The sequence below is a fragment of the Triticum dicoccoides genome, chromosome 1B, assembly GCF_002162155.2.
Source record: "Triticum dicoccoides isolate Atlit2015 ecotype Zavitan chromosome 1B, WEW_v2.0, whole genome shotgun sequence".
Lineage (NCBI taxonomy): Eukaryota > Viridiplantae > Streptophyta > Magnoliopsida > Poales > Poaceae > Triticum > Triticum dicoccoides.
This window is the reverse complement of record NC_041381.1, coordinates 240,108,195-240,180,283: the sequence shown is the minus strand read 5'-3', so window position 1 is coordinate 240,180,283 and position 72,089 is coordinate 240,108,195.

Sequence of the window (72,089 nt, the reverse complement as noted above, 5' to 3'; positions counted from 1 at the left end):
GTGATCCATGACCAGCTACTACCACACATTGGAATGCTTAAGTGCCCCTCTCGACTTATTAATCAACATGATCTCTGTCCAGGAGTTGCAACTAGTTTCTGGTGTTTGTAGGTAGTGTTAGTAGTCTACCAAGTGGCACCCGGTACAGGTGGGCTTGGGACAGACTAGGCACAGTGGCACGGTGTACCAAGTGGCACCCGGATGGTGGGCTTGGGAACCCTGCTCACATCGTTTGGGGCCGTGAGCGACACCCCAGCCGGATCTCCTTGCGGATGGAACCGAATAGGCGATAAACCTGGACTAGAGACTTGTTCGGTTAGTCAGGTCGTGGCCGACTCCCTCGCCCGGCTTCCGCTTGAAGGTTGCCGAGGTACATGACGTGTACAGGGCGATAAGTGGCGAGAGCGTGTGTGAAGAAGTACACCCCTGCAGGGTTAACATCATCTATTCGAATAGCCGGATTCCTCGGATATGGAAACTTGGACCCCATTGCATAGTTCATAGACAAGTGAAAGTGGATACTCTAAAATACGCAAGATAAGCGTGAGTGCTATGGATGGCGTTCTCGTAGGGAGACGGGAGCGGATCCATAGTGGTGTATTGATATGGTGAATATGTGGACTCGTGTGCGCCACCTCAAAAGAGTTACTGGCAGTCGTAGTTCAGGATAGCCACCAAGTCAAAGCTGGCTTGCTGCAGTTAAACTCCACCACCCCCCTTGTTGATAATGATGCATGTGTAGATAGATCTGATGTAAGTCTTGGTGGGTACATTTGTACTCACGTTTGCCTATTTTATGTTTTTGCAGAGAGACTTCGGTCTCACTAGTAGTTTCGCGTGGACTTCGACGTTTAGCTTGATACCTCAGCTACGATCTTGTGCCCTCGGCAGGATCTGATAGATAGTCAGGCTTCTCAGCTTTTTTCATTTATAGATGTCTGTACTCAGACATGATAGCTTCCGTTTGTGCTTTGACTTGTATGCTCTGATTGTTGGGTCATGAGACCCATGTTTGTAATGTCTCGCTCCTCGGAGCCTATTGAATAAACTACTTGAGTCGTAGAGTCATTTTGTGATGCCATGTTGTATTGCACATATCGAGCATATTGTGTGTATGTTATTGAAATGCTTGGTATGTGTGGGATCTGACTATCTAGTTGTTTATCTTTAGTAGCCTCTCTTACCGGGAAATGTCTCCTAGTGTTACCGCTGAGCCATGGTAGCTTGCTACTGCTCTAGAACACTTAGGCTGGCCGGCATGTGTCCTTCTTCGTTCCTGTGTCTGTCCCTTCGGGGAAATGTCACGCTTTGAGTACCGGAGTCCTGTTAGCCCGCTACAGCCCGGTTTACCGAAGTCCTGCTAGCCCAGTGCTACAGCCCGGACCCACTTGCTGATGACCGACACGTTCGATGCTGGGTCATGAATGCCTGTCCCTGTAAGTCTGTGCCACTTTGGGTTTACGACTAGTCATGTCAGCCCGGGCTCCTTATCATATGGATGCTAGCGACACTATCATATACGTGAGCCAAAAGGCGCAAACGGTCCCGGGCAAAGGTAAGGCGACACCCGTGGGGATACCGTGCGTGAGGCCGCAAAGTGATATGAGGTGTTACCGGCTAGATCGATGTGACATCGAGTCGGGGTCCTGACATTTCTTGCCTTTGAAACAAAATCTGGGGCGGCTTAAACATGAGTGCAATGATATGGGCACACTGATGGTAGCTCTGGTCAAGTACGCTGATTCTGATAGTACCAAGGATCCCGAGTCTGATGATGAAAAGGCAGGGAAGGGAAAGAGGAATGGCAACGGCAAGGGCACTCAGCACAACCCGACAAATCAAGGAGGTAATAAACGTAAGGCTGACGGTAGTTTGGATTTTGTGGCTAACACCAGTGCATAGGGTCATAACTAGCGGTGCAAGGGAAGGCCACCTCCTCGATACGGCGGGTCAGGACCCACACTTGAGCAGTTGTTGAATGAACCTTGTCCGAGACACGGTACTAAGGAGAAGCCGGCTACACATTTGTGGAAGGACTGCACGATTATGAAGGCTTTCAAAAATTCCAACATGTTTGACGGTAACAATGGCCCGGGCGGCTCAGGTGGCGCCGGTTTTCATGGCTCGGGCGGCGGGTCAAATCCCAATTTTCAAAATTCCCAGGGAAACCAGGGTGGATATAACCAATAGGCTGGCCAGGGCAATCAGCAGCAGCATCAAGGTGGATACCGGAGCAACCCAAAGCAGTTGAACAGTGGGCAATACCATGTGTTTACCACCAGTTTATGTAAACGGGACCAGAAGCTTCATAAGAGGGCCGTGAATGCGGTTGAGCCGGCAATTCCTCATTATTTGAGGTGGTCTGAGCAGCCTATCGTATGGAGTAGAGAGGATCACCCTCCCCGGGTTGACAATCCAGGTCATTTAGCCCTGGTCGTGGCCCCTCAAGTGGGTGGATATGAGTTCACCAAGGTGCTGATGGATGGAGGCAGCAGCATCAATATCCTTTATTATGAGACCTTTCGTCGCATGGGGCTAACTAATAAGAGCCTTAAGAAGTCCAACACTGTTTTCCATGGAGTTGTACCTGGTAAGTCGGCGTATCCGGTCGGCAAGATAGAGTTGGAGGTAGCATTTGGGGATGAATATGATTCCAGAGCCGAGAAATTGACATTTGAAGTAGTTCAGATCAAGAGCCTGTATCATGCTCTATTTGGGCGGCCGACTTACGCCAAGTTCATGGCACAACCGTGTTATGTGTACTTGCAGCTCAAGATGCCAGGTCATAAGGGAACCATTAGGGTGCACGGGAGCCGCAAGGTGGCTCTGGAATGTGAAGAGGGTGATGCGGCTTATGCTGAGTTGGTCTGCGCGACGGAAGAGTTAAAATTCTACAAGGACAATGTTGACCCGACGGATATGACATCCTTAAAGAAGTCAACTACAGAGCATGAGCCGGTCATGAAATTTAAGTCGACGGATGAGACTAAGCTTGTCGACTTTGTCCCCGGCGATTCATCCAAGCAGTTCAGTATTAGTGCTAATTTGGATCCCAAATAGGAAAGCGCGCTCATCGAGTTCATCCGTGAGAATTGGGACATTTTTGCATGGAAGCCATCTGACATGCCGGGTGTACCGAGAGAACTCACTGAGAACACTCTTAATATTGATCCAAAGTTTAAGCCGGTCAAGCAATTTCTTTGGCGGTTTAATGAGGAGAGAAGGAAAGCTATCGGTGAGGAAGTGGCCCAGCTCTTGGCAGCTGGGTTCATCATTGAGGTGTTTCATCCAGAGTGGCTGGCTAACCCGGTGCTTGTTCTTAAGAAAAATGGCACTTGGCGTATGTGTGTGGATTACACGGACTTAAACAAGCCTTGTCCCGCTGATCCTTTTGCTCTCCCTCGTATTGATCAGATCATCGATGCTATGGCGGGTTGTGAGTGTTTGAGCTTTCTGGTTGCTTACTCTGGTTATCATCAGATCAAGATGGCAGTTAAGGACCAGGAGAAGACGATGTTCATTACTCTATTTGGAGCCTTCTGCTATGTTTCAATGCCTTTTGGGCTCAAGAGTGCCCAGGCGACTTACCAGCGATGCATGCAGAATTGTCTTCATGATCAGATTGGACGCAATGTTCATGCTTATGTGGATGACATAGTGGTTAAATCCAGAGAGAAAGAGACCTTGATTGATGATCTCAAGGAAACCTTTGATAATCTCCGGGTTTACAAGATGATGCTTAACCTGGCCAAGTGTGTTTTTGGTGTGCCTGCTGGCAAGCTTTTGGGCTTTCTGGTCTCTAACAGAGGCATCGAAGCTAACCCGGAGAAGATCAAAGCCATCACCTCTCTGGCCAAACCGGCATGTATCAATGATGTTTAGCGTTTGGTGGGTCGTATCGCCGCTTTAAGCCGGTTTATAAGCCGGTTAGGGGAGAAGGCTATACCGCTGTATCAGATGATGAAGAAGACGGATAGCTTTACTTGGAGTGACACCGCCAATACTGCTTTTGAAGATCTAAAGAGACAGTTGGTTGAGCCGCCGGTTCTTGCTGCTCCCATTGACAAGGATCCCTTGTTACTGTAAGTGGCTGCTAACACGCATGCTGTCAGTGTGGTTATTGTGGTGGAACGCAAGGAGGCTGACAAGGAGCACCCGGTTCAGCGGCCGGTTTACTACATCAGTGAGGTACTAATTGAGTCCAAGCAGCGATATCCGCACTGGCAGAAGCTTGTCTATGGGGTGTTCATGGCCAGCCGGAAGCTTAAGCAGTATTTCTTGGGCCACCCCATCACTGTGGTTAGTTCTGCCCCCTTGGGGGATATTATTCAGAACAGAGAGGCCACAGGGCGAGTCGCCAAATGGGCCATTGAGCTTGGGCCTCATGGTTTAAAAAATGTGGCACGCACAGCTATTAAATCTCAAGCGCTGGTGGATTTCATCAATGATTGGACAGAACTGCAGATGCCTGAGGAAAAGCCGGACAATACCTATTGGATAATTCATTTTGACGGGTCTAGGCAATTGGAAGGCTCGGGGGCTGGAATTATTTTGGCTTCCCCTTGGGGTGATAAGCTTTGTTATGTACTCTCGTTGATGTTTCCTTGTACTAACAACGCAGCTGAGTATGAAGCCTTGCTCCATGGTCTCCGAATGGCTAAAGAGATGAATTTAAGCTGGGTAAGATGCTTCAGCGACTCAGATCTGGTGGCTCAGCAAGTATTAGGCAAGTGGCATTCAAAGGATCCTCCCATGGCGGCTTATCGCCGGGAGGTTGATGCAATTGTGGGGCACTTCAAGGGTTATCAGGTGGAGCACATTGACCGTAGAAAGAACGAGGCGGCTAATGGCTTAAGCCGGCTAGGATCTCAGCGTAAGCCGGTGCCGCCTAATACTTTCTTGGATATTTTGCATAACCCTTCTGTCAAGCACCTACGGAGGAAGATTTGGTTGTACCTGACCCTGAAGCACAGTTGGTGGTGGCTCTTCATATCATTCCAGATTGGACGGTGCCGTATCTGGCTTATATGACATGGGGCGAATTGCCTGAGGGTGAAACCTTGGCCAGGCAGATAACCCGGTAGTCCAAGTCCATGACGATTGTCAATGGCGAGTTGCATCATCGTAGTGTTACAGGGTTTTTTTAGTGTTGCATCTCTCCTGAAGAAGGCCAAGAAATTCTCCGTGAGATTCATGAAGGAGATTGCGGTCATTACGCCGGGTTAAAATCTCTTGTGGCTAAGGCTTTTCGTCATGGGTTTTATTGGCTGTCGGCTCATGCTGACGCAGAGGATCTGGTCAGTAAATGTGACGGTTGTTAGAAGTTCTCAAGATGGGCTCATGTGTCGGCTCAAGAGTTGAGGATGATTCCAATTACTTGGCCGTTCGCAGTCTGGGGTCTTGACATGGTTGGACCTTTCAAGAGATCCAAAGATAAAAAGACTCACCTCTTGGTGGCAGTTGATAAGTTCACAAAGTGGGTCGAGGCAGAGCCGGTCAGTAAGTGTGATGCAGCCACGGCGGTTCAATTCATGAAGAAGGTGATATTTCGTTTTGGTTTTCCACACAACATTATAACTGACAATGACACTAATCTGTCTAAAGGCGCCATGGAGGAATTCTGTCAACGTGAGCATATCCGGCTTGATGTTTCATCAGTGGCTCACCCTCAATCCAATGGTCAAGCCGAGAGGGCCCATCAAGAGATCCTGAAAGGCTTTAAGCCCCGGCTTTTTGTCCCCTTGCAACGGATGTCGGGTTGTTGGGTTGAGGAGCTACCTTCTATGTTATGGAGCATCAACACTACTCCTAACAGATCTATGGGTTATACGCCTTTCTTCATGGTCTATGGAGCTGAGGCGGTTCTCCCTAGTGACATCCGTCATGATTCACCTCGGGTGGCGGCTTATATCGAGGAAGACAATGAACAGGCGCACCAGGATGCTCTTGATCTGTTAGATGAACATCGGGACTTGGCAGCAGCTCGTTCGACGATTTATCAATAGGACTTGCGCCGTTATCACAGCCGCCGAGTTAAGTCTAGATCCTTTCAGGAAGGTGATTTAGTGCTCCGGCTCATCTAGGATCAAACTGATGCTCACAAGTTATCCCCACCTTGGGAAGGGCCATTTGTGGTCAGCAAGAACTTGAACAACGGGTCATATTACCTTATTGACGTTCGAGAGCACAAAGACTCACGTAAGTCGGAGGTAGAGATCCGGAGGCCGTGGAATATTGCTCATCTCCGGCCCTACTACAATTGAGCCATAGGCTCCACTAATGTATATATTTTGCCAATGTATATATTATGATAAATAATAAAGCAGGACCTCTATCCTTTTTTCCTCTTCACAAGGTAAATTTGTTATTATCATTGTCATCATTTTCTGGCATGATCGCTCGGGGGCGGGTCATATTTGATCCAGCTCAGCCCGTTCTGATCCGGCTTATGATCGTATTCGAATCTAGCTGTTAAAAATTATGATCACTAGGGGGCTTCCTGTTCAAACATAGGTCGTATTCGAACCAAAGAGAACATAGCTGTCGATACCCTTTTGATTGGCACACTGCCGAGCTCACCTGGGGGCTTCTTGATCGTATTCGAATCATAGCTTAACCCCATTTGGGAACCGACTTTGATCGTATTCGAATCAGAGTTGTTAAAAAACTCTCAAGGTCATTAGGGGGCATCCTGTTCAAACTTAGGTCATATTCGAACCAAAGAGAACACAACTTCGGTACCCTCTTGATCGGCGCAATGCCAAAGCCATTGGGGGCTACATGATCATATTCGAATCCTAGTTTAAACCCCTCTGGGACGGTTCACTGATCGTATTCGAATCAGTAGCCTTGCCATTTTTACTTCTCTCTTTGGTTTAAGTTCTCTTTGGAAGCCCCATTATTTGACTTAAGATTTTTCTTGAGGCTTACAACTATAAATATGATGTTTGCAGCCCGGTTCAATATCGACTGATGAGTCGCCGATCCATAAGCATCGTTGTACTTTTCGGGTATCCAAATATTGGACCTTCATCCTTACCGGCCGGGTCATATGAACCGGTGGTGCAAGTTGTGAAATTTTATCATAGTTGTGTTTTTATCAACCAGATAATCTATGATTATTTTGATAATCTTTTTTGACCTGCCTAGCAGTTTATTTGAAGGACAGTTTGTCAAAAATGATCAACTGTGTGCACGAATACAGCAAGGCGGCTTAAGAATGTTAAGCATCAAAACATGCACGATGGCATGGCCACAACAGAGTTATCTCTATCCTATTACAAGACTCATTAAGTCCAAATAGTTTGCATTGTTTTTTACACCAGGTAATGAGCCGCCATGATAGGTTCAACTTCAGGATTGGCCGGAAGCGTCCGGGTTAGCCCTCTCCGCGCTTGTGCTCTGCTTCTTTTCCTGGAAGGTTGATGATGACCAGTCAATGTTGTTTAAGGCTTCAAACTTTGCTTCATCATCAACAAGACCGGCTGGGTCAACTTCAGGAGCAAAGGTATGCGTACGAATTGGGGGAATCAGACTGGTCACATCATATTCGGGTGTCGGAATTCTTCGATTTTGTTCATCATAACCCGCCTGGTACTTGGTAAGATATACTTCAGTAGCTATCAGAGTCGCCACGGGGCGTATCTCTTTGACACAGGCAAGAAAATCTGCGTCCTCAAACGGCGTGTCGTCTTCCTTCAGACTTGGGTAACCAATGGTGATATGCTCCAGGTCTAGTTCAGGTAGCCAGGCCTTAGCCCGGCTTAGAGCAATTATTGATCTGGCTCTTGCAGCTGACCGTCTCAATTCATTGATCCGTTGCGGAAGGACGGAAAGCTTACTCAAGACCCGTGTTAGGAGGGTTGGCATCTCATTAGATAAGGCCACCGAAGCAAGTGTGCGTTGTGACCCGGTGTATAATTGTTCCACCAAGGTATACATAGCTTGCAGTTTCGTCAACATGTTGTGGTTTAAATTTGAGCTTCTGGGGCCTGTACAAAGCATAATCAGAAGAGTTAATTTCTGCCGTATATCCTATTTGCACGGCTTAAGATATGTACACAAAGGCAAGGCGACTTACCGAAGATGACTGCGACCATTTGTGAAATATGGCGCTTTAACCCGGATAATTCTCCAGTGACTTCTTCCAGAGCTGCTTCTGCTTTTTCAGCTCGGCTTATCAATGCAGTCCTCTCATCCGCCCAGGCTTTCTTTTCAGTCTCAAAGTCTTTCTTTAGTTTCTCCTATTCATAAACACTGAATTCGAACTTACTGTTGGCCTTCTCAAGTTCTGACTCTTGGAATTCAAGGCGGCTCTTCAGATTGGTCACCTCAGACTCGAGTTGACTCGTGGTAGCCTGTGCAAGTGTAAAATCAAGTAAGTTGTTTATGTAGTATTAAAGTCCCAAGCATTTTGCCAGCAATAATACTTGTCACTTGGGGGCTAATGTCTTACAGAGGTTTTTCTTTTCTATGACGGTTCATTATATGGTGATTCATATGAGTAAGTCCCAAGCATTTTGCAAGCAATAAAACTTGGCACTTGGGGGCTAATGCATATTGCTGTTCAAAGACCCATAAGAATTTCTTTATAAAGAGCCGGTTCAACCATTGGTTAAACCATTCAACCATATTGGTTAAACCGCCCCTTGGGGACTACATGGTAAGTCAGAAGTTTATTCTTTCTTTATGTTGTCAAATTTGTTTCTAAGTCTACAACATAAGCATCTTAAGCAGCAAACTTGGGGGCTAACATACTGAAGGATAATGAACCAGAGAAAATGGGTTATACCTCGAATTTATGGTGCATCTGCTTCACCATGTCAATCTCGAGGTTCCGGCTGCTGTGCACTTGGCTCATATAGCCAGAGAAGACATCTCTAATACTCATATGAGCATAATTGGTGACATCCATCTTGAATCGGTGCTGGTCCAGAAGTTCTTCCTTGGCAGGGCATTTGGCCAGCACGGTTGGCCTCCCCGGGTCAGCATGGCCGGTTCCGGTGATCTCGACATCAGCATTGGAAGGATCAGCTATCCGGGTTGGGCTTGGAGGTTTGGGATTTTCTGAATCGGTAGCACCTTGGTTAGTGGGCAGGTCGGTAGGAGGTGATACATCTTGTGCTGGTTTTGGTGGCGGTTCATGAGTGCTTAACTCCGGCACGATTGTTTCAAGAACCGGCTCATCAGCGGCGACTCTTTCTTCAGTCGGTTTATTCTTTCTAACCCTCTTGCTGGATTTAGCTTGACCACTGCATTCAAATAAAAAGATTAATACAGAAGTAAGAAGATTACAATAACTACAAAATTGAGTGGCTTATTGTACCCTGGTACTGTCTTAAAAGTTGGCAGATTGGACTGCAATGACTCGCCGGAGGAAGGGGAAGTATCCTGATAATCCGAGTCAGAGGGATTGAGTGGTTGACGAAAGAGACCCGCCAAGGGGTAAAACTTAGTTAAAATAGAGGTAACCTCATTTCGGCGTTTCCTTGGAGTATTTTGTAAGCCGGAGGAGAGCTCCGCGTCCTTGCTAGTCTGGGTCTGCCTTCGGCTCTCATGAATTTGCCGCTTCAAAAGAAATTGAGGATCGTGATGAGCTAGAGGATGAGAAAACCTTACTTTCCAGGTCACTCTGCGGATTTTCTGTCTTGGCAAAGGCTCAGAGTCGGAGGAAAGGATAGTTACCTGATCAGCCTTGCTACGGCTTGTCCCAGTGTCCTCCTACTAATGATCAATGTCAATAAGATGATTAAAAAATTAGCCAATGGAGTCAAGGGCTACCTCTGACTCAGAAGAGTCTGCCAGCCGAAGCAAGTCGGAAGCAGTAGCTCTCTTGCCCTTCCTTTTGGCAGCTTCTTTCCTGGCGTCTTTCTTTTCTTTCCTGGCTTTCTTGGCCACTTCATGATCATATTTAACTTTACAAAATTTATCACCCGCCTGCAAGGATTAAGTATAGTATGAGTATGGGTGAAGCATTAAGAGAATAAGATAAACATTTTATACGTGTGTTTTACCTTTGGAGCCAGGTTATCTTTGCAGAACGGGGCTAGACCCACTCTGCCACAATCCGCCAGACTCTCATTGAGAAGAGATTTGGTCATGTCATCAACAACATGAGCAGGTAAGTCGTCACAGCTATGGCGCAGGGGGTCATTCTTGGCGCCAGTATATTCGCACATTAAGACGGTACGATGGCTCAATGGGATAACTGGCCAGGCAAGCCAGACTCGAACCAGGTCAATGCCCGTCAACCCGTTCCTCAACAGAGCTTTGATCTTGGCCAGAGTAAGAGAGAGGGATCTGCATTCTGTGGCAGTAATCTTATCGGGCAGATGATGATTGGTGTCAAGACGAAGGGCAAGAAAGCCGGGCAGAGGATTCTCGTCAGCCGGGGAGGTATCCTTGCCGTAGAACCACGTCATGTTCCAATCTTTTGGATGGCTTGGCGGGTTGGCATAGGGGAAAATTGCATCCCTGCAGCGCTGAATTGAAACCCCACCAAGTTCCAAGCTCTGACCACTGGCACACTCTGTCTGGCGGTTCAAGTAGAACAGCTCTCTGAAAAGCAGTAAATTGGGTTCTTCACCAAGATAAACTTCACTAAACACTTGGAAATTGCAGATGTTAGACACGGAATTGGGTCCAATGTCTTGTGGGTGAAGGTCAAAAAACTTCAGCACATCTCTGAAAAATTTCGAACCAGGAGGAGTAAACCCCCGGTTCATATGATCTGTAAAGACAACCACCTCTCCGTCTTTGGGTTGAGGGATTTCTTCATCCGGGTTAGGAGCACGGTAAGGCATGACTTCTTTCTTTGGCAGATAGCCGGTTTTCACGAAGTCATCTAATGTGCTATCAGTGACAATGGATTTCACCCAGTTGCAAGAGGTAGGTGCCTTGGGCGCCATTATGTTTGAAAACCTAAATACAAAGTAACAGGGCCGGTTCAAATTTAAGCCGGACAGGATAAAAAATATTAGTGGAATGCAGTATGGCGACTTATGAAGGGGTCTAATGGTATAAGGATAGTGCATCCGGGTTACTTAAGCCGCCATAGGTTTTTTAAAAGCCGTCAGTGCTATTTAAACTAACATGGGAAGTTCAGATTATTAATTGAGTATTACTTCTTTAAGCCGGCAATCAGAGCTGCCGTGACTGGCAAGTCCACCAAGTTATGGATTTTTCCTAAGTGCAGGACAAACAAGTTTCACAGTTTGCAGTAATTATTTTGGATCAAACAAAGGTTCAGAAAAGAAAAATTACTAGACCTAAAAACAGGACATAGAGAAGTTCATATGCTACGGTGAGGTTTTCTTACAAGGAAAGGAGGTCCATTGCTAATCAAAATGAATGCGAAGCATGAACCGCATCAGATTCATGGGGTTCTTTGGATCAGGCGACGCCGTGGCAAGGAAAAAGGGCAAGAACTCGGATGAACTATGTCTGGGCAGAAGAACACGATAACTCTAATGCAGATCTACAGCGCGGAAAGGGAAACACTTACTGCGGGGGATCTGCGGAGGAGGAGCGTCGCCGTTCTCTGGTCAAGGTCAGGGTGATGTAGCGGCCAAAGCTCGACGAGAACGAAGGGCGCAGTGGCGACATCGGCGGAGCTCCAGTGGCAGATGGAGCGAGAAGAAGAAGATGCGAACGGAGAATGGAAAAGAGGCCTAGTCAGGGCTATTTATAAGGAAAACCTGTTAAGTGGGCATGGAAAACGAGGAGGCTGAAAAATAAATTTATCCAGCTACAAGGGCGCCTCGATTTTTGGATGGTCATTAAGATAGAGATCCGTTAGGATATGTTGGACAAAGCACGCATTTATGACAAGTGACATCATGGCGGGTTACCACAAATCTGAAGGGTGATGTCATGGCGGGTTACATGAATTTTCTTAAGTAAGGAGCAGAAGACTTTTTCTTAAATATTGAAGACTAACATGAACCAGTTCAAATCAGTCTGGGGCCTAATGTTGGGGATATAACTACTAGGTATGACCCACCAGAAGGAGCCGGGTTATACCTATAAGCATTCTTGAAGACCAAAGCTCAAGGTTGAAGACGGCGGTTTAGTAAAGGCCCAAAGGCCCAGAGGTGACGTAAGGCCCGTAGTGTTAAATCGCCTTATTCATGTAACTTGTACTGTAAGGCGGAAAATATTAAGAGACCGAGCCGGATACAGTTTATAAGCCGACCGGGACTCTGTAGAGCCGTTGGGCGTCAACCTCAGTATATAAAGGGACGACCCGGCGGCGATTCAGGATACGAAACAACAACTCGAGAGCTAGGTCAAGCGATTTGCTCCCTGGTTATCGAGACACAAATAATCCCAATCACAACTAGACGTAGGCTTTTACCTTCATCGTAAGGGGCCGAACTAGTATAAAACTTCTCGTGTATCTTGTCCTGATTAACCCCTTTAAGCTTCCTAGTTGCGATGGCTCCACGACAAAGTCCTTTCACTAGGACATCTGACGTGACAATTCCATGACAACTTCCATGGCGCGACCGGACCAGTTTGCTGCATCGACGACGCGACAGGACCTCCGTGCTGCTTCGGCGGCGCGGCGAGACCTCCGTGCTGCTTCAGCGGTGCGGCGGGACATGTCAGCTGCTTTTGCAGCTAAGCGGGACATCTCTCGTGCTTCTGCTTCCATGCTCGCCTCTCCGTGGTGGTAATCTCTCGATCGAGAACTCAATCTGGCCATGGCAGACGCAAGGGAACGATGCTGAATGACTTGTTTGCTTTTGTGGATGAGGAGTTGAGGAAGGAATGTGCAGTCATCTTGGCATAGTACATTATTTATAACCAAGTACTAATATGCTCCTAAGTGGGAAACCGTTTAGGTTTTGATCAGTGTGAACAATTTTGCAATTTGAAAGGTCACGGGACGCAGACTCAAAATTTATTGACGGTTCTATAATTTCTAAGTGCGACACTATTCCCGGATGGTGTAACGTGGGCACGCTTTCTCGGCCGCGTACGTGATGTTTGGTGCGCCGCAATAGGCAATGTCAGCACACGTCTTGTTCCAAGAACCGTGCACACTCGTTATTACGATCGCACATGCTTCTTTTAATTAGAATGTGTGCCCGTCTAGCGCACACACATAGATCTGTCTAACTAATTTTGTTTGTTGTGCCCAATCGCAAACAGTTCATCCGTGTGAAGTGCATGCCAACAATCGCACACACCTTTGATCTGGCTAAAATTTTCTGTTCTGTTGCCTAATCGCAAACAGTTAATCCTTCTGAAGCGTATGCCCTCAATCGCACACACCTTTATCTAGCTGCCCGTTTCTGTTGTTCCGCCTCATCACAAACAGTTAATCCGAGTGAACCGTATGCTGTGTATCGCACACGCCTTCATCTGGCTGCCCGTTTATTTTGTTCCTCCTCATCGCAAACAGTTCATTGAACTGAACCATATGCCGTGCATCGCACATGCAACTAAAATCTGAACCATGTTTGATGCATCCGTCATCGCAAACGTTTTGCACATTTTTGACGGTTCTCTTACACCATGGTTTGCGATTATTGCATCGCACACAATTTCTCAAAGAATCTCTGATCGTAGTGTCGTGTTAGCAGCATCCTGCAGTAGTGGCAGGTAGGTAACAATAGCAGGTACAAAAGTAGGCTACGCATCATGGTTGCAAAGGACCAAATATAGGTGCCAGACGGGGGATTATTATTATTATTACAAGAAGCTTCCATCATAAGTTCCACATCGTGTCCATGGGCATGAACACAAAGGTTCAAGGTCGACTCCCACTTCTTTAATGCATAACCTTTCATTCACTTCTCGCTTTAGATGAAGTTGTATTTGTTGAAACTGTATCTGGCAAAACACCAGAAGAGTAAAACTTGTGAAAACTCACGGTTCCACACGGGTTAGTGAAGCCATAGGTTCAGCACATAGGGGCATCTTAGGAATATATACCACAAGCTTCAGAAGTAATTAACACAAGCTCGGAAGTAGAGCATGGTTGAGGAAGAAGAGGATACAACTTACCAAAGGCATTATGTATCCGAGGAAAGGGCTCACAAGGTTATTGAATATGAAGGACGTTGTCGGATAAAACCCAACAAAGGATCTGGTGGTCCACAAGGGATCTGATGTGAGCATCGGTACTCAACCAGAAGAAGAAAGAATGCAAGGAGATCAGACTATAGGAACAACTGACTAATTCAAGCTCAAATGCAAAGGAATCATGATTTCCAAATCAAGGGACCAGAAGCAAACACTCTGATTAAGGATGGATAAGTTGAATAGACTCAGAATGACAACCAATCAAGGCTTGATTCACCGAACACCAGCTCATGGCTGGAGTGACGTCTGAACCAAGGGAAGAATTTTAAATAGGACTGATGATTGCGAGCATTCACAAACAAATCGAATCAAATGCTCAAAATTATGATGACAAAGGATGCTAATGAGTATTGCTAGACACATGGAAGTAACCATAACGCAAGAAGATAAGTATTTGCAAACAAATAGTTGGAGAGTATTATTGGAAGATTGGATAGTACTTCAAAGTACCTAGTGAATCACTTCATCAACTAGGAATGAACAAATCATCGACAAGGGTGAGGAATTATCCATAGGGGTATTCATGCGGCAAGGAACTGTAGGGCAGTAAGCATAAAGGATTCTCGGAACATCCGAGAGTATTTCAGGACATCTTGTAATAACAAGAGCAACATGTGATAAAGGTATGAACGGCAATCTAGGTAGTTACCCATAAGGATTTATCGGTGGTAGGGATTGCAAAATCGACGAGCACAAAAGTCTCGGGAAAATTCTAAAGGGTATCTTCGGGATCTTCTGGTGAAGCAGGCCATCATCCAAAATAAAGGGGCTCTCCGGGAGAATGTATTTATGAGAACCTAGAGTTATCATTAGCAAAACCATTTAACCCTAATAGAAGAGAGATCAGATTCCCAGAGTATAGACAAGGAATAAAAGATCCTAATACCACCCAATGGGGACGGGGGACCGTAAGCCACACAACCATGTTAGTAAAACAATTTTTCAAAATTAGACTCAACTTCGGCCAAGGATTTGGAAAGGGGGATCCTATAGGCAGCCAACTCCGATACCACCTTGTGACGCCCCTGATTCAATCATACACTTATCATACACGCACATGTGTACGATCAAGATCAGGGACTCATGGGAAGATATCACAACACAACTCTAGACACAAATAAAATATTACAAGCCAGGGGCCTCGAGGGCTCGAATACAAAAGCTCGATACACAAGAGTCAGCGGAAGCAACAATATCTGAGTACATACATAAGTTAAAGAAGGATGCCTTAAGAAGGCTAACGCAAAAGCAACAATGATCGAAGAGGCAAGGCCTTCTGCCTGGGACCTCCTAACTACTCTTGGTCGTCGGCGGTCTCCATGTAGTAGCATCCATCGGCGGTGGCATCTGCCTCCAGGGATCCACCATCTGGTTGCATCAACAGGAAAGAAGTAAGAAGGGGGAAAAGGGGTAGCAAAGCAATCGTGAGTACTCATCCAAAGTACTCGCAAGCATCAGATCTATACTAAGTATGCATTGGTATCAAATGGAAGGTTTGTATCTGTGGACTGAACTACAGAATGCCAGAATAGAGGGGGAAGGAATAGCCTATTGAAGACTAGCATCTTCAAGAAGCTCCGAGCATCTTGCAGCATGTAGGAGAGTAAAGAATATCATTTTTAATATTTAACAAACATGTTGTAGAATCAACGCCCAGAGATCCTGATACGTCTCCAACGTATCTATAATTTTTGATTGCTCCATGCTACTTTATCTACTGTTTTGGACTATATTGGGCTTTATTTTCCACTTTTATATTATTTTTGGGACTAACCTATTAACCGGAGGCCCAGCCCAGAATTGCTGTTTTTTGCCTATTTCAGTGTTTCGAAGAAGCGGAATATCAAACGGAGTCCAAACGGAATGAAACCTTCGGGAACGTGATTTTCTCACCGAACGTGATCCAGGAGACTTGGACCCTACTCCAAGACGTAACAGAGGTGGTCATGAGGGTGGGGGGCGCGCCCCCCTGCGTCGTGGCCCCCCTGTTGCTCCACCGACATACTCCTTCCTCCTATATATACCTACGTATCCCCAAACGATCAGAACAGGAGCCAAAAACCTAATTCCATCGCCGCAACCTTCTGTATCCACGAGATCCCATCTTGGGGCCTGTTCCGGAGCTCCGTCGGAGGGGGCATCCACCACGGAGGGCTTCTACATCAACACCATAGCCCCTCTGATGAAGTGTGAGTAGTTTACTTTAGACCTTCGGGTCCATAGCTAGTAGCTAGATGGCTTCTTCTCTCTTTTTGGATCTCAATACAATGTTCTTCCCCTCTCTCGTGGAGATCTATTTGATGTAATCTTCTTTTTGCGGTGTGTTTGTTGAGATCGATGAATTGTGGGTTTATGATCCAGCTTATCTATGAATAATATTTGAATCTTCTCTGAATTATTTTATGTATGATTGAGTTATCTTTGCAAGTCTCTTCGAATTATCCGTTTGGTTTGGCCAACTAGATTGATAGTTCTTGCAATGGGAGAAGTGCTTAGCTTTGGGTTCAATCTTGCGGTGTCCTTTCCCAGTGACAGAAGGGACAACAAGGCATGTATTGTATTGTTGCCATCGAGGATAACAAGATGGGGTTTTTATCATATTGCATGAATTTATCCCTCTACATCATGTCATCTTGCTTAAGGCGTTACTCTGTTTTTAACTTAATACTCTAGAAGCATGCTGGATAGCGGTCGATGAGTGGAGTAATAGTAGTAGATGCAGAATCGTTTCGATCTACTTGTCTCGGACGTGATGCCTATATACATGATCATACCTAGATATACTCATAACTATGCTCAATTCTGTCAATTGCTCAACAGTAATTTGTTCACCCACCGTAGAATATCTATGCTCTTGAGAGAAGCCACTAGTGAAACCTATGGCCCCCGGGTCTATTTTCATCATATCAATCTCCATTACTTTATTACTTGCTTTGTTTTTACTTTGCCTTTTACTTTTCACTTTGCATCTTTATACCAAAAATACCAAAAATATTATTTATCATCTCTATCATATCTCACTCTCGTAAGTGACCGTGAAGGGATTGACAACCCCTAATCGCGTTGGTTGTGAGGAGCTATCGTTTTGTGTAGGTACGAGGGACTTGTGCGTGGTCTCCTACTGGATTGATACCTTGGTTCTCAAAAACTGAGGGAAATACTTATGCTACTTTGCTGCATCATCCTCTCCTCTTCGGGGAAATCCAACGCAGTGCTCAAGAGGTAGCAAGAAGAATTTCTGGCGCCGTTGCCGGGGAGGCTCATGCAAGCAAGTCAACCATACCAAGTACCCATCACAATCCCTATCTCTCGCATTACATTATTTGCCATTTTCCTCTCGTTTTCCTCTCCCCAACTTCGCCCTTGCCATTTTATTCGCCCTCTCTTTCCCAATCTCCTCCTCTCTTTCCCGTTTTCCTTTTTCCCATTGCCTTTCTATTTGCTTGTGTGTTGGATTACTTGTTGCCATGGCGCAAGATAATACCAAATTGTGTGACTTCTCGAATACCAATAATAATGATTTCTTTAGTACTCCAATTGCTCCTCTTAATAATGATGAGTCTTGTGAAATCAATACCGCTTTGCTGAATCTTGTTATGAAAGATCAATTCGTCGGCCTTCCTAGTGAAGATGCCGCTACTCATCTAAACAATGTTGTTGATTTGTGTGATATGCAAAAGAAGAAAGATACGGATAACAATATTGACAAATTGAAGTTATTTCCGTTTTCACTTAGAGATCGTGCTAAAGTTTGGTTTTCGTCTTTGCCTAAAAATAGTATTGATTCTTGGAACAAGTGCAAAGATGCTTTTATCTCTAAGTATTTTCCTCCCGCTAAGATCATCACTCTTAGGAACGATATTATGAATTTTAAACAACTTGATCATGAGCATGTTGCCCAATCTTGGGAAAGAATGAAATTGATGCTTCGCAATTGCCCTACTCATGGTTTGAATTTGAGGATGATCATACAATTTTTTTATGCCGGATTGAATTTTGCTTCTAGAAATCTTTTAGATTCGGCCGCGGGAGGCACGTTTATGAAAATTATGTTAGGAGATGCTACAAAATTTCTTGATAATATTATGGCTAATTATTCTCAATGGCACACCGAAAGATCTTCTAGTAAAAAAGTGCATGCTATAGAAGAAATCAATGTTTTGAGTAAAAAGATGGATGAACTTATGAAGATGTTTGCTACTAAAAATACTCCTCTTGATCCTAATGATATGCCTTTGTCTACTTTGATTGAGAATAACAATGAATCTATGGATGTGAATTTTGTTGGTAGGAATAGTTTTGGAAACAACGCATATAGAGGGAACTTTAATCCTAGGCCTTATCCTAGTAATCCTTCTAATAACTATGGAAATTCCTACAACAACTCTTATGGAAATTTTAATAAGATGCCCTCTGAATTTGAGAGTAGTGTTAAAGTGTTTATGAATTCACAAAAGAATTTTAATGCCTTGCTTGAAGAGAAATTGCTTAAAGTTGACGATTTGGCTAGGAACGTTGATAGAATTTCTCTTGAAATTGATTCTTTAAAGCTTAGATCTATTCCTCCTAAGCATGATATCAATGAGTCTCTCAAATCCATGAGAATTTCCATTGATGAGTGCAAAGAAAGAACCGCTAGGATGCGTGCTTCCAAAGATGCCTTTATTAAAGCGTGTTCTTCCAATTCCTATGAAAATCAAGATGAAGATCAAAAAGTTATTGATGTGTCCCCCATTAAATCTTTGTTTTGCGATATGAATCTTGATGAAACTGAATATGATCTTCCTTTAGCTAGAAGGCGTTCTAAGAATTCGGAGTTTCTAGATCTTGATGATGAATTTGATAAAAGTGGGATTGAAAGAAATAAAAACCTAGATATTGCTAAAACCACTATTTTTGATCTCAAGGAATTTAATTATGAAAATTGCTCTTTAATTGGTTGTATTTCCTTGTTGCAATCTGTGCTAGATTCTCCTCATGCTTATAGTCAAAATAAGGCCTTTACCGAACACATTGTTGATGCCTTGATGCAATCTTATGAAGAAAAACTTGAGTTGAAAGTTTCTATCCCTAGAAAACTCTATGATGAGTGGGAGCCTACTATTAAAATTAAAATTAAAGATTATGAGTTTCATGCTTTGTGTGATTTGGGTGCTAGTGTCTCTACTATTCCCAAAACTTTATGTGATTTGCTAGATTTCCGTGACTTTGATGATTGCTCTCTAAACTTGCATCTTGCGGATTCCACTATTAAAAATCCTATGGGAAGAATTAATGATGTTCTTATTGTTGCAAATAGGAATTATGTGCTTGTAGATTTTAGCGTTTTTGATATAGATTGAAATCCTTCATGTCTTATTATTCTTGGTGGACCTTTCCTTAGAACGATTGGTGCAATTATTTATATGAAGGAAGGGAATATTAGATTCCAATTTCCCTTAAAGAAGGGCATGGAACACTTCCCTAGAAAGAAAATAAAATTACCATATGAATCTATCATGAGATCCACTTATGGATTGCCTACCAAAGATGGCAATACCTAGATCTATCCTTGCTTTTATGCCTAGCTAGGGGCGTTAAACGATAGCGCTTGTTGGGAGGCAACCCAATTTTATTTTTGTTTTTTTGTTTTTGCTTATATTTATGAATAAATAATCCATCTAGCCTCTGTTTGGATGTGGTTTTATGTTTTAATTAGTGTTTGTGCCAAGTAGAACCTATAAGATAACCTACGATGATAGTTGATTTGATTCTGCTGAAAAACAGAAACTTTGCACGCACGAATATAATTTTGTTAAATCATAGGAACGTGCTTTTGCGTTGATTCCTTTTTCTGATGTTCAATAAATAAATTTTCCAGTACTTCCTATTTTGTTATAATTGTTAGAGTTCCATAGGTTTGCGTTAGTTACAGATTACTACAGACTGTTCTGTTTTTGACAGATTCTGTTTTGCGGGTGTTGTTTGCTTATTTTGATGAATCTATGGCTAGTAAAATAGTTTATAATCCATAGAGAAGTTGGAATACAGTAGGTTTAACACCAATATAAATAAAGAATGAGTTCATTACAGTACCTTTAAGTAGTCTTTTGTTTTCTTTCTCTAACGGAGCTCACGAGATTTCTATTGAGTTTTGTGTTGTGAAGTTTTCAAGTTTTGGGTGAGTTATTTTGATGGATTATGGAACAAGGAGTGGCAAGAGCCTAAGCTTGGGGATGCCCATAGCACCCCCAAGATAATCCAAGTACACCAAAAATTTAAAGCTTGGGGATGCCCCGGAAGGCATCCCCTCTTTCGTCTACTTCCATCGGTAATTTACTTGGAGCTATATTTTTATTCACCACATGATATGTGTTTTGCTTGGAGCGTCTTGTATTATTTGCATCTTTGCTTGTTAGTTTACCACAACCATCCTTGCTGTACACACCTTTTGAGAGAGCCATACATGAATTGGAATTTGTTAGAATACTCTATGTGCTTCACTTATATCTTTTGAGCTTGATAGTTTTGCTCATTATGCTTCACTTATATCTTTTGAGCGTGATAATTTTTTGCTCTAGTGCTTCACTTAGATCTTTTAGAGCACGGTGGTGGATTTGTTTTAAAGAAACTATTGATCTCTCATGCTTCACTTAGATTATTTTGAGAGTCGTTAATAGCATGGTAATTTGCTTAATGTTAATATACTTGGTATTCAAGATATGTGAAACTTTCTTTTGAGTGCGTTGAATACTAAGATAAGTTTGATGCTTGATAATTGTTTTGAGATATGGAGGTGATAATATCAAAGTCGTGCTAGTTGAGTAATTGTGAATTTGATAAATGCTTGTGTTGAAGTTCGCAAATCCCGTAGCATGCACGTATGGTTAAAGTTGTGTAACAAATTTGAAACATGAAGTGTACCTGGCTTGTGCATCCTTATGAGTGGCGGTCAGGGACGAGCGATGGTCTTTTCCTACCAATCTATCCCCCTAGGAGCATGCGCGTAGTACTTGATTTTTGATGACTTCTAATTTTTTTCAATAAGTATATGAGTTCTTTTGACTAATGTTGAGTCCATGGATTATACGCACTCTCACCTTTCCGCCTTTGCTAGCCTCTTCGGTACCGTGCATTGCCCTTTCTCACCTTGAGAGTTGGTGCAAACTTCGCCGGTGCATCCAAACCCCGTGATACGATACGCTCTATCCCACATAAACCTCCTTATATCTTCCTCAAAACAGCCACCATGCCTACCTATCATGGCATTTTCATAGCCATTCCGAGATATATTGCCATGCAACTTTCATCATCATATTCATGACATACATTACTTTTGTCATATTGCTATTGCATGATCATGTAGTTGACATCGTATTTGTGGCAAAGCCACCATGCATTATTTTTCATACATGTCACTCTTGATTCATTGCACCATCCCGGTACACCGCCGGAGGCATTCATATAGAGTCATATCTTGTTTTAAGTTTCGAGTTGTAATCCTTATGTTATAATCAATAGAAGTGTGATAATCATCATTATTAGAGAATTGCCCAAACAAAAAAGGAGAAAGGCCAAAAGAAAAAAAAAGCCCCCCCCCCAAAAAGAAAATAAATAAAAAGGGCAATGCTACTATCTCTTTTTCCACACTTGTGCTTCAAAGTAGCACCTTGTTCTTCATGTAGTGAGTCTCATATATTGTGCTTCAAAGTAGCACCTTGTTCTTCATGAAGTGAGTCTCATAAGTTGTCTTTTTATACTAGTGGGAATTTTTCATTATAGAACTTGGCTTGTATATTCCTACGGTGGGCTTCCTCAAATGCCCTAGGTCTTCATGAGCAAGCGAGTTGGATGCACACCCACTAGTTTTCTTTTGTTGAGCATTCATAGCTCTAGTGCATCCGTTGCATGGCAATCCCTACTCCTCATGTTGACATCAATTGATGGGCATCTCCATAGCCCGTTGATTATCCTCGTCAATATGAGACTTTCTCCTTTTTTGTCTTCTCCACACAATCCCCATCATCATATTCTATTCCACCCAAAGTGCTATATCCATGGCTCACGCTCATATATTGCGTGAAGGTTGAAAAAGTTTGAGATTATTTAAGTATGAAACAATTGCTTGGCTTGTCATCAGGGGTATAGAAGTTGGGAACATCTTTGTGTGACGAAAATGAAGCATAGCCTAACTATATGATTTCGTAGGGATGAACTTTCTTTTGCCATGCTATTTTGAGAAGACATGATTGCTTTGATTAGTATGCTTGAAGTATTATTATTTCTTATGTCAATATGAACTTTTGTCTTGAATCTTTCGGATCTGAATATTCATGCCACAATTAAGAAGATTTACATTGAAATTATGCCAAAGTATCACTCCGCATCCAAAATTCTTTTTTTATCATTTACCTACTCGAGGACGAGAAGGAATTAAGCTTGGGGATGCCTGATACGTCTCCAACGCATCTATAATTTTTGATTGCTCCATGCTACTTTATCTACTGTTTTGGACTATATTGGGCTTTATTTTCCACTTTTATATTATTTTTGGGACTAACCTATTAACCGGAGGCCCAACCCAGAATTGCTATTTTTTTTTGCCTATTTCAGTGTTTCGAAGAAGCGGAATATCAAACGGAGTCCAAGCGGAATAAAACCTTCGGGAACATGATTTTCTCACCGAACGTGATCCAGGAGACTTGGACCCTACTCCAAGACATAACAGAGGCGGTCACGAGGGTGGGGGGCACCCCCCTAGGGCGCGACCCCTGCCTCGTGGCCCCCCTGTTGCTCCATCGATGTACTCCTTCCTCCTATATATACCTACGTATCCCCAAATGATCAGAACAGGAGCCAAAAACCTAATTCCACCGCCGCAACCTTCTGTATCCACGAGATCCCATCTTGGGGCCTGTTCCGAAGCTCCGCCGGAGGGGGCATCCACCATGGAGGGCTTCTACATCAACAACATAGCCCCTCCGATGAAGTGTGAGTAGTTTACTCCAGACCTTCGGGTCCATAGCTAGTAGCTAGATGGCTTCTTCTCTCTTTTTGGATCTCAATACAATGTTCTCCCCCTCTCTCATGGAGATCTATTCGATGTAATCTTCTTTTTGCGGTGTGTTTGTTGAGATCGATGAATTGTGGGTTTATGATCCAGCTTATCTATGAATAATATTTGAATCTTCTCTAAATTCTTTCATGTATGATTGAGTTATCTTTGGAAGTCTCTTCGAATTATCCGTTTGGTTTGGCCAACTAGATTGGTAGTTCTTGCAATTGGAGAAGTGCTTAGCTTTGGGTTCAATCTTGCGGTGTCCTTTCCTAGTGATAGAAGGGCCAGCAGGGCACGTATTGTATTGTTGCCATCGAGGATAACAAGATGGTTTTTTTTATCATATTGCATGAATTTATCCCTCTACATCATGTCATCTTGCTTAAGGCGTTACTCTGTTTTTAACTTAATACTCTAGATGCATGCTGGATAGCGGTCGATGAGTGGAGTAATAGTAGTAGATGCAGAATCGTTTCGATCTACTTGTCTCGGACGTGATGCCTATATACATGATCATACCTAGATATACTCATAACTATGCTCAATTCTGTCAATTGCTTAACAATAATTTGTTCACCCACCGTAGAATATCTATGTTCTTGAGAGAAGCCACTAGTGAAACCTATGGCCCCCGGGTCTATTCTCATCATATCAATCTCCATTACTTTATTACTTGCTTTGTTTTTACTTTGCCTTTTACCTTTCACTTTGCATCTTTATACCAAAAATATTATTTATCATCTCTATTAGATCTCACTCTCGTAAGTGACCGTGAAGGGATTGACAACCCCTAATCATGTTGGTTGCGAGGAGCTATCGTATAGTGTAGGTACGAGGAACTTGTGCGTGGTCTCCTACTGGATTGATACCTTGGTTCTCAAAAACTGAGGGAAATACTTACGCTACTTTGCTGCATCATCCTCTCCTCTTCGGGGAAATCCAACGCAGTGCTCAAGAGGTAGCAGATCCTTCCCCGACTCCCTGTGAAAAAGCAATTTCGGAGCCACATATCCATCACATATCTCAAGTATCCATTTCTAGTTATATTAGATTAGGATACAAGTCTGAAAGTCCATTACCGTGGACACGAGATTCAAATATATAAGTTCCCTGTAGGGGTGCACCGCGTTTTCCAACAGGCTTGATTACTCTGGCCGGACACACTTTTCTGGGTCAATGCCTGGCCTCGAAAGATCAACACGTCACAACCCTACCTAGGATTAGCAGAGAGGTCCCCGCTGGTCTACATCCTAAGCACTTTGGGGTCTGGGCCCATCGCCCATAGCACTCCGGGTCGTTGTGCAACGAGCCGGGACGAGCACCATGTCATCATGGATGGCACTGGCCCGACAGGCCCACGATGCTGAACTGGACGTCTGCCAAAGCTTCGGCTGATACTGCGACCCTGGGGCCCATAGCTATTCCCGCATGGTGGTTAGTGCGTAAAGGCCAGAGGCCAACTCAGAACAAATACCCAAACCTGTTAGTGCATTGGGGGCTCGCGGAGACGAGCAGAGACCCACGATAATGTGACCCATCGCCTTGTCTCATGGACTTAGGCAAGGGCCCAGAATGCCCGGCTGCGCCTCGTAGAAAACTCGTGGGTGCTCTACAAGCCTGCCCGACTTTCACATCAACTCGTGGGTACCCCTTAGGGCCGACCCGACTTCAACAATGGTCTCAAGTAAAGTCAAGGTAATCGTGTGTCCAAACATCAAGGGGAAAACCCGAGGAATCACCCTCAGTGGATTCCTCTGGATGTAATCATCAAGGTGAACATATGAGGATCCACTCTCGAGGTTCACACTTGAGGTGTTGCACGACAGAGCCGTATCGGGAATGGTGAAGGAGCAACCAGCCTCATTGACCACGACCGAATAGCTACACTACAAAATTGTCATCAGTAGTGCGTCACGAGGTATCACCCTCGACACTCGATAGTAGCTCTGTAGAGTCGAGCGACAAAAGGGGCGTGATGTGATGTGAGGTGTCGGGCTGGTTATCGATCACATTGATCGAGTCATTGGTGATGAAGCAGGGGCAACTTGGACAAGGTGGGGGTTAGGGATGGATCACTAACTGATACGTCGCCAACGTATCTATACTTTTTGATTGTTCCTTGCTATTATATTACCCGTTTTGGATGTTTATGGGCTTTACTATGATCCGATGAATTGTGGGTTATGATCAAGTTTATCTATGAGAAATATTTGAATCTCATTTGAATTCTTTTATGTGTGGTTAAGTTATCTTTGCAAGTCTCTTCGAATTATAAGTTTGGTTTGGCCTACTAGATTGATCTTTCTTGCAATGGGAGAAGTGCTTAGCTTTGGGTTCAATCTTGCGGTGTCCTTTCCCAGTGACAGCAGGGACAGTAAGGCACGTATTGTATTGTTGCCATCGAGGATAAAAAGATGGGGTTTATATCATATTGCATGAGTTTATCCCTCTACATCATGTCATCTTTTTTAATGCGTTACTCTTTTCTTTATGAACTTAATACTCTAGATGCATGCTGGATAGCGGTCGATGTGTGGATTAATAGTAGTAGATGCAGGCAGGAGTCGGTCTACTTGTCACGGACGTGATGCCTATATACATGATCATGCCTAGATAATCTCATAATTATTCGCTTTTCTATCAATTGCTCGACACTAATTTGTTCACCCACCGTAGTACTTATGTTATATTGAGAGAAGCCACTACTGAAACCTATGGCCCCCGGGTCTATCTTTTATCATATAAGCTTTCAATTTACTTTTATCTGCATCTTTACTTTTCCTATCTATATTATAAAATACCAAAAATATATTTATCTTATCATACTATCTCTATCAGATCTCACTTTCGCAAGTGGCCGTGAAGGGATTGACAACCCCTTTATTGCGTTGGTTGCGAGTTCTTGTTTGTTTGTGTAGGTGCGTGGGACTTTTGAGGAGCCTCCTACTGGATTGATACCTTGATTCTTAAAAACTGAGGGAAATACTTACGCTACTATTGCCGCATCACCCTTTCCTCTTCAAGGAAAACCAGTGCAAGCTCAAGACGTAGCACTCAACCAACCTATACTAAGCAGTTTAGGACAAGCAAGTAGGTAACAATAGTAGGTACAAAAGTAGGCTATGCATCAGAATATGAGCAATCAAATACTGTAGCAAAATCTAATGCAAGCATGAGAGAATGGAATGGTCCATATCGGGATGATCAAAGGGGGGGGGGGCTTGCCTGGAAGCTCCGCTGAAAGGGAAGAAGTGTCGTCGGTGACGTAGTCAATCACAGCGGCAACATCGGTCTCGGGTCTATCGGAGAGAAGACGGGGGAGAAACAGTAAATACAAAGCACACAGATGCATGGCATGACAATAAGCGGTGCTAGGGTGTTCTAACGCGGCACTACACGCTACCGGCGAAGGGGGACAACATCCGGGAATGCTTTCCCGAAGTTTGTTATTTTTGGACAGATGAAACATAGGGGGACGGTTGCATGTTTGCTATGCTTGGTACGTGTGACAGACGAATGAACCGCGTATTCGGATTCATCTCGTCGTTCTAAGCAACTTTATTGTAGAAAACTTTTTCATCGGAGTTACGGTTGAATTTATATGAATTTCCAAAGTTTAAACAATATTCTGAAATTATTTTAATTCGAAAATAAATAACAAATTGCTACGTGTACCCAGCTCTATGTAGATAGAAGTGCACACAGAGGATGACATGTGGGCCAGAGGACCCAGTTAACCAGGCAACGTTTGACTGGTCAACAACGGGGGTGGGACCCTCCTGTCATACACTCATTAGTTAAACATCTAGTTAAAAAGGTAATTAAGTTAATTAGGTTAAATTAAACCAAATGAATTAAGTTAATTAATTAATTAATTTTTTTAAACACCTTTTTTTACAGGGTCATGGGGCCGGCTGCCAGTGGCACAGAAGGCCACTGGAGCGGGTGGCTTAACTGGCGCGGGTGGGGCGCCCGCGGGGCGGACCCGACCGACGGCCATGGCCATGACGGGGCGCGGCTGGGGCAAGCGGAGGCCGGAGATGGGCGATGCAGGGCAAGGGGGCGAGGCCCGGTGAGTGGTGGCCGGCGCAGGCGGGAGGCGCGACTGGGGCGGCCACCGGACCGCAGGGGAGGAGGTCAGGGCGCCGTGGGGAGACAACGACGGTTGCAGCGGTCGAGGCCGACACGAGTGGGCGCAGTGCCGCGACGGCGAGCGCACACGCTAGTGGCGGTGTCATGGCAGGGAAGGCCAGAGGGGTAGGCGGCAGCAGCGGCTAGAGCTGCAACGAGCAACGGGCGTGGCAGACAGTGGCGACGGACGGGCAGCGGTGAGACCATGCTCGGGCACGGGAGACCTTGGGCGTGGCCGACATGAGCTGGTCATGGCCGGATGTGGTCAGGGCTCGCGGAGGGCAGCGCTGCTGCGCAAGCGGACGCGTACAGAGAGCGGGGGCGAAAACGCGAGCCCGTGAGGGCTCGGGCACGGCGCTAGCAGGGTCCTACGATGGTGGATCTACATCGGGGCGAGAAGGAGATGGAGGAGGGGCTCACGGTGGTGCTTGGGGAAGGTTCAGGGAGGCCGGGGTGGACGAGAGCCACGGCAATGTTGAAGAACACTGGCGATGTCTGTGACGGAGATGAGCTCGATGGCGAGCGTAGAGTACGTCCCTGATCGAATCAAAGCACGGATGCGAGGGAGACTACGGTGGTGGAGCTCCTGGACCTGCTAGCTCAGCACGGGAACGACGACGGCTGTGTGGGCGGCCATGGCTGCGCGCTTTGTAGAGAAGAGGACGAGCGAGGGAGAGGGGGAAATGGGGCTAGGGTTTGTCTACGACGTAGGGGGGGGTTCTTATCCATCACGAGGGTCATCGGATGCTTGACACGAGCGATCCTCGGCACGTGGACGGCCGACCAGAGGCCACGGCCATGGCTATGCCTTCCTCTCTGTATGTGAGAAGGAGAGGGCCGGTTGTAGGTTGGGCCATAGGCACTTGTGCTCTTGTGGCCCAAGTGCACAGTGGCCTTTCCTTTTGTTTTTCTCCTTTTAATTTTCTATTAATTATTTTTAGCCTTAGTTGTGCATTTCCGTTTAGTAACAAATGAGTTTTATTTTGAACAAAACTTGGCACATAATTCTAACACAATACATGATATGGAACAAAAAGTATGGGGGTCAAGAGGAGTTGTCTAACCATTTTTAGAAATTGAAAGGCCAATTTAATTGCTGCTGGACCAAAACTAATTCCTAGGGGCATTTTGGGAATTCAAAAGAGGTTGGTTCCAACATGACAAATATCAAGGGATTATTTGCCACACTTTGAACATTTAATTTTACTGCATGAAGAAATAATTTATCTGACTTTACCTTAAATTTAAATTTGAACGGGGATTTGAATCAATGTGAGTTTATCATCAGTAACCGTGGTGATGTGGCGTCATTAGCAGAGATTTACTGTAGCTTAATTATCCGGGCATCACATATACTCCGGGGGTGCACCATCCCATATCAAAGTACCTTCTATAGAAAGACCCGCCCCCGTTAGCTCTGGTGCAGCTCCATTGCCGAGCGATGAGCCCACATAACCTTGAATTCCCGGAAACCCTTCAACTTGTCCTTCATGTCTTCTATCAGAGGTCAATAAGCCGAGAGAGTTCACATGATTATTTAGCATTGTTACTACTCCATAGCAGTGAAGCTCAATGTGTACCTTTGCAATGTTCATCTCTTGAGCTAGTTGCAACCTCGACTTACAGGCAGCAATCTCCACAGCCTCTGCTTCTGCTATCGTCGGGTAACAGTAGCTTGCCCTCCATTGTGATCCGGCATCACCACCCCTCCACCATCCCTTGTTTGTTGTTTAGAAATTGTTCCATCTGGATTTCGTTTTACCCAACCTGTATTAGGTGGTGTCCATAGCTTCCTCGGCTCTGGAGCCTTTGTTTTGTTGGGTTGAGCGATCTGCGCCTCCTCCCATTCCTTTGCATATTCCAGTACAACCGTCACAACCATCTGAGGTTCAGAAATCCTTTTCGCGTTGTGCGCTTCATTTCTCGCTAGCAGTACCCTTTCTTCTTCTCCCGCCTCCATAAGCCATGTAAGTAACCATCTCGCAGTGGCGCTCTGAGAGCAAGCCAATGCCGGAGGGGTCACCACCGGTGCTCCTGATGCCGAGCGCAGCATCTGCCAACAACATGCTGCATGAGGGCATGGTCAAAAGCGATGATGTGTTGTTCTTCCTTGCCACATGTAGTACAGTATACACCTAGCTTTATTCTTCCTCTATGCAGATTGGAACCGATGGCTAATCCATTCTTCAGCACGCGTCAGAAGTGGACTTTCATCTTGTTTGGAACATTTGAATCCCACATATTAAGCCAACCCCCATGGGTAGTTGCTGAAGAGGATGACTCCAGTCGTCTAGATTTTATCTTATTTAGTATCATCCTTAAGTGATAGCTAGACCTTATTGAATACTCACTAGATTTTGTGAAGCTCCAGGCCATGTAATCATCAATGCCCGGTCCACCTACTTCAATTTGCATGATGTCATTTGTATCATCAGCCGAGAACATTGCTTTGATTTTTGCCTTGTCCCATGTTAGCAACATTGGTCACGCCTTGAATGTATAGCTCGCCCAGTGGCTTGAGACTACCACGGCGTGAAATCCAATTATTGTTGGAAGTATGCCCGAGAGGCAATAATATTGTATTGTTATACTTCCATGTTCATAATTAAGAATTTATATCTATGCTATAACTGCTACGATCCTCGAAAACTCACATGCACGTGTAGAATGATAAGAGACAAGATAAGATTCCTAGTCTCGCCTCTAAGACTGGCTCAAGTGTTGTTGGTGATCACGTTTTCTAAATCTTAGGATATTGTTAAGTGTAATGATAGTCCTAAAACAACATTGGGAGTACGACATTTGAAGAGCGATCATGTTGAATCGACCCAAACTTGTTTGTTATACTTTGAGATGATATCGTCACAAGTCAATTATTATCACACAGAGTGTTAATGTGTCATTTTGCTCCTTGGACCATGAGAGTATTGTATTGACTTTTTACGGTGGGCTTTGGGGTTGCTCAAACTTCACTTGTAACACGGTGATCATAAGACAACTTACATGTTCATCAGAAAGTTTGACAAGGGACTTGATAGCTCGAGATTGGAATTTGCTCCTCCGATGATGGATAGATATTCTTAGGGCCCTTTCGGTGTGACGGCATCCATCATCGGCTGGCCAAACACAGGTGGCTACGTCACAGGTATGCTCGAACATGTTAACGAGAAAGAAGAACAAAACCAGTAACGAGGAGACCAGTATAGTGAGCATGTGTATGACTTAAGCGGATACCAACACATCTCACCTCGGTTTTTGTAAAGTATGGTGAAGCAAAGAGAACATCACATGATAACCAAACACTAGTGTAGGTGCTACTTCTTGAGCCTGCGTTGATTTTTCCCTTGAAGAGGAAAGGGTGATGTAGCAAAGTAGAGATGAGTATTTCCCTCAGTTAAGAACCAAGATATCAATCCAGTAGGAGGCACAAGCAAGTCCCCAATATATGCACCTGCACAAACTAACAAACACTTGCACACAACATGAAAAATAGGTTGTCAATCCCTTCACGGTCACGAACAAGAGTGAGATCTAATAGAGATAGGTACAAAAGATAAATAGAAGGCAAAATAAAGTAAATATAAATAAATTTGGGTTTTTGGTTTTATAGATCTGAAAATATATGATGGAAAATAGACCCGGGGGCCATAGGTTTCACTAGAGGCTTCTCTCTTGAAGAAACCATATGGTGGGTAAGAAATTACTGTTGAGCAATTGACAGAAAAGCGCGTAGTTATGATGATATCTAAGGCAATGATCATGAATCACTACTGCAGGATGCTGCTAACTCGACACTACGATCAGAGACCCTTCGATGAAACTGTGTGCCATGCATTAATGGCAAACAATGATGTAAAAAACCATCAAAAAAAGATGCAAAACATTTGCGATGGTGGATACATCAAACACGGTTCAGATTTTAGATGCGTGTGTGATGTGGGGCATACGGTTGATCCATACGAACTATTTGCGATCAGACAGAATAACATAAACGGGCAACCAGATCAAGGTGTGTGCGATATACGGCATATAGTACCCTCCGATGAACCGTTTGCATTGATACGGAACAATAGGAACGGGCAGCCAGATGAAGGTGTGTGCGATAAATGGTATACAGTTTAGTCGTATGAACTATTTACGATTAGGAAACACAAAGAAACGGTCAGCCCGATGAATGTGTGTGCGATATACGGCATACAGTTCACTCGGATGAACTATTTGCATTGAGCCAAGAGAACAGAAATGCTTCAACTTAACAAGATGTGTGTGATATGCGGCAAACAGGTCTGCAATCAGAAATGTGTGGGGAGACCGATAACAACACAAACGATTCCTATTAACAAGCCGTGTGTGTAGTGAGGAAACGATTGCCGGTATACAATTGTGAGTGATTGATGAAAACATCACCGGCGGGTTCCATTGTGTAGTCCGTGTGCGATGTGATTTGCTTTGTCTACACAAACATATATGCTTAAAAAGATAGCATTGCATAACCAAATTAAGCATACAATTACACAAGTGACTACACACATAACATTTCCACACACCAAAGTAAGCAATTACATGCATACTAAAGTAGGAGAAATGTGGATCTAATCATCTACTTCTTGTTGCGGCGACGCTTGCCATTACTCTGCTTCCGGCTGGATCCCTGGCCGTTTTAGGGAAGGAGGCACTTCCTCATGTCAACGATCCGCCTATACATCTCGTATCTCATGTACGCCTCCTTGGCCGCGTACATGACGTGAGCTTTGTCGAGTTTCTCCATCCATGCCGAGTGATAGGCACACTTGTCCTTGTTGCAGGAACCCTTCATGTCTCTGTAGTAGGGGTCGATGATGACCTCGGCAAGGTGAACTAGTGTGTCCTTCTCATGCTCGTTGCTGCCCCAGATCTTGTATTGGCCCTGGATGTCGACAAGATTCTGGCAGGCGATGCTCGAATTCTTGAGCACCTTTACATCGTTGGTGATATCCACCGTAGAGAACATGTAGTGGGGGTTGTTGACAAACCTAGCAAAATGCTCGCAAGGCCTTGTGGCCAGGCAGTAGTGGTAGACGAGGACGTGACTGCGCATGCACATTTGGGCGACGGCGACCTTGGGACAAGACCCGACACGAGCGCTGGTGTACTCGAGGTCAAACCCGACCACCTTGTACTTCTCCTCAGCAAGCAACAACTCCATGATGTGTATGGAGTGCTCCACCTAGACCGGGTTGTTGGTGTACAGCACCGAAAGCTTTGTGAACCTTCTGTAGTTGTCCACCACGGCATGCATGGTGAACTGATGCTCGTCATCGGCAGTCGCTCGAAGCGCCATTGGAGCTGCACAGGATACCCTCTAAGAGTTTTTCATGGTGGGTGTGCTTCTTGCAATAGTGGGGTGCAATCGAAAGGTTGAAGAGACACAAGGTTTAAATGGACACTGTAATAAATGGGGGCCGGCCTGTAATCATGACGTCTTGTCACCGTGTTCATAGCGGAGGATTCCAGTGCACGCTTGAGAACCCCGCATGCGTGGGCTCTAAGAGGCGCCAAATGTATCCTTGGTGAGCCTGTTCCCGCGCAACCGCGTAGTTTACCACGCATGCTTCCCACCCGGCTAGTTTGGCCACGCTTCAGCTAGAAGAGGGGAAAATCATGGGTGTTTATAGGCAAAATGCTTTGTAAAAACCAAGTGTGTGGAATGACTTCGGTCATTAGTTTACCCGTGGGTGATGAGGTCAAAGTTACACAGAAGGGTGATGATGGACACTCGAGTGCGATAATTAATTCTGCGCTCTACAGGGCACATGGTTGAAGAAACCAATTGTGTGCAATAATGTTGAAGCTCGTAGTTGAGTTAGCTATACAGATCGTGTGCTGTGAGATCGACAAGGTAAACACATTCGAGAATGGTTAATAAAATCTAAGTCCATTGCATACTAAGGTCACAATAGTGCTACCAATGTATGAGTCTCATGCGATGCCATTTCAACGATTGTACCACAAAAGCTCGAAATATTACAAGGTTCGAATTCCAGAGTTATATGGCTCAAATTCAAAGATTACAAGGTTCAAACTGATATTAGAAATGAAATTCAGCTCATCGGCTGCAAACACCCACGCTGATCCGCTGAACATGGATATAAGAGAGGTTCAAACTAATATTACCACTTGTAAGGCTGGTTTCAAAACCTCATAATTTTTGCAAAGGGGTTAGCCACTGAGAAGTCATGTATGGGGGTTGACACGATGACTTCCGATTACTCTGTCATCTGAAGTTCCAAAATGAAATTCAGATTTTTCGGATCCTATTCCATTCCTCCACAGCCCCCGGCGCTGATCAACAAACCATTCATTTTTGCGAAATAAATGTAGGGAAAACCTCATTACCTTCAGCCCCCTTGCTCTCACAACAAAGAACCTGACGAATATAATCTTTGGTAAGGTCCCTCAGTAGGAGTTCAAAGTAATTTCTCAGAGATGAAAATCTAGGCATTCGATGTGATCGTTATATTGTATCACATTATCCACCACCGAGCCTAATCTTATCTGCAAAGGAAGAAAACGTGTTAGTGCCTACATGCAGTTTTGAACACTACTACAGGCCTATTTGGATTGCAGGATTTGTAAAATGCACTAACATGCCATCTTTGATCTAACATGATTAATATGGGCATTTGATTACAATCTAGAAAAATGTAGCCTTCTCCACAAGAGGTTGGAGTGGATGAAAAGTTCCCTAAGAAAACTAATACAGATGAATACAAAGGAGAAATGCTTATGGATTGTAACGACATGGATCAAGTGAACAATATGGGGGGGCATGTATATACTGAAATCCTCCAAACATCCTTCATAAATCATAGTACATTGTCATTGTAAACTTGGAAAAAGGTGTCAAAAATAGAACTCCCTTATGGTTAACATTTAACAGGAAAGGAACATCACCTCGATATAGCTTCTCCAGTCACGGAAAGCATCTCAGGAAACTGACAACTTGGTCCAGGTTGGGGCCAATAGATTCTAGTGCCAACACCTTCACTGTGCGCAGTTTCGGGTTAAAGCTTGTCGAAATCATTTTCTGGATGATAGATGAACATACATCTTCAAAATTAGAAATAATGTTAATTTCTAGAAGGAGGGTAGAAGGCGACTGTTGTACCTGAACGGGTTTGGATCCAATAACAAGTTCAGAGTATTTGTCAGACAAGTAGCCCACCACTGTAAATTTTGGTGCAGAAATGACATTGATTCTTGTTGGACCTTCTTGATCAACTACAAGTAATCTCTCAAGTGAAGGTGTGTCCTCAATGAACATACTGTGGTACACATTTTGTGATGTTTTGCAGCACTAGCAACACACATAAATAGTTCAGAGAGTCATGGAGGTGATGTGGAAGCTACTCAACCTGTTGATCACTTGAAGACGAAGGTACTCGAGTGCAGTACAACCACAGAGCAGGCGCTCCATGTCACCATCGGGGAGGTAGACGATGACGAGCTCGAGGTGCTTCTGTCATGGTAGAATAAGAGCGGCCACGTCATTAAGGGGGGACGGCAGTTCCTGAACTTGGCTACGCGCAACGTGGGCGTGAGGCGGAGCACGGACGTTGGCAGCAAGCGCATATTCCCATCATCAAAAGTGAGCTCCTCAAGCTGATCTAGGGCGGGGGATCGGAACCACTCATCAAGCTTGGCTCGGTCCTTGCCATTGGAACAGAACTTGCCCATGCTAAGGCCTCTGGTTGGGCCATGGTGACTACCGAGGGTCTAGAAGAATGCATCCAAGCTTTTGCGTAGCCATGGCAGAGCTCGTGGGTGTCGATGAGTTTTGAGAGGGGTGGAGTGCCATAGGGGGCGCCACCATCGGGAAATGGCGGTTTTCCCTGCCCCATATTTGATTGGAGGAGGGATATGATGACTATCAACATATCATCAGGGAGGCTGCTGATGAAGTCTAGGCCTATTGGAGTCGCTTGGTGTTCTTGTTTGACCCGCCTTCGCTTGTTGGCAGCCTTGTTCTCCACCTCCGGATTCTCCTTGTCAGCGCTGCTTCCTGAAAGTAGTGGGAGTACATGGAATATTTAGTTAAAATAGGGCAATAGAAAAGTGTATCGGTAACTAAAAGTTAGTAGGTAGGAATAGAGTAAGAAAATGGAATAACAATTGGTTGCTTAAATACTACACAACTCCTTTGATATTGCTGGGTAAGTCAACATGCAGATACTTGAAAAGAACACTTAATTCGAACAAAGTCTGGACGAATGATATCATCGGGGAAGTTAGCATATATCTCATGACCAGGCTCTTTTATGTGCAGTGCAATTGAAAGTGCAACTATCCCTGGGTGGTTTTGGTAATGATTAACAACATATAGCTCATTGAACTAATGCTATTTCAAGATGAATATTTCAGGAAAGTTCAATGATTGGCATGGCATGGATTAGGAATGTGGACCCCTCAAAATGCTAAGGACAAAGAATTGACTCAAGCTCTAAAGCTTAAGACTCCACATTTTACTTTTAGTGATCCAAGATCACATTGAGTCCATAGGAAAAGCCAATACTATTAGAAGGGGATGAGGTGTTGCTTAATGGGTTGCTTGCTCAAAATGCTTAGTGATATGCTCCAAAAACCCTCAACCACTTTCTCATATCCACATATGTCCCAAACCAAAAGTCAAACTCGGCCCCACCAATTTGATCTATCCGGCGCCACCAAGTTCATTTGACATAGCCACTTCCAGAAACCCTAGCCACTTCGGTCTCACCGATAGGGATCTCGGTCTCACCGAGAAGGGATTGCAAACTCTCTGTTTCCCATCATAATGTTTTGATCTAACTGAGAATAAACGATCGGTCCCACCGAGTTCACAATGCAAACTCTCTGTTTCTCCTTCGTAATGTTTCGGTCTCACCGAGATGAGCGAATCGGTCCCACCGAGTTTGCCTGGCCAGCTCTCTAGTTAGCTTATTACCAAAGTCGGTCCCACTGGTTTGTGTAATCGGTCTCATCGAGATTATGTTATGCCCTAACCCTAACAAAATCGGTCCCACCGAGTTGACATGTCGGTCCCACCGCAATGCCTAATGGTCACATTATGAACTAAATCGGTCTGACCGAGTTTTCTGATTCGGTCCCACCGGGTTTGGTAAATTGTGTGTAACGGTTAGATTTTGTGTGGAGGCTATATATACCCCTCCACCCTTTCTTCATTCGTTAGGAAAGCCATCAGAACATGCCTACACTTCCGGCATTCATTTTCTGAGAGAGAACCACCGACTCATGTGTTGAGGCCAAGATATTCCAATCCTACCATATGAATCTTGATCTCTAGCCTTCCCCAAGTTGCTTTCCACTCAAATCATCTTTCCACCAAATCCAATTCTATGAGAGAGAGTTGAGTGTTGGGGAGACTAACATATGAAGCACAAGAGTAAGGAGTTCATCAAGAACAGACCATCTATTACCTTTTGGAGAGTGGTGTCTCCTAGATGGGTTAGGTGTCACTTGGGAGCCTCCGTTAAGATTGTGGAGTTGAACCAAAGAGTTTGTAAGGGCAAGGAGATCGCCTACTTCATGAAGATCTACCCTAGTGAGGCAAGTCCTTCGTGGGCAATGGCCATGGTGGGATAGACAAGGCTACTTCTTCGTGGACCCTTCGTGGGTGGAGCCCTCCGTGGACTTGCGCAGCCGTTACCCTTCGTGGGTTGAAGTCTCCATCAACGTGGATGTACGATAGCACCACCTATCGGAACCATGCCAAAAATCTCCATGTCAACATTGTGTTTTCTCCCTCCAAACTCCTCCCTTTACCTTCATGTGCAATGTTTTACATTCCGCTGCTATACTCTTAGAATTGCATGTGTAGGTTGATTGCTTGACTTGTGTAAAGTTGCTTAAATCTGCCAAGACTGAAAATTGGGAAAAGGCTAGATTTTTATTTGGTCAAGTAGTCTAATCACCCCCCCTCTAGACATACTTTCGATCCTACAAGTGGTATCAGAGCTATGGTCTCCATTTGCCTTGATTTCCATAAGCTTTTGGTGATCATACCCTTGGTTTCACAACCTAGGAGAGTATGGCGTCTAGCGAGGGAAATTACCGCCGTAGAGGTCCTTACTTTGATGTTACTAATTTTGGTAGTTGGAAGCATAAGATTAAGATGCATATTCTTGGACATAACCCCGCCGTTTGGGCTATTGTGTGTATTGGCTTGCAAGGTGAATTCTTCTATGGGAGAGAACCGAACCGTGAAGCCACCGCGGAAGAGTTGAAGATGCTGCAATACAACACTCAAGCTTGTGATATTCTCTTCAACGGATTGTGCCCCGAAGAATTCAACAAAATCAGCCGTCTTGAGAATGCAAAGGAAATTTGGGATACTTTGATTGATATGCACGAAGGTACCGACTCCATCAAGGAATCCAAATTGGATGTGCTTCAAAGTCAACTTGACAAGTTCAAAATGAAGGATGGTGAAGGTGTCGCTGAAATGTACTCTAGGCTTGCTCTCATCACAAATGAGATTGCTGGCGTAGGAAGGGAAGAGATGACTGATAGATTCATCATCAAGAAGATCCTAAGAGACTTGGATGGAAAATATGATACCGTGTGCCCATTGATCCAAACGATGCCCAATTACAAAGATCTCAAGCCAACGGAAGTCATTGGAAGAATTGTTGCTCATGAGATGTCACTCAAGCATAAAGAAGAGCTTCACAACAAGTCAAGTGGTGCTTATAAAGCCTCATGTGATGCTCCTACATCATCAAGTGAGAAACAAACCTTCAATGAAGAATTGAGCCTATGAAGAACTTAAACAAATTCTACAAGAGTATAAGCAAGGAAATAAGTTCCAAGTCAAGGTCCTACAATGACAAAAGATCTTCGAGTCGTGAACATAATTTCTAAAATTGTGGAACACCGAGACACTACTCCAATGAGTGTACGGCTCCCTACAAAAGGAGAGAATATTCACCTAAAAGAGGAAGTAGAAGAGAAGAATCAGCACCAAGAGAGAGGAGTAGAGATGATCGTTATGAACGAAGAACCTCTCGGAGAAGCAAGGATTCGGAAAGGAAGGACAAATCATCAAAGAGCTACACAAAACGAAGACATCAAGATCACCTTGGTGAATGGGTATCCGGCTCCGACTCCGACCATCACTCCGAAAGAAGTTATCACTCCGTCTCCGAATATACTCAAGACGAAGGTGTTGCCGGTCTAGCACTTGTGTCAACCAACTCCTATGACATATTTGACTCACCAAATGAAGGAATTGGAAGATGCTTCATGGCTAAAGGCCCAAAGGTATCACACCCCGAGTATGTTGATTTCAATAGTGACGAAGATGATTTGTTAGGTGATGATGATTTACTTGTTGACAACTTTAGTTACGAAAACTATGATGAATTTGCTATTAATCATGCTAATCAAGATAAAACGAATGACGATGATAAGAAGGAGATTGATCGTCTAACTAAAGAACTAAACACTCTTAAGTTAGCTCATGAAACTACTTTATAAGATCATCAAGAACTTTTAAAAACTCATGAGAAGTTACGCTTCGAAAAGCTCAATCTTGAGTAAGAACATGAGTTCTTAAAGGCCATCAATGATGATCTTCAGAAGAAAAGTTCTTCTTACATTGCTAAGCGTTTACTCTTGTCTACTTACATGCCACAAGTTAAATCTAGCAAAAAAAGTAAGAAAGATTCTTCTTCTAGTAGTAACAATAATCATGCTAAGTCCAATATTGTTACTTCTAGTAGTTCTCTTGATTCCACTAATGATTCTCTTAGCCAAGTTACACTTGAGCAAGAAAATAGCTTATTGAAGGGAATTATATAGAAAGGTGTTTACAAGAGCCTTGCCAGAAGTAAGCAATTTGAGGAAATTGTACGCAAGCAAGGAAGGCACCGGAAGGATCAAGGTGTTGGTTTTGAACGAAAGTTCAATGCCAATGGAGTTGAGTGGGAAGAAGATCAATACCCCAAGACAAAGTTTATTTCTCAACAAGAGAAGTATGATCCTACTTCTTTCAAAGGGACACAAGCTCCACAAGACCACAAGCAAAAAGGCAAGGATAAGCTTCAAGAGGAGATTGATGCATTTGAAGAAGCTCCCAAGGCCTTGGTAAAGTGGGTTCCCAAGACTACATAAAGTTCTACTTCATCAAGTACGACTACAACCCCAAGGATTCCCATCAAGATGATGTGGACCCAGAAGAGGAAGAACTAGAGAATTCTTGAGGGTTACTCCGCCATCACACTTCACTCATATCATTTTGGCAAGAACAAGTGCAAACAACTTCCACGTCTTTCACTAGTTCAAGGAGTCACAAACGCTCTTGTTGGTAAGACAAGGGACAAGGTAACCTAATGCTTTCATGGACATCATCTTGTGTGTACATCATTCTATGTCTATGGATACCCTTGCTTGTTCCTTGTGGGACTAACCCGTGTAGGTATTGAAAGTACAACTCACTCCAATGGATTGCTCCGAATGATCTACATCAACATTGAGCATCCGCATCTTCAACACCTACATGAAGTGATCATCGATAAAACCCAAGGTTAGTTCATCCCTCTTAGGGGGGATATCACATCTAGGGGGAGCTTTACTCTAAGAATTTAGCTAAAGCAACTCTAACAGTGTGAACACAACAATGCTTTATGTAAAAGTGGTAACCCACTTGTGCTTAAACTATGAGTATGACCTATGATCAAATGTTTTCATTTGACTCCTAAGTCAACATACTCATATATAGATGACCTAGTCATCGCAAATTGCTTGATAGATGCTAGAGTGTTTGTGCATGCTTTGCCACATATTTCATTTGCCATTTTATTGTGTGAGCATGTTGGTTGCATATTTTACTCATTCGAGGAAATCCACTTGTAGCTTTGATTGTTTGGCTCTTTCTCTTTTGCCAAGTGGATGGACAAGAATGCCTAAGAACCTTCTCTAGCTATCTATGCTTTTCTCATCTCAAACTCTATTCATGCTACATCACAAAGTTTGATCAAGTCAGATTCGAACCACTCTGTGTGAGGAGCACTCAGAGTGCATGATTTGTCATAGACTTAAACTTCCAAAACCTCTTTGTGCATTTCGGTATGACCAAGTCATCCATTTCGGTCACACCGAGTTGCACTAACCGCTTGCAATTCTGCATCTCGGTGCCACCGAGTTATTCCACTCAGTCACACCAACAGGGTCGGGATATATATACCCACGGGTGAGATTTTGGAAATTTCTTCAAAACCCCTCAGCCCGCGCATATCCTGCTCTGCCTCCTCGGGTATCCGGATCACCTCCTCGCCGCTAGTGACCTCCCACCACTGGTTTCTGTCGCCATCAATGGGAATCTGCTCCGCCGTTGCCACCGTAGAGAACACCCGCCGAACTAGGGTTTGTGTTCGACCCCTTGTGCTTTCTTTTTACCTCTGATTGTTAGCACGAGGTCAATGCCATGATTGTCGGTGTCAAAGCCGGCGGATCTCGGGTAGGGGGCCCTGAACTGCGCGTCTAAGGCTAATGGTAACAGGAGGCGGGGGACACAATGTTTACCCAGGTTCGGGCCCTCTCTATGGAGGTAATACCCTACTTCCTGCTTGATTGATCTTGATGATATGAGTATTACAAGAGTTGATCTACCACGAGATCATAGAGGCTAACCCTAGAAGCTAGCCTATGATTATGATTGTTGTTGGCCTACGGACTAAACCCTTCGGTTTATATAGACACCGGAGGGGGTAGGGTTACACAGAGTCGGTTACAGAGGAGGAAATCCATATATCCGAATAGCCAAGTTTGCCTTCCACGCAAAGGAGAGTTCCACCCGGACGAAGTCTTCAATCTTGTATCTTCATAGTCCAACAGTCCGGCACAAGTACATAGTCCGGCTGTCCGAGGACCCCCTAATCCAGGACTCCCTCAGTAGCTCCTAAACCAGGCTTCAATGACGATGAGTCCGGCGCGCAGATTATCTTCGGCATTGCAAGGCAGGTTCCTTCTCCGAATAGTCCATAGAAGATTTTGAACACAAGGATCGTGTCCGGCTCTGCAAAACAATTTCCACATACCACCGTAGAGATCACAATATTCCACAAATCTAATCTGTTGACAACTTTTTATAGCGTGACATCACGCTGCGGCCTGGTCATTATTCGAACCGTTTTTCTCAACCTACTATGGCACATGTCGCGAGGCGGTTTTAGTGGCACGTCCTGTCGAAGTAGAGATCATGTCCCCTTATCACGGGATTCTCATCAATACGGGTGTGGGTAACCCAACCGCACCATCAACACGGCGCTTGGGGAATAAGCGAGTTTATCGGGCAAGTGGGGAGGCGCAGGATCCCTGCTGCCTTTATAAGGAGATAAGGACTCCCCTTTTTACCCACGCCTTCTCCTTCCTCTGCTCATCCATTCTCTCTCACTTGAGCTCCAGTGCCCAAGCATTTGTCTTCTCCGCCCACAAAAGCCCTACGAAAATGTCCGGATCCGGAGCAGGAGGCAAGTGGATGGCCTCTACCGTCCAAGAGAAGGATATCAACAAGCTTCGGGAGGTCGAGTATCTGGCCAAGAAAATCAGCCATCGTCTCCCGACGGCGGGACAGATCGTCCCAACTCCGGAGCCCCACGAGAGGGTTGTATTCCTCCCTCACTTTGTCTGCGGGCTAGGTGAAAGTGCAACTATCCCTAGGTGGTTTTGGTAATTCATAACAACATATAGCTCATTGAGCTAATGCTATTCCAAGACTATTATTTCAGGAAAGCTCAATGAATGGCATGGCATGGATGATGAAAGTGGATCCCTCAAAGTACTAATGACAAAGGATTGGCTCAAGCTCAAAAGCTCAAGACTCTTCATTTTACATTTTAGTGATCCAAGATCACATTGAGTCTATAGGAAAAGCCAATACTATCAAGGAGGGATGAGGTATTGCTTAATGAGCCTCTTGCTTCATGTGCTTGGTGATATGCTCCAAAAACCCTCAACTACTTTATCACATCAACAAATGACCTAAACCTAAAGCCAAAATCGGTCACACCGATTCTTTCTATCCGACGCCACTGAGTTCTAATGTCATAGCCACTGCCACAAACCCTAGGCAAATCGGTCCTACCGATAGGGATCTCGGTCTCACCGAGATGGGATTGTAATCTCTCTGTTTCCCTTCGTAACATTTTGGTCTAACCGAAGTGAGCGATTGGTCCCACCGAGATTGCAATGTAAACTCTCTGTTTCCCTTTTATAACATTTTGGTCTCACCGAAAAGAGCAAATCGGTCCCACCGAGTTTACCTGAGTAACTCTCTGGAAAGCTTATTACCAAAATCGGTCTCACCGAGTTTGTGTGACCGGTCTTACCGAGATTACGTTATGACCTAACCCTAACCAAATCGGTCTTACCGAGTTGCATGTCGGTCCCACCGAAAATCCTAACGGTCACTAGGTTTACTAAATCGGTCCCACCGAGTTTGGTAAATTGTGTATAACGGTTAGATTTTGTGTGGAGGCTATATATACCCCTCCACCTCCTCTTCATTCGTGGAGAGAGCCATCAGAACAAACCTACACTTCCAACTTACCATTTCTGAGAGAGAACCACCTACTCATGTATTGAGGCCAAGATATTCTATTCCTACCATATGAATCTTGATCTCTAGCCTTCCCCAAGTTGCTTTCCACTCAAATCTTCTTTCCACCAGATCCAAATCCTATGAGAGAGAGTTGAGTGTTGGGGAGACTATCATTTGAAGCACAAGAGCAAGGAGTTCATCATCAACGCACCATTTGTTACTTGTTGGAGAGTCGTGTCTCCTAGATTAGCTAGGTGTCACTTGGGAGCCTCCGACAAGATTGTGGAGTTGAACCAAGGAGTTTGTAAGGGCAAGGAGATCGCCTACTTCGTGAAGATCAACCGCTAGTGGGCAAGTCCTTCGTGGGCGACGGCCATGGTGGGATAGACAAGGTTGCTTCTTCGTGGACCCTTCGTGGGTGGAGCCCTCCGTGGACTGGCGCAACCATTACCCTTCGTGGGTTGAAGTCTCCATCAACGTGGATGTACGATAGCACCACCTATCGGAACCACGCCAAAAACATCCGTGTCTCCAATTGCGTTTGAATCCTCCAAACCCTTTCCTTTACTTTCTTGCAAGTTGCATGCTTTAATTTCCGCTGCCTATATACTCTTTGCATGCTTGCTTGAATTGTGTGATGATTGCTTGACTTGTCCCAAGATAGCTAAAATCTGCCAAACTCTAAAATTGGGAAAAGGTTAAGTTTTTAATTGGTCAAGTAGTCTAATCACCCCCCTCTAGACATACTTCAAGGTCCTACAAGTGGTATAAGAGCTTTGGTCTCCATTTGCATTGATTTCCATAGCTTTTGGTGGTCATAGCCTTGGTTTCACAACCTAGGAGAGTATGGCGTCTAGTGAGGGAAATTATCACCGTAGAGGTCCTTACTTTGATGGTACTAATTTTGCTAGTTGGAAGCATAATATGAAAATGCATATTCTCGGACATAACCCCGCCATTTGGGCAATTATTTGTATTGGCTTGCAAGGTGAATTCTTTGATGGGAGAGAGCCGAACCGTGAAGCTAATGCGGAAGAATTGAAGATGCTTCAATACAACTCTCAAGCTTGTGATATCATCTTCAACGGATTGTGCCGCGAAGAATTCAACAAAATCAGCCGTCTTGAGAATGCAAAGGAAATTTGGGATACTTTGATTGATATGCATGAAGGTACCGACTCCATCAAGGAATCCAAGTTGGATGTGCTCCAAAGTCAGCTTGACAAGTTCAAAATGAAGGATGGTGAAGGTGTCGCTGAAATGTACTCTAGGCTTGCTCTTATCACAAATGAGATTGCCGGCTTAGGGAGTGAAGAGATGACCGACAGATTCATCATCAAGAAGATCCTAAGAGCATTGGATGGAAAGTATGATACCGTGTGCACATTGATCCAAATGATGCCAAACTACAAAGATCTCAAGCTAACGGAAGTCATTGGAAGAATTGTTGCTCCTGAGATGTCACTCAAGGATAAGAAGGAACTTCACAACAAGTCAAGTGGTGCTTACAAAGCCTCGAGTGAAGCCCCCACATCATCAAGTGAGAAACATACCTTCAATGAAGAATTGAGCTTAATGGTGAAGAACTTCAACAAATTCTACAAGAGTAGAAGCAAAGAAAGAAGCTCCAAGTCAAGGTCTTACAATGACAAAAGATCTTCTAGTCGAGAGCGAAATTGCTACAATTGTGGGAGACCCGGACACTATTCCAATGAGTGTACGACACCCTACAAAAGAAGAGAAGATTCTCCAAAAAGAAGAAGCAAAAGAGAAGAATCACCACCGAGAGAGAGGAGGAGTAGAGATGATCGTTATGAACGAAGACCCTCACGGAGAAGCAAGGATTCGGAAAGAAAGGACAAGTCATCAAGGAGCTACACAAAATGAAGATATCAACCTCATGTTGGTGAATGGGTATCCGGCTCCGACTCCAACAATCACTCCGAGAGAAGTTATCACTCCGACTCCGAATATACTCAAGATGAAGGTGTTGCCGGTCTAGCACTTGTGTCAACCAACTCCTATGACATATTTGATTCACCAAATGAAGGAATTGGAAGATGCCTCATGGCCAAAGGTCCAAAGGTAACACATACTGAGTATGTTGATTTCAATAGTGATGAAGATGACTTACTTGTGGATGATGATTTACTTGTTGACAACTCTAGTGATGAATACTATGATGAAATGTCAATTAATCATGCTAATCAAGATAAAACGAATGACAATGATAAGGAGAAGATTGAGCTTCTAACTAAAGAACTAAACACTCTTAAGTTAGCTCATGAAACTATCTTCGAAGATCATCGAGAACTTTTAAGGGCTCATGAGAAGTTACGCTTAGAAAAGCTCAATCTTGAGCAAGAGCATGAGTTCTTAAAAGCAATCAATGATGATCTCCGTAAGAAAAGTTCTTCTTACATTGCCAAGCGTTTACTCTTATCTACTTACATGCCTCAAGTCAAGTCTAGTAACAAGTACAAGAAAGATCCTTCCTCTAGTAGTAACAATAATAATGTCAAATCCAATATTGTTGCTTCTAGTAGTTCTCTTGATTCCACTGATGATTCTCTTAGCCAAGTTACACTTGAGCAAGAAAATAGCTTATTGAAGGGAATTATAGAGAAAGGTGTTTACAAGAGCCTTGCTGGGAGTAAGCAATTCGAGGAAATTGTACGCAAGCAAGGAAGGCATCGGAAGAATCAAGGTGTTGGTTTTGAACGAAAGTTCAATGCCAATGGAGTTGAGTGGGAAGAAGATCAATACCCCAAGGCGAAGTTTGTTCCTCAACAAGAGAAGTATGATCCTACTTCCTTCAAAGGAACACAAGCACAAGATGATCTTCCACCACAAGACCACAAGAACAAAGGCAAGGACAAGCTTCAAGAAGAGATTGATGCATTTGAAGAAGCACCTAAGGTCTCGGTCAAGTGGGTTCCCAAGACTACGTCAAGTTCTACTTCATCAAGTACAACTACAACTCCAAGGATTCCCATCAAGATGATGTGGATCCCGAAGAAGAAGAACTAGAGAGTTCTTGAGGGTGACTCTGCCAACATTCTTCACTCATATCTTTTTGGCAACGACAAGTGCAATCAACTTTCACATCGTGCACTAGTTCAAGGAGTCACAAACCCTCATGTTGGTAAGGCAAGGGACAAGGTAACCTAATGATTTCATGGACATCATCTTTGTGTGTGCTTCATTCTATGTCTATGGATATTCTTGTTTGTTCCTTGTGGGACTAACCCATGTAGGTAAGTTGAAAGTGCAACTCACTCCAAAGGATTGCTCCAAATGATCTACATCAACATTGAGCATCCACATCTTCAACACCTACATGAAGTCATCATCGACAAAACCCAAGGTTAGTTCATCCCTCTAAAAGGGGATCTCACATCTAGGGGGAGCTTAACACTAAGAATTGAGTCAAAGCAACTCTAATGGTGTGAACACGTCAATGCATTATGTAAAAGTGGTAACCCCACTTGAGCTTAAACGATGAGTATGACCTATGATCAAATGTTTTCATTTGACTCCTAAGTCAATATACTCATATATAGATGACCTAGTCATTGCCAATTGGTTGATAGATGCTAGATTTGGTTGTGCATGTTTTGCCACATATTTCATTTGCCATCTTATTGTGTGAGCATGTTGGTGCATATTTTACTCATTCAAGAACATCCACTTGTTGTTTTGAGTGATTGGCTTCCTTTTCTTTTTTCCAAGTGGATGTACAAGAATGCCTAAGAACCTTCTCTAGCTATCTATGCTTTTCTCGTCTCAAACTCTATTCATGCTACATCACAAAATTTGATCAAGTCAGATTCAAACCACTCTGTGTGAGGACCACTCGGAGTCCCCGATTCGTCATAGACTTAAACTTCCAAAACTTCTTTGTGATTTTTGGTCTGACCGACTCCTCCATTTTGGACCTACCGAGATCACTAAGTTGATCTAGGTTTTCAATCTCGGTGCAACCGATTTGAACTTTTCGGTCACACCAAGTTGTTGTAATTGTACACAGTTATGCATCTCGGTGCCACCGAGTTGTTCCACTCGGTCACACCGACAGGGTCGGGCTATATATAGTCACGGGCAAAAATTTGGAAATTTCACTGAACCTCTTTGCCCGCGCAATAGCTCGCTCTTCCATCAGGGTCTCCGGATCGTCTCCTTGTCGCCAGCCGCCTCCTGTCGCTGGTCTCCGCCGCCGTCAATGGATTTCATCCCCGCCGTTGCCGCCGTAACGAGTTCATCGCCAAGCTAGGGTATGGACTCGATCACAGTGATATCCTCGTCCGATTCCTAGCACATTGTGTTCTTAATGATTCTTTCCATGATTGAAACACTCCTATCCAGTCAATGCAATCCTTAGATTAGATGGGATTCAAAAATTTAGGGTTAGGTTTCCGCCGAAACCATCTTGGACCCACCGAGTTGAAAAACTCGGTCCCACCGATTTGGCTAACACCATTGCACTAGTAACTCTCGGTCTGACCGAGAATTGCTAATCGGTGAGACCGATTTTAGGACTTTGTGAAACCCTAGCAGTCTCGGTGCCACCGAACTGTGACTCGGTCCAACCGAGTTCATCAGTTTAGGTTCCAAAACTGCTTCGTATCACCAAGTTTGAAAATCGGTTGATCCGAAATGCTTTCTATGGAAAACTAAAACTGAATTTTTGAATCATTCTTTTGCAAAAATCTCTGCATTTTGTGATGATCATCCACTCTATCTCATCTATAACTCTTCACAGGGTTAGCAGTCAGTGATTTGCAGCATGTCAGACCAAAGTGATAGTTAGAACAGGTCAGAAGAGCACAATCACATGAGTGAGGGCACTAGTCCCTCTAGCACTTCAGATGAAGGCAGCAGGAGCACCCCAAGCAATCTGCCTAAAGCTGCCACCAGGACAAGGAAGAAGAGAACCTCAGATTCTGAGGATGAGGATTATAGAGCAGAAGAGGATGAGGCTACCTCCAAGAAGGTAGTGCTCAAAAAGGAGTATGCCTCAGCACAGAACACTAAACCTGGACTAAATAGGAAGGTTCCTGCCAAGAGGACACCTATGCTGAAGGTCGGAGGATCTACTCAAGTGCCTGAAAAGACTGAACCCAAAGAGGCACCTGCAAAGAGACTCACAACTTCCAAACCCAAGAAAGTTCCCACTGGAGAAACTATGAAGTTTACCATTGAATCAGAAGATGAAGCTGCTGCTCAGGATAAGAAGAAGAAGAGAGACAAAACCACTACTGCCCAGGTTCTTGGAAATCCCTCAATGAGGAGAGACTCTGAAGAGGTTGTTACACCTGCACCCAAGGCACAAAAGCTGATGGGTGATGCTATTAGATCAGGGGCTGCAACATCAAAGCCCAAGGAAGCACCCAAAGCTGCCCCCAAGCCCAAGCTTGCACCAAAAAGGAATACCAGGAGTATTCCAGCTGCTGAGAAGAACAAGGCCCCAGTGCCTGAAGTTGCCGATGAGGAAGATGAAGAAGGACAAGTCCTAAGGAAGCTCAAGCCCAAGATACCAGACCATAATGATGCCCATCCTGTGGCTGAGGACATGAAGATCAGAAGAGACTCAGGGTTGAGGCTATGGAGGATGACAGATCCATATGCCACAAGGAGAAGAACTGATGTTGATTACAGGTTCCATACAAAGGAACAACATGACTTCTATGAGACAATCTTGTTGGACAAGAAGCCCATAGTGTGTGATATGAGGTGGGTCGACTGGACCTACATGAAAGAAAATGAAGAACACTATCCTGGAGTGCAAGACAGTTTTGCTGCTTGTGGAGTTGCAGATTTTGTTGGGCAAAAGCTCACCAACTGGAATGATGGACTCATTATGCAATTCTACTCCACATCACACTTCTATCCAGATGGGAGGATAGTTTGGATGTCTGAAGGTACAAGGTACCAGTCAACCTTTGAGGAGTGGGAAAAACTGATCAATGCCCCAAAGGAAAGTGAAGATGACTTGGATGTCTATGCCAAGAAGAAGATGGACCACAATTCCATGGCACACATGTACAAGGAGATCCCAGACAAAGCTATAGAGACACATAAGTTTGGGTCAGTCCACTTTCTTCTGTCAGGGCTGCCAACAATCAACTGGATCCTAAGGCACACTCTGTTGCCTAAGTCTGGTGACCACAACATGATTAGAGGGCATGCAATCAACATGTTGCATTTGTTTGATGTGCCACATAAATTCAAGGTCATGAGCCTTATGGTAGAGACCATTAAGAGGAATGTAGCAGACCAAAAGAGAAGTTGTGGATATGCCCCTCAGATTCTGGAGTTGATTAACTCAAAGATGGGGACGGGAAAATATCTATTGGATAAGGAACATTTTCCTCTCTACCCAGACTTTGAGGACAATCAGGTTGTCATGAATGAGAATGAACCATCATCAGTGCAAGCTCAAGAGAAGAAGGAGAAGGCAAGGAAAGAGAAGGCTGCCAAGATGCCAACTCAAGAGGAGGCATCTGAGTACTTTTTGAAGAACAAGCAGGAGCAGCTTGGTTACTTGATAGCATCAACTCTAAGGATTGAGAAGGGATTGGCCACCCTAACTCAAAATCAGGAGAGCTTGGAAAGAATCATGGAACAAAAAATCTATGATCTAGATGTCAAAGTAACTGAGATTCAGTCAGTTGTGGAGCAGCTACAAGATGACATGCAGGAGAGGAAGGGCAAGACTACCACTAATGTATTTGCCAGAGTGCCTAGAGCTCAGAGGTCAGCTGCAGTGCCTGTGACAAACACCAGAGCCACATCATCTGCACCAGCTACAACTCCCACAGCTCCAGTGCAACCAGCTCCAGAACCAACTCCTCCAGCTCCATCCACTTCAACTGAAGACTTCGTCCAAGGAGCCATCTCTACACCACCACCTGAAGATCAAGCCTGAGAGTCGATCTAGCACTATGCATTTTCTATGAACTTTTTGGTAACTTGTTGCCAAAGGGGGAGAAAAATGTATAGATCATAGGCTTCGAGAGAGAGAGAGAGAGAGAGTGTTGCTTTTGTTCTCTCTTGCTTTGGTGGTTAAACTTTGTTTGCTTTTGATTGCTTGAGATACTATGTTGTTTTTGTGAGACATTGATGATCATGTGTTTGATCATAAGCTACACTTATGCATGTTTGATGATATTATCTTATCTTATCCTTATATGATCATTCACTTTGCTTGGTGATGAGTGCATGTATTCAATCTTTATCATTTTGAGCGCTCCACCAAGATGTATGTGACATGGAAGAGTAACCCATGAGCCTAATTCCTTGTGCATTTGCATTCCAAAGCAAATCTTAAACTATGCACAAATTTAGGGGGAGCTCTTGCTTATGACATACTTCTCAAGGCGACGATGTTTTTCAATCTTATTATCATTTGTCGAAGCTTTGATCTATATGTTGTCATCAATTACCAAAAAGGGGGAGATTGAAAGTGCAACTATCCCTAGGTGGTTTTGGTAATTCATAAGAACATATAGCTCATTGAGCTAATGCTATTCCAAGACTATTATTTCAGGAAAGCTCAATGAATGGAATGGCATGGATGATGAAAGTGGATCCCTCAAAGTACTAATGACAAAGGATTGGCTCAAGCTCAAAAGCTCAAGACTCTTCATTTTACATTTTAGTGATCCAAGATCACATTGAGTCTATAGGAAAAGCCAATACTATCAAGGAGGGATGAGGTATTGCTTAATGAGCCTCTTGCTTCATGTGCTTGGTGATATGCTCCAAAAACCCTTAACTACTTTCTCACATCCACAAATGACCTAAACCTAAAGCCAAAATCGGTCACACCGATTCTTTCTATCTAGCGCCACCGAGTTCTAATGTCATAGCCACTGCCACAAACCCTAGGCAAATCGGTCCTACCGATAGGGATCTCGGTCTCACCGAGATGGGATTGTAATCTCTCTCTTTCCCTTCATAACGTTTCGGTCTAACCGAAGTGACCGATCGGTCCCACCGAGATTGCAATGTAAACTCTCTGTTTCCCTTTTGTAACATTTCGGTCTCACCGAAAAGAGCAAATCGGTCCCACCGAGTTTACCTGCCTAACTCTCTAGAAAGCTTATTACCAAAATCAGTCTCACCGAGTTTGTGTGATCAGTCTTACCGAGATTACATTATGCCCTAACCCTAACCAAATCAGTCTTACCGAGTTGCATGTCGGTCCCACCAAAAATCCTAACGGTCACTAGGTTTACTAAATCGGTCCGACCGAGTCTGCTGAATCGGTCCCACCGAGTTTGGTAAATTGTGTGTAACGGTTAGATTTTGTGTGGAGGCTATATATACCCCTCCACCTCCTCTTCATTCGTGGAGAGAGCCATCAGAACAAACCTACACTTCCAACTTACCATTTCTGAGAGAGAACCACCTACTCATGTGTTGAGGCCAGGATATTCCATTCCTACCATATGAATCTTGATCTCTAGCTTTCCGCAAGTTGCTTTCCACTCAAATCTTCTTTCCACCAGATCCAAATCCTATGAGAGAGAGTGGAATGTTGGGGAGACTATCATTTGAAGCACAAGAGCAAGGAGTTCATCATCAACGCACCATTTGTTACTTCTTGGAGAGTGGTGTCTCCTAGATTGGCTAGGTGTCACTTGGGAGCCTCTGACAAGATTGTGGAGTTGAACCAAGGAGTTTGTAAGGGCAAGGAGATCGCCTACTTCGTGAAGATCTACCGCTAGTGAGGCAAGTCCTTCGTGGGCGACGGCCATGGTGGGATAGACAAGGTTGCTTCTTCGTGGACCCTTCGTGGGTGGAGCCCTCCGTGGACTCGTGCAATTGTTACCCTTCGTGGGTTGAAGTCTCCATCAACGTGGATGTACGATAGCGCCACCTATCGGAACCACGCCAAAAACATCCGTGTCTCCAATTGCGTTTGAATCCTCCAAACCCTTTCCTTTACTTTCTTGCAAGTTGCATGCTTTAATTTCCGCTGCCTATATACTCTTTGCATGCTTGCTTGAATTGTGTGATGATTGCTTGACTTGTCCCAAGATAGCTAAAATCTGCCAAACTCTAAAATTGGGAAAAGGTTAAGTTTTTAATTGGTCAAGTAGTCTAATCACCCCCCCTCTAGACATACTTCAAGGTCCTACACTAGGGTTTCCCCTCCACCAATTCGTTCACGGCATCACGTATTACCACGGGATCGATTTTCACAATCTATCCCCCAATTCTTTCCTCAACATCTCGACATTCATCGTCGTGTGTGAGGCCTTCCTCCGCATCTCGCCACACTTCGGCTTATGGTTGAAGATCTTTAATGTGAGGCCCAAGGTAGTGAGCGGCAAGCACGCCGAGTGCGGAGGTGCCATGGTGAGCAAGATGCCCAACATCACATGGCCATCAGGTACTTTCAATGATTCCGTCAAGGGGTGGCAACAACAGTGGTTCTACGTCACTGAGCCGCATGGCACAGAATGGGCAGTAGCTCCCGAATTCCGATCTGGAGCTCCCCTGCGGCTTACGTCCTGGCCCAAGAAGGGCCTGAACTGGTCTTCGCCCGACGAGTTTTCGGTGCTCCAGACGCGCGTCAAGGATATGAAAGACAAGAATATCAAACTTGTCAATGTAGTCCAGGTGATGTTAGTTCGCCGGATTCTTCCGTGTCAACACCTGGCCTGCAATTTGTGGGAATTCGACCCGGCCAAGCACCAGACCCTGTGGGAGTTCTTTGGCTCTTCGCACAAAGACATCTGGAAGGTTCTCTTCAAGTCCGGCAAATCATGGCGGGACTCAGCCGAGGATCGCGGGTATCAACTGTCCCGCCCTGCAAGCTCGATAAGTCATTGTATGTTGGCAAGTTACATGTTTTATTTGCATAACCCAAGGGAAATGCTTAATGTGTTTTCCCCCAACTCTCCTACGGCTGGACGAAGAAGGCGGGGCGGATCTACCATCTGGCCCCACTGCCAGAAGAACCGGCCGGCCCACTTCTAACAAAGATGCTGGTCCCGGCACCTTACAAGGCGCCGAAGAAGAAGGCCGAGAAGAAGGCCAAAGAGACCAGGGGCGGCCTTCGTCACCGCGGAGCTTTGGACACAATATCCAAGGACTCTGATGCCCGCTCTTCGTCCGGAGAGGACGAGGAAGAGGAGGAAAACCAATCCCCAGTGAGGGGAAGAAAGAAAAGGATGGCCTCCACATCCTTAGAGGCCGAATCACCTAAGAAGGGCAAAACTCCCCTTCCGGAGGAGTCCACTGCCGCTGCCGATAGCAGCCCGGAGTGGGATCCTAGGGCCATCCCCTGGTGAACTCGTGAGTATAAAATCCGAACACGCTTGCGCATCCACACTCACTGCGGCATGATGTTTTAATCATTGAGCCATACTTTTTTGCAGTCCGGTGAGGTCCCGCACCAAACAATCCTCATCGAAGGATTTACTGGGCTCGGATGCTATGGACAGTGGGACACTCCCGAGGGGCCCTTCCCCAAAACATGTGAACGACACCGAGGTATCGTCCCAGAGGGACCCAGGCCAAGGAGGGGGGGAGATTGTCAAGGCGGCGCCAGGAGGTCGAACTTCAGGGGCCGGACACACGGAAGAAAAGGCTCCCATGGACGTCGATGACGAGGGCTATCTCGAATTCGGCCCCCAGCCGGACACAATTCCGGAGACCGATACGGCTCCAGAATCAGGTAGACAGCCTCCCTCGGCTGGAGGGGGTGCGCCTGTTCCACCGGCAACCTCTGTCCAACCAGAGGTGCCGGGTATTTTATTGGCGGCGCTGAAGAGCACCTCCATCATTGAAGAACACCGTGCCCTTATGGGTGCGGTGATTGAGAAGATTCAGTCCGCTGAGAGTGGACTGAATGAAGCCAGCATCAGCCTTATAACGGGCTTTGAGGTATGTTTTGTGAGGTTTCAAAGAGTGTCATAGAATAGGTAGTAGCCCCTGATACACTGTTCGGTGAAAAAAAAGGAACCGGACAGAGGATCAAATGTATGTTCGCAGGAGACTTACTTTATGGAATCTCTCCCTCTCTCTTTTTTTTGTAAGCAGGCGTTTGTAGCAACTCCCGCCTCTCATACTGCAGAAGTCTCTGGACTGAAGCAGAGTCTGGAGTGGGCCGGAGAAGAACTCGGCCGAGTGAAGAAGCAGGTGGAGGATAACCAAGGTATGCAAAAAACCTTGCTCACGTTTAGCGCGCATGAATAATTTAGTATGATAAAAATATGTTCATGATGTGCTCTAGGGGCGATGACCAAAGTTGAGGCTCTTAAGAAGGTTGTGGCCGAGGCCGAGAAAAAGGCAGCCGCAGAGCAGGCTCTTCATGAGAAGCATGAGGCCAGGGTTATTGAAGCTGAGCAAGAGCTCCAAGAAGCTGTGAAGAAATGTGAGACCTTGGAGCAGAGTTTAACGGAGAAAGAGTCCAAACTCACCAAGGCTCATCAAGCCACACGCGATGCCCGGGGGTAAGCCAGAGGCGCCCTGCAGGAAATCTAGGAGGCGAGGAAGATCGCGGCGGGTAAGGCTTTGGCTATGCAAAGAAAGTATTTGAGTAGAAAATTACATTGCTAATTTGAATTCGGATTTCTCCAGCGGTATTTGCAGAGCTGCCACGCAGCATATCTGATGCCGCACAGTTCTATCGATCTGAATAAAGGAGCACTGCGGAGAAATTCTTCTGGTCGCAGTATCTGGTGCCGGTGTATCCAGTGCCATTTGCCGATCTGCTGAAGCAGCTAATCGAACTGCATAAGGCGGCCGAAGTAGCCATGAAGGATTTAATTATCCGGCTATGGCCCACCGAGCTGATTCCAAGCAGCTACTTCGGGCTCGTGAAGAGGCTTGTGAGTGCCTGCCCTCGACTTGAAGTCATCAAGCGGTCGGTCTGTATGGAGGGTGCGCGAATGGCCTTCGCCCGCGCAAAGGTGCACTGGGCGAAGATGGATGCTGAAAAGCTGATGACCGAGGGACCGCCGGAGGGGAAGGAGCACCGCAAGCCCGAGTTATATTATGATAGTGTCCTGAAAGTATCCCGCCTTGTGGCGGAGCAATGCACCAAGGACATTATATTTCCATGAATACAGTCATGTTGTCCTTTGTAATGTTGAAAAAGGTCATTTCCATTATTTATTGCCTATTATTTGAAAGATTTTCCTCCTGCACGACCGTTGTATATATTAATCCTGAGAGTTGGCCAGTCGTCGGCTTCTGCCCCCACGTAGGAAGTACGGGCGTGTTCGGGATAAACCTGAGCACTCTTTATCCCAGTTTTGGGTCCTTGAAGGAGGTGCTCAGCGCAACGAACCAGGCAATCAGACTATAAGGCTTTATCACTCTCATTTAGCCATCGGAGTTTGACAAAAGGAAGGTAGGCACAGCCCCTGGTGTTCAGCGCAACGAACCAGGCAATCGGACTATAAGACCGCACGAGGGGCTCTATAAGCACCTGATCGGAAGAAAAGCCGATCCATCACACGCTGCATTAGTTATCGCATAATGCGGAAGAAATCCTTCAAGATTTTACAACCTCTCGAATAGCTGACCAGCTCTCGCCATATCATGACAGTCAGTTTTTGGCTTTCTCTACTGAGGCGCTCCTTCGGAAGAATTGGGATACAATCGCAGTAGTTCTCCCTGTGCCGCCTTAGCCGATATAGCGGAACGTAAGGCAGCAAAACATGGGAGCCAGGCAAACCCAACTATTGACCTAAGACATGATTCAGGGCTCATGCATATAATGCTATAAGTCCGGGGTGCCGAACGACCGTGAAGGTGTTCGGACTTTATTGCCGTATTGTGGGTACAATGAAGCCCCTGGCATATTAAGGCATATCGTGGTGTACGGATGCCATTTGATAAAGAGTGTCTATAAGAAACAACAATAGATAAGCATCATATAAAGCCACATGTTTTAATTGAATAACACGTCGATGCGTACGAGTACAGGTAATGTTATAAAAAGAAATATGACTTCGGAACCTGCTGAGACCAGGCGGGAGGAGGCTGTGTGCGGATCCGGAGTATAATCGGATGGTCATCGAGGGAATATCTAAGGATTCCCTTACACTTTCGAGCTGTTTCCATGTCACCAGTCCTGGCCTACGCAAAAGTGAACCTGCAAAGAAAATGCAGGAAAGGTTTGTGTGCCACGAAGCGGTTGAGGCGCAATGTGTGGCCTATCCTAGCTTTGCCTTCTTTTACAGCCGGAGTGTTTTAATTGAGCTCTGGACGAGCCGGGCTATCCTTCCACAAAGTAGTTCAGACTCCATTGACGGTGTCCGGGAGCTTGGTCGTCGACTCGAGGTTCGATTGAAAGATGCCGCTCGCTGCTTCTACTGTTAAGGCGACAGTATACTCTTCGGCACAGAGGGGGAGTTCGGCCTTGCCATTAACTGTTATGAAACCACGCGGACCGGGCATCTTTAGCTTATAGTAGGCATAATGTGGCACCACATTGAATCGAGCAAACGCAGTTCGTCCGAGAAGTGCATGATAATTACTGCGAAAAGGGACGATGTCAAAGATTAACTCTTCGGTACGATAATTGTCCGATGATCCGAAGACTACCTCCAGGGTGATGAAGCCTGTACAACGGGCCTCCACAACTGGTATATCACCTTTGAAGGTGGTTTTAGTGGGCTTGATTATCTAAAGATCAATGCCCATCTTGCGCATTGTGTCCTGATACAGCAGGTTTAGACTGTTGCCTCCGTCCATAAGGACTCGTGTGAGGTGGAATCCGTCAATTATTGGGTCAAGGACTAGTGCGGTTGAATTGCCCTGATTGGTATTGGCTGGACGATCCTTATGGTCGAAGGTGATCCACCATAGATTATATTGTGGGGCGACTGGCTCCGTTAAGTCGACATCCCTAAGAGTGCACATCCGTTCCGGCTTGGGAATGTGTGTGGTGTTTATCATGTTCACCGTTTTGATTTGTGGGGCAAATTTCTTTTGCCCTCCTGTGTTTGGTGATCGGGGCTCCTCGTTGTCGTCGTTGCTTTGAGACCCCTTCTCCTTGTTTTCGGCACCTGACCTGCCGGCTTGTTTGAAGACCCAACATTCTCTGTTGGTATGATTGGTTGGTGTTCCTGGGGTGCCATGAATTTGGCATGGACGGTCGAGAATGCGGTCCAGACTGGACGGGCCCAGATTGTTCTTTTTGAATGCCTTTTTCCGCTGACCGGACTTAGAGCCACTGAATCCGGCATTGACGGTCGTGCCTTTGGCGTTATCGCCATTATTGCGACACTTGTGTTTGTTGCGTCGGGGCTTGCCGTTGCTATCGCTGGCCTCTGATGTGCCAGGATTGCTTGCTGTGCTGTTGCTACGAGCCAACCAGCTATCCTCGCCCGCACAAAAGCGGGTCATGAGTGTCGTGAGGGCTGCCATGGACTTCGGCTTTTCTTGGTCGAGATGTCGGGCAAGCCACTCGTCATGGATGTTATGCTTAAAGGCCGCTAGGGCTTCGGCATCCGGACAGTTGACAATTTGGTTCTTTTTAGTTAGGAACCGAGTCCAGAATTTCCTAGCTGACTCTCCAGGCTGTTGGGTTATGTGACTTAAATCATCAGCATCCGATGGTCGCACATAAGTGCCCTGGAAGTTATCCAGGAATGCGTCTACTAGGTTCTCCCAACTTCCAATGGAGTTTGCCGGCAAACTATTCAGCCAATGTTGAGCCGGTCCCTTGAGTTTTAGTGGGAGGTATTTGATGGCGTGCAGATCATCCCCGCGGGCCATGTGAATGTGAAGAAAGAAATCTTCTATCCATACAGCGGGGTCTATGGTCCCATCATAGGGCTCGATATTCACGGGCTTAAACCCTTTTGGGAATTCATGATCCATTACTTCGTCAGTGAAGCATAGGGGGTGTGCGGCGCCTCTATGCCGGACTACATCCCGACGCAGTTCAAATGAGTCTATTCTGTTGTATTCGGCCCGTACGGATTTGTATTTAGTATATCCGGCGTGACGGTCATCATCACGCGTTGGGGCGTGCCCCCGTGATCCGTAGATCGATCTTGACTGTCCTGCTTTGTTTTCCAATTTGTCTCGCAGGTCATGCGTGTAGCCCCGGGTCTTCGTGTCTTGTTTGGCGACCGGGTGCGGGCTGATGCGCCACTTTGTCTTGGCCACGAGGTGGCCGGTCAGCCGCATCCTGCACTGGTAGTGTAGGCTCTAGTGCCTCCTCCTCGAGTTAAGGTAACAACCTACGCTTTGGGTAACTTTTGGTTGGGCGCTCGAGTCCGTATTCCTCGGCTTCCAGGACCTCAGTCCATCTATCAGTTAGCAGATCTTGATCAGCTTGAAGCTACTGCCGCTTTTTCTTCAAGCTTTTTGCAGTGGCTATAAGCTGGCGCTTGAAGCGCTCCTGCTCGACGGGATCCTCAGGCACGATGAATTCTTCATTGCTGAGGCTCACCTCGTCTTCGGAGAGGGGCATGTAATTGTCATCCTCCGATTCTCCATGCATTGCCTGTTCCTTAGGGCTAGCTTGCCCATCCTCCCGTTCGGCTTGTTCGAACCTTGGCTGGGCGGGATTGTTATCGTCTTCGGCACCATTCGGAGTGCTATTGTCTCTTGTGCCGGTATCGCCCTTTTTGTTATGGTGGGGCTTAGAGCGGCGACGCCGGCGCTTAGATTGCTTCTCGAGGGGATTATCCTTTGTTGCCTCGTCGCCATTGCTTCCTTTGGGCGTGTCCACCATATATATATATATGGTATGATGAGGTGGCTGTCCAAAGTCCTTTGGGTGGTGGTTCCTATTCTTCTCCAACAACGTCGTCCATACCGTCGATGTCTTCGGACACGAAATCAAGCATGTCGGTTATGTCGTCGATAGTGGCTATTAAGCGGGTGGTGGGTGGGTAATGAATTTCTTCGTCATCCGCTTCCCACTCAAGTCGGACATAGTTCGGCCGATAGTATCCTGATAGGGAGAGGGATTTTAATGAATTTAGCATGTCTCCCAAGGGCGAGTGCTGAAAGATATCCGCGGAGGTAAACTCCATGATCGGTGCCCAATCAGGTTCGATGGGCACGGATGTACGCGGTCCGGAGCCTACGGCCGGAGACGAGTCCGGGGGTCCGACGATGCAGACCTCATTGAATGTGAAGTCTGTGTTCGGCTCTATCGCCGCTGAGTGTGCGGCCTCCGTGGCGGGTGATGAAGCCATGTACCTAGGGTAGGGTCATGGACCTATCCAAGATACCCTCCCCAAGGACATCTCTAGAAGAAACCACTTGTCAGTCGACCTAGAAGGATTCCACTCGACGGACTTGAAGACACTCGACCATGAAGCAAACCACTCGACCGCCAGGAGATCTAAAGTCAGTCTGCACACAAACGGTCGGTCATTAAGTAGCTTTTATGGTCATCATAGCACTTTATGTGGGACGTTACCAGTAACTCCCGATCTTAATGTACTTTAAACCCTACATAACTGAGGGCCGGAGGGGTCTAGCGAACTCTATATAATCCACCCCCCTCCTTAGTGTCAAGGGTTCGCACCCCTATAACTCATACACACATAATCCAGTCGACCGCCTCCGGGCTCCGAGACGTAGGGCTGTTACCTCCTCCGAGAAGGGCCTGAACTCGTAAACATCTTGCGTATACAACTACTCCATAGCTAGGATCTTGCCTCTCCATTCCTACCCCCCTATTCTACTGTCAGACTTAGAACCATGACAGTTGGCGCCCACCGTGGGGCCGGTGTCTTAGCGACTTATTGGAGAAGTTGCGATTTTTCCGATCTCCTTCATCATGGTTTCAGGCAGACTTTTGGTTGAGGGCCGCGAGATCCGTCTCGGCACGCTCACGTTCATCGCCGACGACTTCGCTTGGCTTTAGGAGGCTCCACTCGACATCGACGCGCTCCCCATCCGTGGGGCGATGCATTTTCGTGCGTGCATTCACGGCGTCCTCCTGCGGCAACCGTCGACCCAGTATCGGTCGACCCCTGTGTCGTCCTCCCTCCCTGTTTCCTACCGGCGCAAGCGCTCCGGCCGGTCGAGGCTTCAGTGGTGGGTGAGGCACGCGGTGGCTCGCCAGTCGGCCACTCCCCAAGTCACGGCGATCGAGCCCGACGAATCTCTCTACGGCTTGTTCGACCTGTCGACTGGCTCCATAGAGACTGCATCCGAGTGCGACAGCGGCGGAGGTTCTGATGGTCAATGGACCACGCAGTCCTCCCGGTTTTCCCCGCACCGATGTAGTTGATCGCGGAGGCGATCCGGCGCACGCCCACGAAGAATATCAGCCCGAGCCCCTCACATCGCTACAAAGGGAAGAACTTCGCCGCCGGAACATGGATGTGCTGCATACTCCCATCCTTGGAGAAACCCCCGAGGCTCGTGCCTTAGAGGACGCGCGTTTGGCCAACTTGGCTGAGCGCACTCGATTGGAGAACCTCCAGCGAGCACTCGACGAGCGTGCGCGGCAACGAGTTCCAGACTCTAGTCGACGTCAACTCTTTCCACCACCAACTCAGGTATATCGAACTCCGATTCAGAATCTAGCAGTTGCAGCCCGTATAGCAGAGTCGATTCAGCCTTCCCAGTCAGAGGCTGGCAGAGGCTTGCTTCATATCAGAGATTTACTCCGGGTAGCAGGAGATCAAAATTCAGCTATATCGTAGTCGTGGAATAGGATTCACAGCAGATCCATCGCTGCGAATACAGTCCAGTCGGCCCATAGCCCAAGATCGCCCCCGAGGTGAGGGACGTGGAGGCCGGCGTGATCAGTATGATGACCGATTCGATCGTGATGATCGACGTCGAGTGCCCACTCCTCCCCAAAGGGGTGGGTTGTACGCGCCTCGACAGCAGGACGGCATATGCCATCACAGTGTTGGGCAAAGGATTCCAGGCGACCCCAGGGGACCAGGCTTTGATGCGAGATCCATTATCATTCAAGGTTTGGTTGACAGGAACAAAGCTCACCGAGAATGCCATGACAGAGATGTGCCCACCAGCAACAGAGTTCACGTCTCAGGACTAGAGAGTTTTAGCAGAACCATCAGGGCCGCGGTGATTCCTCCCAACTTCAGGTTGGTGACTGGAGTCAGTAAATTCACCGGTGAGTCCAAGCCCGATACTTGGCTTGAGGACTACCGAGTGGCTGTTAAGATTGGCGCGGCAATGATGAGGTGGCCATGAAACACCTACCTCTTATGTTGGAGGGCTCGGCCAGAGCATGGCTGAATCAGTTGGCACCTAGCAGCATTTACACCTGGGAAGACCTTGCCCGAGTGTTTGTCAGAACATTTGAAGGAACTTGCAAGCGACCAGCAGGGTTGACGGAGCTGCAGGTTTGTGTGCAAAAGTCGAATGAAACTCTGAGTGATTACATCCAGAGATGGATCACACTGCATCACACGGTAGAGAATGTATCTGATCACCAGGCAGTCTGTGCCTACGAGGAAGGCGTTAAGAATAGAGAGCTAAGTTTGAAATTTGGTCGGACCTGAGACATGACCCTGAGTCGAATGATGGAGATTGCCACCAAGTATGCTAATGGTGAAGAAGAGGATCGGCTCCGGAGTGGCAAGTACAAGCCAACCGCTCATGAAACCGGGGGAGGGAACTCCAGTCAGAAGCAGAAGCGGAAAGCCGAGCCGGCTGCTCTTGGAGAAGCCTTGGCCGTGACTCAAGGAAAGTTTAAAGGGAAACCCAAAGGATCTTGGAACCCTAAGAAGGTGAAGGACAAGGAAGTAAATGACATGATGGATTTGTCGTGCCACATCCACACGAAGAAAGATGAGGAGGGTAAATTCATTTACCCGAAACATACCACTCGACAGTGTCGGCTCTTGATCCAGCAATTCCAGGGGAAACATCCCAAAGATAAGGAAAAGAATCGGACAAAGTTGAGGACAAAGAGGATAGTGATGATGGATATCCCCAGGTCAAGCCCACTCTGATAATTTTTGCTGATGTTGAAAGCAAAAGTCGATTGAAAGTTATCAACTGAGAGGTGAACATGGTTGCTCCGGTGACACCCAGTTATTTGAAATGGTCTTAGACTGCCATCACATTCGACCAGTCCGATCATCCGACGCACATAGCCACCCCTGGGAGGCAAGCTTTGGTGGTCTACCCAGTCGTCGAGGGCACTCGACTGACTAAAGTCTTGATGGATGGTGGCAGTGGCCTGAATATATTGTATGCAGAAACATTGAAAGGAATGGGCATTCCGATGTCCAGACTCAGTACCAACAACATGAGTTTCCATGGAGTCATTCCTGGAAAGAAGGCTGAGTCACTCGGCCAAATTGCTCTTGATGTGGTTTTCGGTGATTCCAAGAATTACCGCAAAGAAAAGTTGGCATTTGAAGTGGTGGAATTCCAGAGTGCTTATCACGCTATTTTGGGAAGGCCAGCATATGCATGTTTCATGGCTCGACCATGCTATGTGTACCTCAAAATGAAGATGCCTGGTCCCAAAGGTGTGATCACTATTACCGGCAATCGGAAGAAGGCGGAAGAGTGCTTTCAGAAAGGCTCAAAGATCGCCGATGCTTAGATGGCAGTGGTAGAGTTGCAGGAATACTAGAAAACTGCATATCCGAGTGATTTGTTGCGAGCCAAGAAGCCCGCTACATAGTCAATGCTTCAGTCGTCTAGTGAGACAAAGCCGGTGCACATTCACCCGACCGACCCCTGTGCTGCTCTGACTCATATCTCTACAACACTCGACTCCAAATAGGAAGAAGCGCTCATCCAGTTCCTCCGTGAGAACTGGGACATCTTCGCATGGAAGCCTGCTGACATGTCGGGTGTTCCCAGGGGGCTGGCTGAGCATCGTTTACAAGTTGACTCAAAAGTGAAACCTGTCAAAGAACATCTTCGACGGTCCGCCGTCCAGAAGAGAAAGGCCATTGGCGAGGAGGTGGCTCGGCTCCTAGCAGCAGAGTTTATCCTAGAGATTTACCACTTCGAGTGGCTTGCCAATGTTGTCATGGTACCCAAGAAGGACAAGTCACTTCGCATGTGCATTGACTTCAAACATATCAATCGGGCCTGCCCGAAAGATCATTTTCCTCTCCCCCACATCGACCAAATAGTCGACTCAACTGCGGGATGTGAGGGCATGTCTTTTTTAGACGCCTATTCTGGTTACCATCAGATCCGTCTGTATGGACCCGACGAGATTAAAACAGCTTTCATCACTCATTCGGGTGCTTCTGCTATGTCACCATGCCATTCGGCCTCAAGAATGCCGGAGCCATGTTCATGAGGATGATTCAGAAGTGTTTGCTCACTCAAATCAGTCGGAATGTGGAAGCGTATATACATGCATGATATTGTGGTCAAATCACAGAAAGGTTCCAACCTGTTGACTGACCTTGCTGAAACATTTGCCAACCCCAGGAGGTATGATATCAAGCTTAATCCATCAAAGTGCACATTCGGAGTTCCCGGCGGAAAGTTACTCGGTTTTCTCGTTTCCGAACGAGGAATCGACGCCAACCCAGAAAAAGTTGGTACTATACTCCGAATGAAACGCCCTGTGCGTGTGCACGATGTCCAGAAGCTTACTGGATGCTTGGCCGCTTCAAGTCGATTCATCTCTCGCCTCGGTGAAAAGGCATTGCCTCTTTACCGACTGATGAAGTAGTCAGACAAGTTCGAGTGGACTCCCGAAGCTGATGCAGCGTTTGCAGAGCTAAAAGCTCTACTCTCCACCCAGCCAGTGCTTGCTGCCCCAATCAGCAAAGAGCCTTTGCTGCTTTACATTGCAGCCACAGGACAAGTCGTTAGTACAGTACTTACGGTCGAGCGGGAAGAAGAAGGAAAGGCCTTCAAAGTTCAGCGCCTAGTTTATTATCTTTCTGAAGTGTTGACCCCATCAAAGCAAAGATACCCTCATTATCAGAAGCTTGTATATGGGATTTATATGACCACGAAGAAGGTTCCTCATTACTTCTCTGACCATTCCATCAGAGTCGTCAGCGATGCCCCATTGTGAGAGATTCTGCACAACAGAGATGCAACTGGTCGAGTGGCGAAATGGGCAATTGAACTCCTTCCCCTTGATATCAAATTTGAGGCAAAGAAATCCATCAAGTCCCAAGCAGTAGCTGATTTCATCGCCGAGTGGATTGAACAGCAACTACTGACTCAGGTTCACTCGGAGCACTGGACCATGTTCTTTGATGGTTCTAAGATGCTGAATGGTTCCGGTGCTGGGGTAGTGTTGGTTTCCCCCTAAGGAGATAAGCTCAGATATGTGCTCCAGATCCACTTTGATTCCTCCAATAACGAAGCAGAATACGAAGCACTTTTGTATGGGTTGCGTATGGCCATTTCACTCGGTGTCCGTCGCCTCATGGTCTATGGCGACTCAGATTTGGTGGTTAATCAGGTGATGAAGGAGTGGGACGTCAGAAGTCCAGCCATGACTGGTTACTGCAATGCAGTGAGAAAGCTAGAGAAGAAATTTGAGGGGTCAGAGCTCCATCATATACCCCGACTGAAAAATCAAGTGGCTGATGATTTTGCAAAGATAGGTTCCAAAAGAGAAGCCATTCCGAGTAATGTGTTTTTGGAACACATCCATACACCATCAGTTCAAGAGGATCCTTTCACCGAAGAAGCTCCACAGCCAAAAAGTGTCACAGATCCGACTGAAGTTGAAGTTCCAGCCGTGGTTGACCTGATCATGGAAGTTTTGGTCATCACTCCCGATTGGACAGAGCCATACATCGCGTATATCCTAAGGAAAGAGCTCCCAGAGGATGAAGAAGAGGCTCGGCAGATCGTCCGTCGATCCAAAGCCTTTACCGTGATAAAGGGACAGTTGTACAGAGAAAGCGCGACTGGAGTCGGTCAGAAATGTATAACACCAGAAGAAGGTCGGATAATCCTTGACGATATCCACTCGGGGACCTGTGGTCATCATGCGTCCTCTCGGACCATTGTGACTAAAGCATACCGAGCAGGATTTTACTGGCCAAGAGCAAATGAAATGGCAAAGGAAATAGTCGACAAGTGTGAAGGGTGTCAGTTCTATTCCAATCTATCACACAAACCCGCCTCAGCTTTGAAGACCATTCCACTCGTCTGGCCCTTTGCTATTTGGGGGTTAGATATGGTTGGGCCACTGAGAACTGGCAGGAGCGGCTTCACTCACTTGCTGGTAGCAGTCGACATGTTTACCAAATGGATTGAAGCTAAGCCTGTCAAGAATCTGGATGCTGGCACTGCTATCAGCTTCATCAGAGAGTTGGTATTCAGATATGGAGTTCCGCACAGCATCATCACTGATAATGGGTCAAACTTCGATTCCGATGAATTCAGAGCCATTTGTGCCTCTCAAGGCACATGAGTCGACTATGCTTCAGTTGCTCACCCCCAGTCGAATGGACAAGCAGAACGAGCAAATGGTCTAATTCTCAAAGGACTAAAACCCCGACTGATGCGCGATCTCAAGCATGCAGCAGGCACATGGGTCGACGAACTTCCGTCAGTTCTTTGGGGATTAAGGACCACTCCTAATCGGTCGACTGGGAGAACTCCATTCTTCCTGGTCTATGGAGCTGAAGCAGTCCTGCCGAGTGACCTGCTTCACAATGCACCCCGAGTCGAGCTCTACACTGAAGATGAAGCAGAGCAAGCCCGACAGGACGCAGTCGACCTTCTGGAATAAGAAAGAGAGATGGCCATGATCCGATCGACTATATATCAGCAGGACTTGCGTCGATTCCATGCCAGAAACGTGAAGAGTCGAGCCTTCCAAGAAGGAGATTTGGTTCTCCGAGTGGATCAGCAGAAGTCACACAAGCTTGCCCCTACTTGGGAAGGTCCCTTCATCGTCACCAAAGTCCTCCACAGTGGAGTGTACCGTCTTTACAATGTCGATCGCCAGATTGACGAGCCACGAGCTTGGAACACGGAGCTGCTCCGCCCCTTTTATACTTAAGTACTCACTCGGATGAGATGTAATAAAAAGCACCTCTGTAGTTTGTTTATCAAAGACAAGAATGTTATTATTTTCCCAGTGATTGTTATTACTTTTTGTTTACATGAGAAACCCCCTAGTGGGTGGTTTAGCTGTGAATCCGTTTCGCCTAAGTTTGTAAAAAAAATCCTACCAAGTGGAGAGCAAAGCTCCCACTCGGGGGCTTAGCTGCAGTCCAGTACTCGCCTAAGTACCCAAAAATCCTACCAAGTGGAGAGCAAACCTCCCACTCAGGGGCTTAGCTGCAGTCCAGTACTCGCCTAAGTATCCGAAATCCTACCGAGTGGAGAGAAAACCTCCCACTCGGAGGCTTAGCTGTAGTCCAAGTACTCGCCTAAGTGTTTAAAATCCTACCTAGTGGCGAGCCAGCCTCCCACTCGGAGGCTTAGCTGTAGTCCAGTGCTCGCCTAAGTATTTAATACAATGTGTGCTTTACAAGGATGACGAGGTGTAGGTCGACTACTACCTTCTCCTTCTGAGCTACACCACAAATACAACATGCGCTCTGCAAGGATGACGAGGTGCAGGTCGAATGCTACCTTCTCCTTATGAGCTACGCCACAAAAATCCTACCGAGTGGAGAGCAAACCTCCCACTCGGGGGCTTAGCTGCAGTCCAATACTTGCCTAAGTATCTAAAATCCTACCGAGTGGAGAGCAAACCTCCCACTCGGGGGCTTAGCTGCAGTCCAGTACTCGCCTAAGTATCCGAAATCCTACCGAGTGGAGAGCAAACCTCCCACTCAGAGGCTTAGCTGCAGTCCAGTACTCGCCTAAGTACCCAAAAATCCTACCGAGTGGAGAGCAAACCTCCCACTCGGGGGCTTAGCTGCAGTCCAGTACTCGCCTAAGTACCCAAAAATCCTACCAAGTGGAGAGCAAACCTCCCACTCGGGGGCTTAGCTGCAGCCCAGTACTCGCCTATGTATTTAATCCATTCTGATCCACAAGGACGATGAGGGGCAGGTCGACTGCTACCTTCTCCTTCTGAGCTACGCCACAAATACAATGTGCATTCCATCCTGATCCGCGAGGACGCAGGTCGACTGCAATCTGTGCTCCATCCGTACCTGCAAGAGCGATGAAGTGCAGGTCGACTGGACTTTCCACCTCAGGGCTGCGTCTCAAGCATTAAAGTATATTCCAAGTGAAGAACAAAGTTCGATCGAAGGCAAAAGCAAGCATATTCGATGATAAGCCAAGTTCAGATAACGTCCTACGGATTCGGAAGTGCTCAGGCATCAAGCCTGTAAAAGTTTATCGGTTACAAAACCACTCGGCATTCCGAGGCAAATTTAAGACAAAGCATAGAAGTTTTTTACTCCTCAGGTGGAGGACTGGAAGGCGCGATGAACTGGTCCAGGTCGATTCCATCAGCAATCCGAGTGGCAACAGCAATGAAGGTCTCCATGAAAGATTGGAATTCATGCTTCTTGGTATTGGCCACCCTGATGGATGCCAGCTTGTCCTCTCGCGCATCCTTGCAGTGAACGCGTACCAGGGACAGAGCAACATCAGCACCGCACCTGGCGGAAGACTTCTTCTATTGCTGCACTTGACCTGGAACGTCATTCAGTCGAGTCATTAAAGACTCAAGGTCATTTTGAAGCGTCTCTCTTGGATAGAGTGTCGTGTCGATCCGCGACACCGCAACCTTCAGTCGAGCGAGGTAGTCAACCACACCAGCAACGTGAGACTCAAGTCGGAACACATTCATAGCAGCCTCGTCCTTCACAGGAGAGTTAATGGGGTCCAACTTTGTCTCCAGGCGACTGGTCTCCTCCTCAAAGTTTTGGTAGAATTCTGTAAACACAGTTCAAAGTCAAGCCAGCAGTTCTACGATGAGTCGACGATAACCAGTCAGTCGGATAAAAGAGATTACCTTGAAGCATGAGGAATAACTTCTTGGCGAGCCCTTCCAGATAAGCCTCCAGATCGTTCTTCTTCCCCATCAGTTCGCTAGCCTTGTCACTCAGAGATATCTTGTCATTCTTCAGACGGCTGACCTCCTTGTTGGCCGCGTTGAGAGCAGCTTTCAGATTGGTATTCTCTTCTTCAAGTTTACCGACTGAAGCCAGCTTTTCTTCTGCGAGCTTTGTCTTGTCCGAAGCCGCTTTCTGCGCCTCAGCGAGGTCAATGTCCTTCTTCTTCAGAGCCTCCTTCAGTTTATCTGCAAAGTGACAATGAGATTAGAATCAGGAATGGACAAAAAAATAAAGGCTGTCGTCAAGATTCTCACCAAACATACCTTTTGCTTCCTCCTTCGCCTTCGTGAAGTTCTCCTGGACAAGCTTCAAGTCAAGTTCGAGCTGGATATGTTTGTTCTCCAATTCAGTATAGCGAGCCACAAGCTCGCAAGATTTCTGTGAATGGTCAGTCGACAGACATCAAAGATAGGCCACTTCCGAGTGACTAAGAGAAAAAATCGTAGCATTTCTAAGACTACAGCCGAATCAAAATATTCAGCAGTAGTCTCGGGGACTACACCCAGTGGGTGCACTCAGCATGCCCCCACTGGTTCTATTGACTCGGTTCGATTAGTCGACCGAAAGAGACAAAAAGGTTATGATCCTAAACCATAGCTAACTACCAGTAGTCAGCCACAGTATCATCATGATCAAAAAAAAGAAGAAGAGAGATGTTCTTCAGACCTTAGTCGACTGCCAGCAGTCGACCATGGTCTCGGAGACTGCACCCAGTGCGTGCACTCAGCGTGCCCCCACTGGTTCCAAGATTCAATTCGACCAGACCGAGTGGAGAAGTTAGAGTGAACAAATTCAAAGTATAAAGACTACAGTCGACTGCCAGCAGTCCACCATAGTCTCGAGGACTACACCCAGTGGGTGTACAGATACAAAGATCTTCAGAAAGAAGAGTTTTCAGATACTATATCCTAACAGAACAAGCGGTGACCAACTCATCTGGAAGTTGCTCTGAAGAGCTGAGCTTGCATCGTAAGCCGCTTGGCTGGCATCCCGGATCGCCTTCACCTTCTCCATCATAACCCCCGCCTGGCGTATAGCCTCCTTAGCACCACCCGCTTGGTCCTCTGGGACGTGGTGTGTGGTGAAAAGGGAAGGCGGATCGGCAGTCGAAGATGAAGGTCGAGCACTCATCAGCGACACAGCGAAGGACACGGAAGACCGAGTGACGTTGCCACCCTCCTGAACCAGCATCTCAGGTGCTGACGCAACCTGAGCAGTCTTGCCAGCAGGCGCCTTTTTGTTCCTCCTCAGCCTCAGTGGAGCCTCATCGTCATCATCAGGGAGATCAATGACATGAGGTGGGGCTACAGGAAAGATTCAAAGTTAAAAATGAAGATCCAATAAACCAAAAGCGAAACTACAGAGATCATACCAAGGTTGGAGGTGGCAACATCTACCATTTCTTGGTCTTTGTTCCTGGCTGAGGTCTCGGAGGTAGCAGCACTGCAGATTTCAGAAATCAATCGGTTAGCCAACGAGTTGACCAAGAGTTTATCCATGCTAAACAAGAAGACACAAGTTCTGTTGTTACCCGGAAATGGTGGGAATCACCATCATCGTCTTGGGCAGGGCCTTCATCGGCTTCGATGACGTCGCTCGGGGTTGCTTCGGCGCTTTTTCAGTCGGCGCCAGAGAGGTCGTCCGAGGGCGTTTCATCGACTGCCCAACAGGCACAGTAGCCTTGCCACGCCCAACCGTGGGGTCATGGGCGAGCTTGGATTGCCTTTCCGTGCGAGGAGGGTCGACTTCTTCCTCCTCTTCCTCCTCCTCCTCTTCACCGGAGCCGTAGTCATCTCCGTCCCCTTCACCATCAGATTGCCACTCCTCCTGGCTTTCACCTTCGCTCGCCTCCTCTTCCTCGACCTGTTCTTGCGCCCCGTTGGGCATCGAGTACATCTCCGTCGTGACCTAGAAGACAACAAACAAGACAGAAGTCAGTCGACCGATTTTAAGCAAAGCAGAGTGAAGAAAACAGGATCACAGTCGAAGATGCAGAATTGGACCTTGTCTACTTTGTATGATTGGTCGAGTGGAGGGATCCTCCTGGCTCCTCAGGGGTTGTCCTTGTTCCCTGTGATAGCAGTCATCCACCTCTCCAGCGTGGCATCATCGACCTCCTCCAGGTGGATCCGAGTGGTGTCTTCAGTGCCATAATACATCCACATTGGATGGTCTCGATATTGAAGCGGCTGGATGTGTCGTCGGAGGAAGACCTCCAAGAGATCCATGCCGGTCACCCCGTCACGGATAAGCTGGACTACACACTCGACCAGCACCTTAACCCGCGCCTTCTCCTCCGGGACCACCTTCAAAGAGGACGGCTTCCTCACTCGATCCGTGGAAAAAGGAGGGAGTCCAGTCGACTGCCCTGGCGTCGGCTGGTCTTGGCTGTAGAACCAGGTTGACTGCCAACCATGGACCGACTCGGGAAGGACCATGGCTGGAAAGGCACTTTTTCCCGTCATTTGAACCCCAAGACCCCCACACATCTGAATCACTTGGGTTTTCTCATCACTCGGATTGGCCTTTTTCACCGTCTGGGAGCGACAGGTGAAAATGTGTTTGAAAAGGCCCCAATGAGGCCGACAACCCAAGAAATTCTCACACAAGGACACGAAAGCAGCGAGATACACGATGGAGTTGGGTGTGAAGTGGTGGAGTTGTGCCCCAAAGAAGTTCAGAAATCCCCGAAAGAAAGGGTGAGGAGGAAAAGAAAACCCGCGATCAACATGGGTAGCCAAGAGGACACACTCACCCTCCTGAGGTTGCGGCTCCGACTCCTTCCCCGGGAGCTGCGCTGATCCATGGGGGATCAGCCCTTCATTGGCCAGGTCATCAAGATCTTTTTGACCGATCGTCGACGGATCTGGTCGCCCTGGATCCAGCCCTGCGGCAGGCCGGCCCTTGATGAGGATCCGCCCCGACTGGTCTCCCTTCCCTTCGCCTTCGCCGTTGCTTTCTTTGCCTGCTCCAAAGCCGCCGTATTCTCCTTCGCCATCGTCGCCGGCGAAGCGCGCACGGAGTAGCAGCGCTGGGATGGAGGCGAACGCGGCGGATGAGTCTGAGGAAGAGAGAAAGGGAAATGAGGGCGCACTGTTCAAAAACCCCCATCCGGCGCCTTATATGAGGTTGCTTCCGAGTGACTGACTTGTAGGCTTGGACGATCCTGTCAAATCCCACAATAGTCGCGCACGCGATACGTGGCGAAAAAGGTGGCGTAGAGATCGAGGCATTCCTACCTTATCCCATCCGAGTACCGCGGCCTCCTCCGCCTCGCGCGCTTCCTGAAATTCAGATCCCACTAAATCCGCGAACTGCAGAGCAACTTGTTAGACGGGAGATTTCCTCCGCTCTGTCGTTCAGAGATCTCCAAGTACAGAAAATTTACTCGACCGATACAAAGAATGGATCAAGGCGACTGAAAAATAAGTTGGTACCGTCACCTAAGTTCATTGATCCAGAACAAGACATACTCATAGCACGAAAAATGGGTCGGAAGAGTTCTCAACTCCTGCCCCAGTCAAACCTCAATCCATTCGGGGGCTAATGATGAAGCCATGTACCTAGGGTAGGGTCATGGACCTGTCCAAGATACCCTCACCAAGGACATCTCTAGAAGAAACCACTTGTCAGTCGACCTAGAAGGATTCCACTCGACGGACTTGAAGACACTCGACCATGAAGCCAACCACTCGACCGCCAGGAGATCTAAAGTCAGTCTGCACACAAACGGTCGGTCATTAAGTAGCTTTTATGGTCATCATAGCACTTTATGTGGGACATTACCAGTAACTCCTGATCTTAATGTACTTTAAACCCTACATAACTGAGGGCCGGAGGGGTCTAGCAAACTCTATATAAGCCACCCCCCTCCTCAGTGTCAAGGGTTCGCACCCCTGTAACTCATACACACATAATCCAGTCGACCGCCTCCGGGCTCTGAGACGTAGGGCAGCTACTTCCTCCGAGAAGGGCCTGAACTCGTAAACATCTTGCGTATACAACTACTCCATAGCTAGGATCTTGCCTCTCCATTCCTACCCCCTATTCTACTATCAGACTTAGAACCACAACAGCGGGGTCCATCTTCCCATCCTAGGATGGCACGATCTGCTCCAGATTAAGAGCCGGGGTAACTGTAGGTGTGATCTTTCGAACACCGTCCGATGGTAGATCTAAGTCATGCTCATCGTGACTGTTCGACGCACCTGTCATGGGCTCGAATCAGTCGAATATCAAGTCTCCACGGATATCGACAGTGTAGTTCAGGCTTCCGAACCTGACCTGACGGCCAGGGGCG